This window comes from Heptranchias perlo, chromosome 16 (genome assembly GCF_035084215.1).
Source record: "Heptranchias perlo isolate sHepPer1 chromosome 16, sHepPer1.hap1, whole genome shotgun sequence".
Lineage (NCBI taxonomy): Eukaryota > Metazoa > Chordata > Chondrichthyes > Hexanchiformes > Hexanchidae > Heptranchias > Heptranchias perlo.
In genome coordinates, this window is record NC_090340.1 from 21,492,413 (window position 1) to 21,553,360 (window position 60,948).

Here is a 60,948-nt window from a genome sequence, read left to right on the forward strand (position 1 = left end):
AAATTTCCACATTAGAGACCAAAGTATAATATTTTCTGAGCATAAGTTCTATTTGTCTCAGTTTTTGTGTGTAATTCCTAACCTTTCCCTCGGCATTGGTTATCGGCATGGGAACCCCGCCATCAACTATCCCGCCGTTGATTGGCCAAGAGTGCCATGACGTGTATAATGAGCAAGAATTTGCAAACATCAGAACTGAAGCTGTTGAAACAGATCCCCTCCCCCACCCCACAACTCCCACCCCCCCCCCCCCCTCAACCTGCCTATCCTCCTCTACCCCTTTCCCACCCCCCCCCCACCCCCGCCCCCCCACCCTGCCTATCCTCCTCTACCCCTCCCCTCCCCCCCCCCCCCCCCCCCCCCCAAGCATGGTACTGCTGGAGACGAGTGACTGGCTGGAGTTTACAGCTGGTGCTTTCTGCTGACCGTCGGGAGAGTCGAACGATGCTGGCAACACTTGGTGAGGCTTCAGCTCAGGAACTGTGAGTGGAACTCTCTTCATCTTCAGGTGTTGGGTGTGGTGTATTTGTCAGTAATTTGTGTACAGTCCTGTGTGAGAGAACAGTTCTGACATCACCCCAAAGTGACATCAGGCCTGCATATTTTATGACTCTTGACAGACCCGAGCTTAAACATTCTGTTTATGCTAGAGGTGAGTGAACAGTTAAGGTACGGTCCAGGTTGACTGGACCAAAACTTACAAACCATTTCAACCACCTAGTCCCTAGTCAACCATCTTCCTAAAATGGGAGGAGGCTCGTGTGGAGCATAAACACTGGAATAGACCAGTTGGGTATGTTTCTGTGCTATAAGTTCTATGTAAACTATCCTCGAGGAACTAAAATTCCAAACATATTAATCGAGCACTCCATTGTCTGTTTACTGCCACCACCACCTTCTAAGACAATGAAGTGTTATATTTTATGATTGATTGACTTTGATCTTATCCTGCTCGCTTCCCAGATTGATGTTCCTAGTATCTTCCCTGGATAATGGCTCAGGGATGTTCCTCCAGGGAAGCTGGAACATTTCTCACCGTCTGGTGGAATTACTTTTGTACCGACTCTAGTTGCTGTGTTTTTTTTTAGTCGAGCCCAAATCTGAAGGTAGGAGTGAGATCAAGGGTTGAATTCCTTTGATGCTGATGAAAATTTATCAAAGATGTACAGAACTAATCCCTCTGCATCATAAGGCACAGACATAGAAACAAAGGCACTGCTGTTATAAAATCCAGACATTTAATAATGTCTAGTTTGCATTCCAGAAATTTCAAAAAACAGACTGTCTGCTAATGCTGAATTGGTGGCAGTCCTCGTGCTATAATTATGTTATTTACCTAATCTCATGCCAGAAGTCAACTGCTATCTAATCTTTCCATTTCAAATAGAAACTTAGGGAGCTTCCACACAAATAAAGAAATCAGAACCAAGCTAGGCCGAGAGGGTTTTGTAATGATCTGACATTGGGTAAACTCAGTCTTTATTCCCCTGTTTTATAACTTTTCTTCCGCCCCCCTTCACACTCGCCTGCTTGAAGTTCCAGTCAGAATAGTGTACCACAGCTCTATGCTGAGTGCAGTCCTAACTGGCTATCTAATTAAACCTACAGCTCAAGACAGTGCAGAGACAATCTACTGCATGTGTCTAATGATGGCGCTTCTGATTTGCAGTGAGATCCTGTGTAACTTTAAACATTTCCGTGTACCGGCAAATACTAAGGACAACCAAGGTAAATACTGAGACATTGCAACTGTGGTGGGTTTTTTTTGTTGCTAAATAATAAGTGGCATTGATGTATATTAAGTACTTAATTATTCATTGTTAATTTACATTAAAAATAATCAAGTGAGAAAGACTTAAGGCAAAGCAAAACACGTTAATAGTTCCCAGTGTCTTCACCATTACTGACAACTTTTTTTTTCAATGTTTAAAAATGTCTCACTTCTTTTCTGGGCAATTTCCCCCCCTTCTTGTTGGAGCATGGGTACTAAATGCCCTCTCGTATCTTGTCCAATTGGCCATTCTTCATTTGTTACCCTAGGTAGCGAGTGTCGTCAGGCATGTAAGATTGTTTTAATGAGTTTTTAATATAAATTAACTGTAAAGGACACCTGGTAATGAAGAACGTAACAGACATCCAGTATTTCAGGACTCCCACATATCATGGAATCCCCAATATGGGAATTCCATATTTACAATTTTCCTTCCATGGGTCTATTTAAAATAAATACTTTTACGCCCAAAATAACTGTTGAGAATTAACAAGAACCTTCCTCTCCATCACCCGTGACCTTTCCTTTTGCCTCCCCATGCTGCTGAAATGAATGGGGCCATTTAGATGAAGTGCCCCCCAAATTGGCATTTTTCGCAACACACATCAGTTTGAGACCATGGCTTTGTTACTGCATTCCAGTAACATTCACACATAATATGTTGAAATAGCCCCATTCACTTGAGGCCAGCAGAGGGGAGTAGTTGCCAAGGGACCTGCATCTGGGAGGGTGGTAGCAGGTTAGATTGGCAGCTCAAATGGCTAATCCCCAACATGGAGAGCTGGGGGCTGCGAAGTCAGAGGTTAAGTCTTTGGCTTCCTGTTCAGCTGAGACAAAAAGACAATCTGGTGTAATTTTGGGAATGTAAATAGTCAGACAGAGAGAGTTCTCTCTTGCTATGATTAGAGCTGACTAGTTTCAGGGATTTGCTAGTTATTAATGTGAATTTAACCTGTTAACAGTGTAAAGTGACATGCTTTGTTACTTTCTATGTGACAAGGAACATTATTAAATAAATTGAAATATATTCAAAATGAATATTCTGTTTGTTCATATTACATGTGAAATAAACCAGTTTGTTGGTTTACAGTTGGCCTTATCTCACTGGAGTGTTTATCAATCCATTTTCCGGAATATGGGAGAAACACTGGGTCCATGTGGGAGATTACAGTATCCAGGACACCCAATGAGAGATCTCATTGTTATAATCCCTCGGTCTAGATATTGGGCAGTAAAGGTAAACCCTTGATCATAGGGGACAGGGTGTGTCTGGCTACGGGAGAGACAAGTGACACCAAACGCGACACAATATCTAGCGCTGACCTGAAATTTGTAACCTCTCTCTAAGGATATAAAGATTCCCTATGCACACACTGCCATCACAATTTCTCGCTAAATCATTTGAATCACTCAATGCTTTTTGAAAAATATTTGTCAGCCTTTTTCTCCCTGTAACTGAAATTAGTAATGTCTAAAATAAAGTTGTAAACAAGAAATTCAAAACAAGATACATTTCAGTGACCAGACTAAATTTACCAATTAAATTGTCTCCAGTGTCTTTAACTTTCATTAATTTTCAAAGCCTCAACCTGTCTCAAAAGTCTAGGCTGCTTCCAATCTTTTCCTCAACAGTTTTAGCCACATCTGTGTATTCTGAGCATATGCAATGGCAAGATTTCCCAGCATACAATTTATGCATTACCAGGAGATAGAAGATGTTTCCCATCATAATCTGCAGATTTGAACATTTCTTTGCCTTTTTCCAAAAGATTTTGAAAGAAATTGGAGATTGAATTCTCAAAGCTTTATTTCAGGCACGTGATGACATTTATTAAGAAATGCTGTTTTCTATTATGAAATCCACTGACAAGATAACACCTGTGATCACTGTTTCTTTGATGGTTAGAAAAGAAAGCAAAAACATTGCTTATTGAGAGTGAATTTGTTTTTAGTTAATCACCTCTTTATTTTGGTTCTATATATTATAGTTTTTTTTAAAAAACCTTCCTGTTTTGAATCCTTTTTGAAGCTGAAGTAATTTTTCACATTACAAACATTGTAAAAGATGAACTTTTGAACATTTTATGAAGTAATCTTTGTTTATTGAAATTTGCTTTAATGAATGACTCTATAAGTTGGCCAACTCACTAATCGTGCACTAAAGAGTAACTCTTCTGGCCAGCCCATGATTTTAAGAATCAGAAAATTTACCTTTTTAAATGCTTGGAGACAGCAGCGTAAAACCAGGAACCTGCTGATTTATGGGAAAGGGAAGGGGTGAGCTATGGATGGGCCGGGAGAGGAGGCTGATAAATGGAAAGGTGGTGGGGTGGGAACCGTAGGGCCCGATGGTTCAAAAAGGGCCGAGGACAGTTTTTTGGTCCCACTCTCCTTGACACCCACCCCCCCCCCCTTACTCATAGGGTTCTACTTTCCCCTCCCCTATTACTGCTATAACCCACCAAACCCTAATACTACCAGACTCTGGCCTGCCATTTCTCTGAAATCCCATCCACAGTCCTGCTGGAAAGCAGGACCTTGCTCCCCAGATGACTCCTCGCCTCCAATCCCATTCCCAGATCGCAGGACTCTTTCTCTGTACTCACAAACCCCTAGCTTGCACTTCTGATATTCCCTGATCCCAGAACCAACCTGAACTCAGGTTCAGGGACATTGGGATGGTTCTAATACCTCTCTTCCCAATGATCCCAGAATTTGCTTCAGTATTCCCGGATCTTCCCTATCCAATGTATCTGGAACCCTGGGACCCCTCTTCCCATCTCCTCCTCGTACTGCTGTTAGACTTCGCAGCTCCCAATCAAAATATTACTAGACCCTGTAACTCCACTCCATTACTGCCTGACTGTGAGCTCTTGTGATTTACACATGTGGAGGAGGTGTGAATGCTGGAACTGGTTCAGTTAGAAGCAATGGTCCTCCAATAGAAAGGAATTGTGAGAATCTCAGGTCTAAAACATGTGCTACTGTTTGACTATATCCTTCAACCTGGAATCTTAATGAACAATCAGCAAACCATCATGCTGCAAAATCTTAATTTATTTTATGCCCAGATCAAAAACATAACTCACCAAACACTTACAATAAAAACATTTGCTAAATGCATTTAACCATCTCTGTTCTGACAACAGGACCATTAAAAGTGACGCCATGTTTGTATTGTGTCAGATTCCACCATGTTTATTCACAATACAGTAATTGTCAGTCATAGAAGATGTCATTGATCAATCTGGTCTGTGCTACAATATCTGAAGTCATGCTGAAGCTGGATAATGCTATGGTTATCTGCACTTTGAGGACTGCATTCAGTACCAGTCACTGAGGCATGAGGGAAACAACCATGGCCCAGAAGGAGTGCAGAGAAGGACCAAAAGGATGATCCCTGAGGTCAGAAGACTGAGTTATGATGGCAGGTCAGAAGACCTCAGCCCCTTAACCTTGAAATGAGGTAAATGAGAGGTGATCCTATCGAAGTATATAAGATACCAAGTGAAGGACACAAGGTTAATCCAGAGCAATATTTGAAGTTAAACCATGACTGTAGGATGAGGGGATATAGTTACTAACAGATAAAAGTTCAGGACTGGTGCCAGGAAGCATGTCTTCACACATAGAATGATTACTACCTGGAATGGTCTTCAGGGTAGTGAAGAAAGAAACCCTGGAGTCATTCAACAGACAATGAGACACCATGACAGGGTAATTGTAGGTTTCCATGGCTGGATCTGCAGAACGGCTGTCCTCAGTTTTGTGAAAATAAATAAACCTATTCAAACCACAGTGAAAGTATCCACACAGCAGCAACCAATGTAGCAACTCTACATGTGAGTGTTGGAGCAGGCCCATCAAAAATCTCCTTAATACAACAACTGTCTTTTTTTATTCATTCTTGGGATATGGGTGTTGATAGCAGAGCCAGCATTCATTGCCCATCCCTAGTTGTCCTTGAGAAGGTGTTAGTGTTTGATTACGGTGTAATCATATGTGGCCCACGCACTGGAATTGACACTGGTATCCAGCCCACAGCTCCCAAAGGTTGCACATCCCTGCATTAGACTGCCTTATAAATGTGGTTTGTGCTGTTTGACTCTAAGTGGTGGAATTTTCTGCACTGTTTGTCTGACTTTTTAGGGTCAATTTTTGTCTTTTTTTTGTTTTTTTAAAAAAAATGTTCACGAAGGGAAATCTTTTGTTCTGCAAAAGAAAAAATAGGAAGTCACAGTAGAAATCAAGTTCGAAACCATTTACTTCTCATTGAGCAGCTTCAGTGCAGCAAAGCAACATTAGATATACTGCAAATGTCCAAAACTTTCCCAGAATAACTCCATTGCTGTTTGCTTCATGCCACATAGGTGCCAGGATGGATCCCTTTACAACCTGCATCTTCTCTTTGGGGAAATTAATGGGCTTTCCAATATGATTAGTCAGAGACTTCTCTTGCTAACCCCCTGTAGTCGTTTTTAGTAAGTGCCGGTGTGATTTTTTTTTTTTGTTTGTGGCTCAGTAGACTTCCCTCAACAGAATAAGAACATAAGAAATAGGAGCAGGAGTAGGCCATACGGCCCCTCAAGCCTGCTCCACCATTCAATCAGATCATGGCTGATCTTCGACCTCAGCTCACTTTCCTGCCCAATCCCCATATCCCTTGATTCCCCAAGAGTCCAAAATCTATCGATCTCAGCCTTGAATATACTCAACGACTCAGCACCCACAGCCCTCTGGGGTAGAGAATTCCAAAGATTCACAACCCTCTGAGTGAAGAAATTCCTCCTCTTCTCAGTCTTAAATGGCCGACCTCTTATCCTGTGACTATGCCCTCTAGTCCTAGACTCTCTAGCCAGGAGAAACAATCTCTCAGCATCTACCCTGTCAAGCCCCCTAATAATCCTATATGTTTCAATGAGATCACCTCTCATTCTTCTAAACTCCAGAGAGTATAGGCCCATTCTACTCAACATCTCATAGGACAACCCTCTCATCCCAGGAATTAATCTAGTGAACCTTCGTTGTACTGCCTCCAAGGCAAGTATATCCTTCCTTAGATAAGGAGAGCAAAATCATACGTAGTACTCCGGGTGAGGTCTGACTATAGCCCTATACAACTGTAGTAAGATTTCCTTACTCTTGTACTCTAACCCCCTTGCAATAAAGGCCAACAGGCCATTTGCTTTCCTAATTGCCCGCTGTAGCAGCATACTAACTTTTTGTGTTTCTTGCACGAGGACACCCAAATCTCTCTGAACACCAGTTACAATCTGCCAACCTGAGAATGACCCTTTATTCCTACTCTGTTTCAACCAATCCTCTATTCCATCCTAATATATACCCTCAACTCCATGAGCCCTTACCTTGCATAACAACCTTTTATGTGGCACCTTATCGAATGCCTTTTGAAAATCTAAATTTACTACATCCACTGATTCTCCTTTATCTACCCTCCTAGTTACATCCTCAAAAAACTCTTACAAATTTGTCAAACATGATTTCCCTTTCAAAAACCATGTTGGCTCTGCCTAATCATATTATGATTTTCTAAGTGCCCTGTTACCACTTCCTTAATAACGGATTCCAGCATTTTCCCGATGACTGATGTCAGGCTAACTGGCTTGTAGTTCCTTGTTTTCTCTCTCTCTCTCCCTTCTTCAATAGCGGGGTTACATTTGCTACCTTCCAATCTGCTGGGACCGTTCTGGAATCTAGTGAATTTTGGAAGATCATAACCAATGCATCCACTCCCTCTGCAGTCACCTCTTTTAGAACCCTAGGATGTAGGCCATCAGGTCCAGGGGATTTGTTGGCTTTTAGTCCCGTTAGTTTGTCCAGTACTTTTTCTCTAGTGATATTAATTGTTTTAAGTTCCTCACTCTCATTTACCCCTTGGTTCCCCACTATTTTTGGTATGCTTTTTGTGTCTTCTACTGTGAAGACAGATACAAAATATTTGTTTAATGCATCTGCCAGTTCCTGATTTCCCATTATAATTTCTCCTGTCTCAGCCTGTAAGGGACTAACGTTTACTTTTGCTACTTTCTTCCTATTTACATACTTGTACAAGCTCTTACAATCCATTTTTATGTTTCTTGCCAGTTTACTTTTCATGTTCTATTTTCTCCCTTTTTATCAATTTTTTGGTTGTCCTTTGTTGGTTTCTAAAACTCTCCCAATCCCCAGGCTTATTACTCTTCTTGGCAACATTATAGGCCTCTTTTAATCGAATACTCTCCTTAACTTCTTTTAGTTAGCCTCTGGTGGATCACTTTTCCCATGGAATTTTTACTTCTCAATGGAATGTATACTTGTTGAGAATGTTGACATTTTTTTAAATGTTTGCCATTGCTTTTCAACTGTCAAACCCTTTAATTTAATTTCCCAATCTACTTTTGACAACTCACCCCTCATACCTATGTAATTGGTTTTATTTAAGTTTAAGACTCTAGTTTCTGACTTAAGTATGTTACTTTCAAACTGAACATGAAATTCTATCATATTATGATTACTCTTCCCCAAAGGCTCTTTTATTGCAAGATTACTAATTTACCCTATCTCATTATATAATACAAGATATAAAACGGCCTGCTCCCTGGTTGGTTCCATGATGCATTGCTCTAGGAAACCGTCTCAAATACATTCCATGAGCTCATCTTCCAAACTACCTTTGCCAATTTGATTTGCCCAGTCTATATGCAGATTAAAGTCCCCCATGATGACTGCATTTCCTTTGTTACAAGCTCCCATTATTTCATGATTAATTCTCTGTCCAACAATATTGCTGCTATTAGGGGGCCTATAAACTACTCCCACCAGTGTTTTCTGCCCCTTGTTATTTCTAATTTCCACCCATATTGATTCTACTTCCTGATCTTCTGAGCCAAGATCCTTTCTCACCACTGTCCTTATGTCATCCTTTATTATTAGGGCTACACCTCTTTTCCATTCTGCCTATCTTTTCTAAATGTCATGTACCCTGGAATATTTAGTTCCCAACCTTGGTCATTTTGCAACCATGTTTCTGTCATGGCTATTAGGTCAAACCCATTTATCTCTGTGCAATTAGTTCATCTATCTTTTTACAAATGAGGGGAGGCTGCTTGTGTAAACATATGGTAAGGTCATTGTGAAGTAGGATTTTGGGCCAGTGGGCCTAATGATACAACGATCCAGACCCTACCTTGTAAAAAAAAAAATTGACCAAACCTGCGACCATTGCCTGTAAGATTCTTTTCAGAACCGCCAGCATTGTGTGTGGCTTATCCCGGCATGGTGCCAATCAGAAGTCCAGGATGGATGATGTCGGCAGCAGAATTCCAAACTTCCAAAACCAGGCCTTGTCAGATTGCCTGGCTGCAGCGTCCCTTTGGCACCCCTTTCATATCCCTGACCCATCGGCAGCAGTTCTCATTGCACCGAATTAGCTCTATTTAAACTGTGGGAAGGAATTGGCGATAGGAACTGCACGTGTGTGCGAGATTCACGCATGGAAAACCAGCCTCGAGTCACAAATGCAACCTTGATGCCGCTGGAAATCTGTCATGTGCGCATCACTTTCAGTCTGGTTGGGACTTTCCTCGATCAGGGGAAAGCATTTTGCTGGCCTGTATAGACAGACTGATTCCACTGATTTGTATTTTAAAAACCAGACTGATGCCCCAGTCAGTTTATCCAGTGAGTCACTGACTTATTCTGCCCAAGAAGCTCCTACGTTCAATGCTCAGTCTGTGCTGAGCTTGCTACAACTGGCCTCAGCCCCCTGGATTAGGAAGGGAAAACAAGTCAAGGCTCCCACTTTTAGTCACTATCCAGTAAACCCTGCTGGAAAGGCACGTATGTGAACTTTGGATGAGGACAGGTTAGTCTTGGCTCTTATACAGCCCACAATCAAATAGCATGCTTAATTTAAAGACTGACATCAATAGATTGTTGTTAAGTAAGGGTATCAAGGGATATGGAATCAAGGTGGCATCAGCCATGATCTAATTGAATGGTAGAACAGGTGCGAGGGGCTGAATGGCCTACTCCTGTTCCAATGTACATGAATAATGGCTTCTTGGGTGAGGCACCAGGCAGCTATGAAAGCATGCCCCACGTGGAGTCAATGCCTTTGGGAAAATGGGATGAAAAAAGAAATAAAACCTGTACTTTTAGGGCCTGGTTTATGTTTGAGATTTTTTTTTTGTGCAAACTGATCTAAAGGCAGGCCAGTGGCTGGAGTTTATTTGGGCCCCTCCCCACAACGAGGCTGCTTGTTCATCTGTAACCAAAGCAGAAAATGTGTCAGCAGTCTCCCTCATGTGATCCACCCAACCAAACAAACCACTTTCAGTGACTGCAGTCAGCTGCGGTGTTTAAAGACGTAGCTCGAAGATTGCAGGGCTCAGATTGCGCACTGTGGAAAAAATATTTTTGTGAACTTGGGTTAACCTTGGAATATAGTCCTTCACTGCTCTGCCAGATGCTATAAGGAAACACGAAGGCTTCTTGGCGAGGCACAGAGAGACGGGGCCACACAACCATGTGAAGAATATTAGTGATGTGTAAATGACATAATAGAAAATTCTATTTCAGGTGATTGCCATGTCTGCTGAGTTTTTTTTATTCATTCATGGGATGTGGGCATCGCTGGCAAGGCCAGCATTTATTGCCTATCCCTAATGGCCCTTGAGAAGGTGGTGGTGAGCCACCGCCTTGAACCGCTGCAGTCCGTGTGGTGAAGGTACTCCCACAATGCTGTTAGGTAGGGCGTTCCAGGATTTTGACCCAGCGACGATGAAGGAACGGCGATATATTTCCAAGTCGGAATGGTGTGTGATTTGGAGGGGAACGTGCAGGTGGTTGTGTTTCCATGTGCCTGCTGCCCTTGTCCTTCTAGGTGATAGAGGTCACGGGTTTGGAATGTGTGTGCGCCTAGATTACGGGTGTAACTGGGCACAAAAAAGGAGGAAACTTCAGGCCATAGTGTTGAAGTGTTTGGAAATGTAACCAGGCAGGACACAAAGCAGGGCTATGAGTCCCATGGTTTTAACTGCCACACTGGCATCCTTTGTTGCTTTGAGATAGACCAGCGATTCATAAATTCAGAGCCAGTAGCAGGTCACACTGCAATTCACCAGCACATGAAGGGTCCACATTCAAACAGCACTGAAGACCACACAGGGGTTCCCACTGACTGACCAGAGTAGGCAGGGTACATGTGACTATTCTTCTACTGCTTTTAATCTGGCTGTTGTGATGAGTAGCCTCGCCTTGAAGAGATGTGCAGGTTGTTGAACTCCCAACTGCAAAGACAAGATAAGCAGAGGAAGGAACCTCCAGCACAAGAGGTAGGTGTGTGGTAATTGAGGATGCAGTAATACTGCACCACCTGCTGGTCAATGTGTTAAAGCATGAATAAAACGAAAAGCCTATTCCACTGAATTGCATGATGTAATTCTTTAAATTGTTTTAATTTCCCCCAATTTTCTGCCCTCCTCACCTGAAGACTTTGAATTTTACTGACACCTGGTCTCACAGGACTGTCAGGCCTCTGATATATCATCCATGGTTCACGTGAACAATGGTTATCGACAGGCTAATCAACCATGGAAGGCATCACAGTGGAGGACAATCTTTCCTCACCTGCAGTTTACAAGGGCTTCCCAGCAGGAGTCACAGGATAGCAATCAGGACCAATCTGGACAATTTCTATCACCCATTCCCTAACACAGGGACAGTGAGGCCAGTCAGAACATCCCTATTGTGGCCCTGGTTCAGATCAGCTAATAGAGCGCAGGCCAGGAATTTGAATCTGGGATGTTTTTGATTTGTATTGGTTGACAACTACAATGGAGCTGCAGATAAAATTCAAGACTTAGCATGTACTCTCATAAATCCTGGGTTCTTCATGAGAGCTGCATACATCTAGATTGAAAGACATATGAACATTGATGAAATCAATGCAAGTGGTTACAACATTCCTCAGTTTTCTATATAGCAACAACTTTCCCGACATGATTTTCTTCACAGAAAAAAGTCTATCCTTTCTGCTTAGTCCGCAGACCTCCAAAGCATCTAGTATGTGTGCCACAACAAGCTTAAGAGCCACTGCTTTCAGCAAGATTCTTGGGTATCTCATTATTTCCCCCCTTGTGGATAGAAACCACAACTGCGCTCTGGAACACTGCAGGTGTGTGTGCCTCAAGCAGAAAATCCAATTCACCAGCCTCAGAAGAGGTAGCTCCAAAGCACGTTGTTGGTCCCTGGCATTGTTCTCCAAGACTATTGCCAGTCTCTCCACACACCCCAGCCTACTGCAGCAGTCACACAGGCTGAACTTAAAAAGCATCCTGTGTGCTGAATGAAGCACAGTACTCAATGATACCAAATAGAATTGCTGTGAAATCTTCACTGGGTTGAAAGATTGATAGCTGGGTGTTTTTTAAGGAAATTCTCCGAGGGCAATGCCTTTTTGTTCCTCTAAGGAAATGTAATCTTGAGGAAACATATGTTTAGATACTTGATAACCTGGGAAACCTGACCGATATCAGTACAATGACTGTGAATTCACAATAATCGTAATTTCCAGGAAAAGATTAATCTGGTTCATTTGTCTTCCTTAGCCAAGGATCTGAATATTGTTAATTGTGTTTTGGTCAGGCTTGGGTTTACATACAAAGAAACCTACCACCATGCTTAAGAATCTGCAAATCAAGCTATTGAGTACACAGTAAACAGGTAGAGTTTCTGTTTGCTCAATATGAACGATCGATGAGGGTAGTGCAATTGATGTAGTCTACATGGATTTTAGCAAGGCTTTTGACAAGGTCCCACGTGGCAGATTGGTCAAAAAAGTAAAGGCCCATGGGATCCAAGGGAATGTGGCAAATTGGATCCAAAATTGGCTCAGTGCCAGGAAGCAAAGGGTAACGGTCAACGGGTGTTTTTGCGACTGGAAGGCTGTTTCCAGTGGGGTACCGCAGGGCTCGGTACTCGGTCCTTTTGCTTTTTGTGGTATACATTAACAATTTGGACTTAAAAGTAGGGGGCATGATTAAGAAATTTGTGGATGACACAAAGATAGGCCGTGTGGTTGATAGTGAGGAGGAAAGCCATAGACTGCAGGAAGATATCAATGGACTGGTCAGATGGGCAGAAAAGTGGCAAATGGAGTTTAATCCGGAGAAGTGATGCATTTGGGGAGAGCAAACGAGGCAAGGGAATATACAATAAATGGGAGGATACTGAAAGGTGTAGAGGAAGTGAGGGACCTTGGAGTGCATGTCCACAGATCCCTGAAGGTAGCAGGACAGGTAGGTAAGGTGGTTAAAAAGGCATATGGAATGCTTTCCTTTATTAACCAAGGTATAGAATATAAAAGCAGGGATGTTATGCTGGAACTGTATAAAACATTAGTTAGGCCACAGCTCGAGTACTGCGCACAGTTCTGGTCGCCACATTACCGGAAGGATGTAATTGCACTGGAGAGGGTGCAGAGGAGATTTATGAGGATGTTACCTGGATTGGAGAATTTTAGCTATGATGACAGATTGGATAGGATGGGATTGTTTTCCTTGGAACAGAGGAGGCTGAGGGGTGATTTTATTGAGGTGCACAAAATTATGAGGGGCCTAGATAGAGTGGATAGGAAGGACCTATTTCCCTTAGCAGAGGGGTCAATAACCAGGGGGCATAGATTTAAAGTGATTGGTAGAAGGATTAGAGCGGAAATGAGGAAAAATATTTTCACCCAGAGGGTGGTGGGGGTCTGGAACTCACTGCCTGAGAGGGTGGTCGAGGCAGAAACCCTCAACTCATTTAAAAAATACCTGGATATGCACCTGAAGAGCCGTGACCTGCAGGGCTATGGACCAAATGTGGGAAAGTGGGATTAGGCTGGGTGGCTCGTTTATCAGCCAGCGCGGACACGATGGGCCGAATTGCCTCCTTCTGTGCCGTAAATTTTCCATGATTTTATGATAAACACAGCTGCATTTCCTGTAGGGATATACCTCACTTACCTAAGAGCCTAGGTATCAGTTGCAAGAGTCAAGACTCCCTTGCAAATACTGACACAATCGAATGGGTCGCCCTACAAGTATTGACACACTCCTGGGGACCCCTACAGAGTAATCGGATAAAACCAAAAAGCACTGGTACGTTTTCTGCTGCTTGCCCATCCAATCCATTAGGAAATCAGCTTGCAGGGATACCTGGGACTAAGTGGGAAAAGTCTCAGCCCTCAGTGACAGGTTTACCCTTCCAGATTCCATTAATGGCAGGACAGTAGTGGCCAGGAGTATTGCAGGCCTGCATTGCTCTGGGATCAGACTATTGAGTGTGCTTGGTTCTGATCTTCCGTTGCCATGCGTGCCATCTTGGAGCCAACTCACCCGAAACAGCCCCACCATTTACCTCCTCCATCATCAGAGGAGCCCCATCACTGGTTGGTCATTAAACAAATGACAAGCATGGGTTTGAGCTCTTGCCAGGTAACATTGGGTACCAGGAACTCCTCATGAGTTCCAAGGTTAGCAGCACAATTCACCATAACATATGTGCGTGCATTTCTATGACTATGCTGACCATAGCATAGACATACACCATACCCCATGGAGTGATGGTTCTACCAGTTCCAGATTTGAAATCTCAGTTGCATCTGCTTGCCTCTCTGCAACCCAATCACGGTAGGCACAGAAACCTGGATAAATGAACATATGTTCTCACATCTGATATCCTGGTGAGGCCTTCCAGCACCTGTCATCCCAAGTCTCAGTTTCCTCATCAGCTCTACCATTGAAGCCCACTTTCAGCATAGTGGAAGGACATAGTTAGGACAGCTAGTGATTTGCCAGTAACTTTGATGTTGGAGATGTCTGAATCCAATATCACAAAACAAGCTTACTGGCCATTCTAGCTTAATCTAGGTCTTTACATGAGGTTTGGGCAAAGAGACATGTCTGCCATGAGGCAAACCTCCCTCCAGAGTACTCACTTCTAGATCAACGTAGATTCCTTTCATGCAGCTATTTCCACTTCCTGTCACAAATTAACCTGAGAGTTGGTGGGGGGATCATCAGTAGTTCAGAGAGTTTTCACCTGGTTGGCACTGATCAACCATCACGCACAAAATGTACCCTGCTTTTTGAGTACCAACAGTTGGAGATGGTTCTGGGGCTTATGGAGGTTTGTGGGCTGATTGACAATTGAAATTACCAAGCGACAGGATGGTGACCAATGAGCGAGCTTTCAAGGGTTTAGGCTATTTGAATTAGTTGATCCAGCTGACTGCAAAGGATCAAGCAAGCTGATGGGCAACAATTTCACCTCAGGCCTGAGCGTCACAGCCGAGGCTGATCCTGCCCGCCTATGTCTCATCTACGTGTTACCCCTCGGCGACATTGTCCGAAAACACAACATCAGATTCCATATGTATGCTGACGAGACCCAGCTCTACCTCACCACCACCTCCCTCGACCCCTCCACTGTCTCTGATTTGTCACACTGCTTATTCGACATCCAGTATTGGATGAGCAGAAAATTCCTCCAATTAAATATTGGGAAGACCGAAGCCATTGTTCCTTATCCATCAACTCCATCCCTCTCCCTGGCCATTGTCTGAGGCTGAACCAGACCATGCGCAACCTTGCCGTTCTATTTACCCTGAGATGAACTTCCGATCCCATAATCCGTTTCATCACCAAGACTGCCTACTTCCACCTCCGTAATGTCGAATATCTCTGCTCCTGCCTCATTTCATCTGCTGCGGAAACTCTCATCCGTGCCTTTGTTACCTCTAGACTCAACTATTCCAATGCTCTCCTGGCCAGCCTCTCACCTTGCACCCTCCGTAAACTTGAGCTCATCCAAAATTCTGCTGCCTGTATCCTAAATCGCAACAAGTGCCGTTCACCCATCACTCCTGTGCTCACTCACCTACATTGGCTCCCGGAACTGCAATGCCTCCAATTTAAAATTCTCATCCTTGTTTTCAAATCCCTCCATGGCCTCGCCACACCCTAACTCTGTAACCTCCTCCAGCCCTACAACACTCCTAGACCTCTGAGCACCTCCAGTTCTGGCCGCTTGCCAATCTCGATTTTCATCGCTCCACCATTGGTGGCCGTGCCTTCAGCTGCCTCAGCTCTAAGCTCTGGAATCCCCTCCCTAAACCTCTCCACCTCTTGCTCCTCCTTTATGAAGCTCCTTAAAACCTACCTCTTTGACCAAGCTTTTGATCACCTGTCCTAATATCTCCTTATGTGGCTTGGTGTCAAATTTTGTTTGATAACGCTCCTGTGAAGCACCTTGGGACATTTTACTACGTTAAGGGCGTTACATAAATACAAGTTATTGTTGTTGTCCACACTCAATGTCTACAAATAAACACAAGTTTGCGTTTCAGCCAGTTGTGAGGGTTGATTTTATCTATTGGGCAGCAGGCTGGCAGAACCCTCAGGCAGGATACCTGGTCCATTTTGAGGGCTAGGCCTCATTAACATCCTGCCAACGAGCTGCACATCCCAAACGGGCATCCTGCTACAGTTCCCCAGCTCCAGGCTGGTGCATTATCAAGCGGCCTGGAGGCCGACCCGGTCGGCAAGAAGGTAGGTCCAGGTTGGGTGGGTGTTGGAGAATGCCCTTGTGGAGGGGGGTAGGGAGCCTAGGACTACAGGGACCCACTTACCTTTTTGGGCCTCTTTTGCTGTACCACCAGGTTTTACTGGACGGGGTACACAGTCTACCCCGTAGGCTGTTAAAAGCGCATCAGGGTCCTGTGTACATCATGCGACCCCGATTATTGAAGCTCCCACTGGATTCTCGGCCGCCCAGCGGAAGTCCCCAGGAAATATCATGTGTCTGGCTCAGTACCATGTCGTGTCTGGCTCAGTACCATGTCGTGGCTGGCTCAGTACCATGTGTCTTGCTCAGTACCATGTGTATGGTTCAGTAGCATGTTGTGTATGGCTCAGTAGCATGTTGTGTATGGCTCAGCAGCATGTTGTGCATTCACCAACTGAACCATTAGAGCTACCCATGAGTTTTGCTCTTTTTTTTGTAAATCAACAGGAAGCCCAAGAATACAAATTGTGTTTCTCCAATGAGTAACTTTAAAACTTTATTAATGAAATGTGTTGCCCACTCAGGTTTTTTGAAAAAAAGAATACAAAAGTATATTCGCAACTAATGACGCATACAGTAACATTAGTTACTAACCCTCACTAGGTGTCAGCCACGGCTCAGTGGTGGCACTCTCGCCTCTGAATCAGAAGGTTGTGGGTTTAAATACCACTCCTGAGACTTGAGCATACAATCTAGGTTGGCACTTCAGTGCAGTACTAAGGGTGTGCTGAACTGTTGGAGGTGCCATCTTTCGGATGAGACGTTAAACTAAGGCCTTGTCTGCCCTCTTGGGTTGATGCAACAATCCAACAGTTCTACTCAAAGAAGAGTAGGGGAGTTCTCCTGGTATCCTGGCCAATATTTATCCCTCAACCAAAATCACTAAAAACTGATCAGTTATCTCATTGCTGTTTGTGTTACCTTGCTGTGTGCAAATTGGCTGCCATGTTTCCCTACATTACAACTATGGCTACACTTTAAAAGTACCATTGGCCATAAAGCGCTTTGGGACATCCTGAAGTTGTGAAAAGTGCTACATAAATGCAAGTCCTTTCTTTTCATTGTGTTAGCAGTGCACCCAGCATAAAATGGCAGTTGTTTGTCAATGTTCTGGGTTGTGTTCTTTAACACTGCATTGCGTTATTTCCTTATTTATTACTTCAATCTATTCAAGCTTGGTGACCTCAGATATAAATAATTAAATTCACTACATGCCAAAAACATTGGCAAGTACTGGTAGGAGTATCTTGGCAGTATTATTCGCCCTTGTGTTAGAATGCACAAGTAGCTTTTGGATTAAGTTAGAAACATTTCCAATCAAATTGAAATAGTGTATATTGTGCAAGTAATAGCTTCAGTGCATCGGCCAAGGAACTGTCTCACTGTATTTCAGTTCAAGGACAGCTGCCACCTTCCCCAGCAGTTAACTACGTTGACTGAACTTTTGAATTAATTCAAAAGTTGGCCTTAGAAAGCAAGTTTCAGTTTGTGGCCCCGTAGTGGAGTGGTAGGGTGGTCGATTGGTCGATCTCAATCATGTCATCGCAGGGAGGGTGAACTGCAAGGCAAGTTCTTTTGGACTTCCTATTGGCCAACCTCAAAAGCATGATGGGGATCAGGTCACTCACATGCTCTTGGATCAGCAGACATCTTGTTTGGCCAAGTCCCAATATGGAGTGACCTCTCTCAGTCAAGCTGGCCAAGAGTGTTTAATTTTTTGCCCCAGAATTGGGTGTGCACCAAATCCTAGTCTTGTTGTCATAGTGGCAATAGTTACTATGGGTATGCCGTTTTCTTTTTTTTGGGGGTGGGGGAGCTTTGACTTTAATTTCTGTTTCAGAGCCCAGAAAGGTTAGGTACTTGTGAAACCAATTCCAACGTAGCTCTTAAATAGATGCCTAGTACACCAATCTCCAAACGTCTTTAGGAAACACAGATGTTTCTGGTAGTGAGTTTGGATGCAATAATGACTTCTATTCTGGGTGGGATCAGACACAGATAATAACATACTGTCAACTCTACTATGAATTGATTGGAAATTTTGCAGGGAGTTTCTCTGACTTGATCCACTTAGGGATTTCTTCTAATAAAAAGGTGAGAATTCAGATCTATATGACTATTCCTTAATTGGGGTACATATTCTGAGCTACGTAGGTTTGAATTATTTCCCAGGTTTCCCAACCAGGACACTTTTCCTACCATTTAGAATGTAAGAAAATCAAGGGTAATAAAAGCTCCTGAAAGCTATTTTTTTTGGCACCTTAACTCCCCCTAAGGTATGTTAATGATATAGAGGGCACACAAGACTATCATTGGCACCAACTCCATATATGTGATGGCTGTTGATCATAGAATCATAGAAATTTATGGCACAGAAGGAGGCCATTCGGCCCATCATGTCTGTGCTGGCCGAAAAAGAGCTTTCCAGCCTAATCCCACTTTCCAGCTGTTGGTCTGTAATCTTGTAGGTTACGGCACTTCAAGTTAAATCCAAGTACTTTTTAAATGCAATGAGGATTTCTGCCTCTGCCAATCTTTCAGGCAGGGAGTTCCAGACCCCCACCACCCTCTGGGTGAAAAAAATTCTCCTCAAGTCCCCTCTAATCCCACCAATTACTTTAAATCTATGCCCCCTGGTTACTGACTTCTCTGCTAAGGGAAATAGGTCCTTCCTATCCACTCTAGGCCCCTCATAATTTTATACTCCTCAATTAAATAACCCCTCAGCCTCCTCTGTTCCAAAGAAAACAACCCCAGCCTATCCAATCTTTTCTCATAGCTAAAATTCTCCAGTCCTGGCACCATCCTCGTAAATCTCCTCTGTACCCTCTCTAGTGCAATCACATCTTTCATGTAATGTGGTGACCAGAACTTTATGCAGTACTCTAGAGCCGTGGCCTAACTAGTGTTTTAGATAGTTGTAGCATAACCTCCCTGCTCTTAAATTCTATGCCTCGGCTAAGAAAAGAAAGTATCCCGTATGCCTTCTTAACAACCTTATCTACCTGACCTGCTACCTTCAGGGATCTGTGGACAAGCACTCCAAGGTTCCTCTGTTCCTTTACATTTCTCTGTATCCTACCATTTATTGTATATTCCCCTACCTTGTTTGCCCTCCACAATTGCATTACCTCACACTTCTCCAGATTGAATTCCATTTGCCACTTTCCTGCCCACCTGACCAGTCCATTGATATCTTCCTGCAGTCTACAGCTTTCTTCCTCACTATCAACCACATGGCCAATTTTTTTATCATCTGCAAACTTCTTAATCATGCCCCTACATTTAAGTCTAAATGATTGATATATACCACAAAAAGCAAGGGACCTAATACTAAGCCTTGCGGAACCCCACTGAAAAAAACCTTCCAGTCACAAAAACACCCGTCGACCGTTACCCTTTGCTTCCTGCCACTGAGCCAATTTTGGATCCAACTTGCCACTTTCCCTTGGATCCTACGGACTTTTACTTTTCTGACCAGTCTGTGGGACCTTGTCAAAAGCCTTGCTAAAATCCATTTGGATTACATCAAATATGCTACCCTCATCTACCCTCCTTATTACCTCCTCAAAAAATTCAATCAAGTTAGTCATACACGACCTTCCCTTAACAAATCCATGCTGACTGTCCTTGATTAATCTGTGCCTTTCTAAATGACGATTAATACTGTCCCTCAGAATTGTTTCCAAAATTTGCCTACCATCGAGGTTAGACTGACTGGCCTGTAATTACTCAGTCTATCCTTGTCTCCCTTTTTAAACAACGGTACAACATTAGTGGTCCTCAAGTCCTCCAGCTCCATGCCTGTAGCCAGAGAGGATTGGAAAATGATGGTCAGAGCCATCGCTATTTCCTCCCTTGCTTCTCTTAACAGTCTTGGATAGATCTTATCCAGGCCTGGCGATATATCTACTTTCAAAGATGCTAAACCCCTTATATTTCCTCTCTCACTATGTTTATCCCATCCTTAACTACAATGTCTGCATCGCCCCCCTCTTTTATGAAGACAGATGCAAAGTATTCATTGATGTGCTGCCTTGCTAGCCCTGGCAATAATTTTTAAAATTCAAGGCAACTTTGTGACCTAGAAACTAGCAATGGGATGCTTCAAAGATAATATTGTTGCCAGATACGTTATGTGACTTTCAATTTATTTCATTTACCATAGTTCCAGTTCAAGTACAGCTGCCACCTTCCCCAGCAGTTAACTACGTTGACTGAACTTTTGAATTGATTCCAAAGTTGGCCTTAGAAAACAAGTTTCAGTTTGTGCCCCAGTAATAGAGTGTAGGGTGGTTGATTGGTCGATCTCAATCATGTCATTGCAGGGCGGATGAATTGCAGGGCAAATTCTTTTGGACTTCCTATTGGCTGACCTCAAAAGCATGATGGGGATCAGGTCACTCACACGCTCTCTGGTCAGCAAACATCTTGTTTGGCCAAGTCCCAATATGGAGTGACCTCTCCCAGTCAAGCTGGTCAAGATTGTTTAATGTTTGTGCTTCAGAATAGGGCGTGCACCAAATCCCAGCTTGTCATAGTGACAATAGTTACTATGGACATACCGTCTTTGGGGGGGAGAAGCGGGGAAGCTTTGACTTTAATCTCTGATTAAGAGCCCAGCAAGATTGGGTAGTTGCACACCCAAATCCAACATTTCCAGATAAATTCTGTGACATTCAATTAATTCCATTCACCATAGTTAGTTAACTGCGGTTGACAAATTCAACATGTCCGTATTTACAACACTCCTTAAAGGAGTCACGTGTATGGTGGGTTTCGACACAATTTTTGACGTGCGTTCCCAGCAATTGTTGTAACAAACTCTGGATGACTGGAGACGGCCTTGACCTGTTTGACCTGTTGTGTAACCCATCCATCAGCTACAATGACGCTGCAGTCAAGCTTCAAGAACTTAATAAATCATTTCTAAGAGGTTAAACTAAACTAATGACTATTTTCAATAGTGATTCCGATTGGGGTCGTATTGTTTTCTGTAACACAGTCTGCTTTGGGCTCTGCTTATATAAGGAAAGTTGGACTGGCTTTTGCCCACTGCGGTTAAAAACATGCGTTTTAAACGTCCGATCAAAGAAATAACAACAGGGACAATGCGACCTCCTGCTCACTGGAGTCAGCTTTAAGAACGGGATTGGTTCTTGTTGAGAGGAACCTGTCTCACCGACTTAGTCAGTTTAAACAGTGCATTAAAATCCCAGTATTAGTGTGAAACAAGTTGATACAATTCTTAGTGTAAAACAACCTTTTTGGGGTTTCTATGGGGCTTCCTTAAATACATGGATCCCATCAAAAGGCGTGGGATATTTAACGTGATCTTGAAATGTAGTTTTAAAGTATATTTACAATTTTGGGTCTGGCTCAGTTTACTTTAAGGAATAGACTGAGTGCCGGACTGTTGTGAATATAACTTTTTTTTAAAAAAAGGTCAAAAGGTGATTAAAAAAATAAGGAACATTCGCATCGTATGCACATGCAGGAAATGCATCATGTTCTTGCATTGGGAGGGCGATTATAGTTTGATTGAGTATCTCGAGTGCAGCCCAGCTCTGCACCATATATAACAGGACTGATAACAGCCAGGGGAGCACACTGAGCCTCCAGCCAGCGCTAGCTAACACTGCCATTTACCAGCTGGAAACATGTTGCTACTGCGACGGCTCACCCCAGTGATTTTATTCCTGGCTGGTGGCTCACTCTCCTGCGATCGTGGATCCCCAGCTTCACCAATGGGCAGCACGGGGATTGTCTGCAGGGTTACCAAGGAAGCGGGTTTAGTATGTAAGTTCCTTAACTTCTGGTAAAGGAATCAAAACAGCCATCCCCCCATCCCGATATGGCATGCTCTGAATGTTTACAGTGGAACTGTGTCATGTGCAGTAAGATGTCGCAAGAGGTTCAACAGACTTGCAGATTAAGACTGAGTGTTATGAATGAGAAGCTGAGTCTGACGTGGTTATTATCAAGAAGTTGTTTAATTTAGGACTGCGTTGGTATGAATTTAACTCGAATCTGCTCAACCTTATTTTCCATTATACAATTTATACTAGTAGGGGTATGAAAACCCATTTCTATCTATGACATGGAAGTACTGTAATAATTTTGCTCATTTCAGAATGTGCACTAAGGATTGTTTATGCTGAATGCTGGCTAATTTTTCAATATACAAAATACAGTTTGAAGATGTGATTTTTATAATTTCCATAGATATGAGGAATCGTTCCTTCAGTTATTTGTGTACAAGTTTATATTTTTAAGAGTTGCTACCTGGCATAATCCTCTTTTGTATCAGATTAGGATTGAGATTTTGCTGTAAGAAATGTTTTCCTAATGATGCTGAATGTTACACAACACACCATCTCACTGGGACAATCATTATAACACTCCTTACTCCCCGGTGGTGAGTCTGATCAGTTTAACCACCCCAGATTTTGGGTGGACAAGACATTGGTGAGTGTGTTGTTTGAACTGGGAGAATATTCAGGATAATTGTAATGAAGCTCACATATTCCATGTTTTCTAGTCAACCAAGAAACCAGTGATGTAATCCAGGCAGCATTCCGACATGCTTCATTCCCTAACATAGAAGGAGTGAAGTCTATTCTGTTCCTTGGCTCAGTTTCATATATTTTTAAAAAGTAAGCATTTTGAAGTGTTTTTAAACTCTTTGTGTGCATTTGGCAGTGTGTGGACTAAATTTAGTAGTTGCACATTTTGATAACTTGTTCCATGTTGTAATTTATGTTTTCCAAAGACCTTCCATAATAGAGGACATCCTGCAAGAATTTCTACAGCACTGATACGTTGAAACGCCAATTCATCTTAGGGCTTGAGTGAATCGAAGAACACTGCCACTTTCATAAGAACAAAAGAAAATCCAGATTGGGAATGGGCCATTTGGCTAATTGTGCCCAATCTGTGCAAAGTCCATCTACAATTATCAACACACCACCTGGTGATCCCTACCTTAAAGAACACTTTGTTTCTTTTCACCCTCCACTGGGGGTGCATGGAAGGGGGGCGAGGGGGAAATCATGCCCTACTGTTAATATCTCTACCCCTCAATCATCCTCCTTAAATATATCAATTCAATAAAATTCCCCTTTAAAGGTGTTAATTGACTTCACATCAAGCACCTTTTTGGGAGTCTTCCAAAATTTAAATTTATGCCTGAAGTGACTGGTATGTTATGCCTTAGAGTCGATCTACCCTTGTGCCTCTCGGGTATAGGCTGAAAGTAATTCAGCATGCCCACCGAGCAATCCTGACCTCTTCAATAGATGGAAAAACACTATGCTGACAGACCATATATTTTGTAAGATGTACATTTATAGAGAAACATTATAAATCAGCAGATAAACAGCAATACTCTAACATACACCAATTTTGAAATTCTTTACTATGGTTGGAGTTCTATTTCAGTTCATTCACATCCTCAGGAGGTCCTAAAGCACCATGTAGTTAATAAATTACTTGAGGTATAGGCATTGTTGTTTTATAAGCAAACATGTGCACAGCAAGGTCCCACAAATAGCAATGAAATGAATGATTAGTTAATCTGGTTTTTGTTGGTTTTGGTGAACTCCATTCCTCCTCAAATATCGTCCTAGGACCTTCTTACATCCACCTGAGAGGGCAGATGGGTTTAACATCTCATCCAAAAGGGCTGCGTCTCCAAAAATGCAGTACAGTCTCCACCACTTAAGCCGCCCACATTTAAATCGGGCAATCGTTTAAATCTGCCAAAAAGCACTAACCAGTTTCCATCACCATTATAGTCAATTACAAATTGCTGCGTCCAGCCTGCTATGCGCACCAGGTAATTGGACAGAAACATGCATTCACTCAGTACTTCACACCTTGTTAAGATATAATTACCTTATACACTTAACCATCTCTAACTGGTGTCAGGTTACAACATACATTACTCAGCACTGACTGCAGCAACAAAGTGAATAACATCTTGTTAAGATCCAAAGTAGCCGGTAGGTAATCTTTCATCCATGTTGTAGTACAACTGCCACTACTTATCCTTACAGCTTATTTATTTTCCAGCTTTCTGACTGCACCTACCTAAGGAATATTCCAAAATAATGATGTATTTCTACAAAGCAATAGCTGAATCTTGATAAGTTATTTCTTTTATATAGGGCTGCCGACATTTTAGCAATAAATCTATCTATTTCAGTTTTTCTGACCATCACGAGTGTTGCAGATGGAGGGGATAAACCATCCAACCTGCACAGTGGGCAAATTGCGTTGGCACCAACGTGCCCGCTATAAGTGGTGGGGACTGTATGCCCTCAGTAGTGCACGGAAGTGTCAGCCTAGATTATGTGCCGAAATCCTGGAATGGGGCTAAGAACCTACAAACTTCTGACTCAGAAGTAGGTGCCACTGAGTCAAGGCTGACCCAGCTGAACATTTTAATTTGCACCAACCTCTCATTGACTGTAAGTGGTGATTCAATGTGATCTGAGTTGGCCACACATAACTGAGGCAAAAATTGTGCATGGATTCAAATTGCTCCAATCTAATTTAGAAATAAATCACTAGCTGTTTCCTAAGAAGGTCACGGGAGCTTGCATATAACGTCAGTTAAACCACAACTGTTTATAAAAGAATATTTCTCTGTGTTTTTTGAGTTTGCAGATAAACAATATGTCTGTGGAAAATAGTGATGTAGACCTCAATGATGAAAAAGGAATCCTAATCGCTATCCAAGATGTAGCCGCTGTCTTCAAGGGAACCTTAAACTATGCATACACCAACTGGCTGCAAGTATTTACTTTTAACTAAGCAATTCTTTGTGTTTGGACTTTTAACAAGACAAAAAATATATAACTATAATGTATGTTGCAGAGTAATTGGATATTGTTGATGTGTATGATTTCCTCTATTTTCCCTCTCCCCCACCACCGATGAGGCCCAGAGTTGAGTTGCTTCCTCATAGTAGAAAGGCAAGACAATCTGCATTGCTTCCCCTTAGTCATCAGTTATAGAACGGAATGAGAGAGGTTCGAGGACAAGTCTGCCCTCTTGGTCAAGGATTCAGGAGCATGGGAAAGGGGTAAGGAAATAATAGAAAACAGCATGAAAAGAGGCAGTTAAAACTTTTGCTCGGGAGGTGAAAGATGTGTGTTATAATTTCCATAATGGTGACCAGTAATGCAATGATGCATTTCAATGTGAATTATGTTCTTGTATTGGAGTTTAGAAGAATGAGAGATGATCTCATTGAAACATACAAGATTCTGAGGGGGCTTGACAGGGTAGATGCTGAGAGGTTGTTTTCCCTGGTTGGAGAGTCTAGAACTAGGGGGCATAGTCTTAAGATAAGGGGTCGGCCATTTATGACTGAGATGAGCAGGAATTTCTACACTCAGAGGGTTGTGCATGTTAAAGATGGCAACTTTTAGAAAGGGATTGTGTTGGATTCCATGACCACAGCCATGTTGGATAACCTGAATTAGTTCCCTTTACGGCTGCTAGCTTTGAAGATGATAGATACTATAATTTATTAAATACTTATTTTGAACAGGGTATCTGATCAAAGAATTCTGGCTAATGTAAATCCTGGCTTTAGAATATTTGTTATATTGCTATTATTGGAGATCCTGAGGTCCTGGCTTGGAGTGATGACAGACCACAGCAACAACAACTATTTACATTTATATAGCGCCTTTAACGTAGTAAATGTTATCATCGGAGCGTTATCAAACAAACTTTGACACCGAGCCACGTAAGGAGGTATTAGGACAGGTGACCAAAAGCTTGGTCAAAGAGGTCGGTTTTATGGAGCGTTTTAAAGGAGGAGAAAGAGGTAGCGAGGTTTAGGGAGGGAATTCTAGAACTTAGGCCCTAGGCAACTGAAGGCATGACCGCCGATGGTGGAGCGATTAAAATCGGGGATGTGCAAGAATTGGAGGAGTGCAGAGATCTCAGAGGGTTGTAGGGCTGGAGGAGGTTACAGAGATAGGGAGCGGCGAGGCCAGGGAGGGATTTGAAAACAAGGATGAGAATTTTTAAATCGAGGTATTGCCAACTGGGAGCCAATATAGGTCAGCGAGCACAGGGGTGATGGGTGAACGGAGCTTTGTGTGAGTTAGGATACAGTCAGCAGAGTTTTGGATGAGCTCAAGTTAATGGAGGGTGCAGAAGGAAGGCCGGCCAGGAGAGCAGTGGAATAGTCAAGTCTAGAGGTAACAAAGGCACGGATGAGGGTTTCAGCAGTAGATGAGCTGAGGCAGGGGCGGAGATGGGCGATGTTTTGGAGGTGGAAGTAAGTGGTCTTGATGGTGGAGTGGATATGTGGTTGGAAGCTCATCTCAGAGTCAAATAGGATGTCAAGGTTGCAAACAGTCTGGTTCAGCCTCAGACAGTGGCCAGGGAGAGGGATGGAGTCGGTAGCTAGGGAACGGAATTTGTAGCTGGGACTGAAGACGATGGCTTCGGTCTTCCCAATATTTAGTTTGGTAAAGGGGTTGAATTAAAATGCATAGTTGAAATGATAAAGTTACAGTCACTAACTCAGGGTTCTCTCATGCAGACAGGCTCAGCAACATGTCTCAGTGATGCCCCAAAAGTATGATTAGTACTCACTAAATGAAAACCTATGAACAGGGACATTGTTAAAACGGCCACTATTCTTCTATTATTTTTTAATGGAGTTCTTATTCTAAAAGTTTAACAAATGGCATCACTCCAGGATAGAAATTAGTATGCTTCACGTCCATTTTTTGGGCTTAAAATGGGCGCAGCGATAAACAGTTTAGCAGTGGGACAGTTCGCACCCAATTTGCACATGCGTTCGGGCCACTGCTAAATTCGTCAGAGCCACTTTTCAGGCAGCCCTAGCAGCCACCTAAAACAGGCGTTAAGCCCCTTATTTACACAACGCCTGCTTTAAGTCCCCTTGCCGAAATTGTTTGGCGATGAGCATGAACCGGGCCTGCTGTGTTCGGGATTCATTAACGGCCCCCGTAGCCTCCAACGAGAGGTTTTGTTTAAAAAACAACAATTCAGAAATCATTGCTAAGGAGTAGGAGGGCTCCTGATCATCTCACCTCAACCGCACCCCCCCCACCCCACCGATACCACTCTGACTCCCCTCCCAGGATTTACTTTCAGACCTCTGTTGGTCTGACTTTCATCTTCATAGGCATGACAGGTGCCAGCAGCTCGCCCAAATAATGATAATGAGGCCCCAGGACCAATTTTGGGCCGGCTTCGGGCCTCCCAGCCTGTATGTTGTCAGCTCACCACTAGGTATGGGCCTGAAAAATGGCCCATAACCAATTTCTGCCCCATCATCTTAGATCATTTCAACTATGCATATTAATTCAACCTCTTTACCCAACGGTTTTTCCTTATTTACTCTATCAAAACAGTTCATTATTTTGAACACCTCTACTAAATCACCCCTTAACCTTCTCCGCTCTAAGGAGAATAACTCCAGCTTTTCCAATCTCTCCACATAACTCAAGTCCCTCATCCCTGGCACCATTCTCGTAAATCACTAAGGCCTTGACATCCTTCCTAAAGTTTGGTGCCCAGAATTGAACACAATACTCCAGTTGTGGCCGAACCAGTGTTTTATAAAGGTTCAACATAACTTCCTTGCTTTTGTACTCTGTCTCTATTTATAAAGCCTGGGATCCCGTATGCTTTTTTAATTGCTTTCTCAACCTCCTGCCATTTCAAAGATTTGTGCATATATACCCCCATGTCTTTCTGTTCTTGCACCCCCTTTAAAATTGTACCATTTAGTTTATATTGCCTCTCTTCATTCTTCCTACCAAAATGCATCACTTCACACTTCTCTGCATTAAATTTCATCTGCCATGTGTCTGCCCATTTCACCATATATGTCCTCCTGCAGGCTGTTACTATCATCCTCACTGTTTACTACATTTCTGAGTTACGTGTCATCTGCAAACTTTGAAATTATACCCTCTATACCCAAGTCCAGGTCATTAATAAAGATCAAAAAAAGCAGTGGTCCTAATACTGATCCCTGGGGAACACCACTGTATACTTCCCTCCAGTCTGATAAACAACCATTCACTATTACTCTGTGCTTTCTGTCCCTTAGCCAATTTTGTATCCACGCTGCCACTGTCCCTTTAATCCCATGGGCTTTAATTTTGCTAACAAGTCTATTATGTGGCACTTTATCAAGTGCCTTTTGAAAGTCCATATACACATCAACCGCACTACCCTCATCAAACCTCTCCGTTACCTCATCAAAGAACTCAATCAAGTTCGTCAAACGTGATTTTCCTTTAACAAATCTGTGCTGACTTTCATTTATTATCCCATACTTTTCCAAGTGCCAATTAATTTTGTCCCAGATTATTATCTCTAAATGTTTCCCCACGTTAGGCTAACTGGCCTGTAATTGCCGGGTTTATCCCTCTCTCACTTTTTGAACAGGGGTGTAATATTTGCAATCCTCCAGTCCTCCGGCACCATCCCCAAATCTAAGGAGGATTGGAAGATTGTGGCCAGAGACTCCCCAATTTTCACCCTTACTTCCCTCAGTAACCTAGGATGCATCCCATCTGGATCGGGTGAGCAATGCCCATCTTTAAGTACCTTCTCTTTATCTATTTTTTATCCTAGCCAATATCACTACTACCTCCCCCTTTACTGCTACAATGGCAGCATCCTCTTCTCTAGTGAAGACAGATGTGAAGTATTCATTTAGTACCTCAGCCATGTCCTCTGCCTCCACAAGATCTTTTTTGTCCCTAATCGGTCCCACCCTTCCTCTGACTATCCTTTTACTATTTATATGTTTATAAAATACTTTTGGGTACCCTTTTATGATAGCTGCTAATCTATTCTCATTCTCCTCTCTTTGCCCCTCTTATTCCCTTTTCTAAATCTCCTCTGTACTTTCTGTATTTCAGCCTGGTCTCTACTATATTATGAGCCTTAAATTCATCATAAACCTTTTTCTGTTTCATTTTAATCTCTATATCTTTAGTCATCCAGGGAGCTCTAGCTTTGAATGCCCTTCCTTTCCCCCTTGTAGGGATGTGTCTACTCTGTACCCGAACCAACTCCTCCTTGAAGGCCTCCCATTGTTCAATAACTGTTTTGCCTGCCAATTTTTGATTCCAATCCACCTGGGCAAGGTTCCTTTTTAACTCACTGAAATTTGCCCTCCTCCAGTTAAGCATTTCACATTTGATTGTTCCTTGTCCTTTTCCATAACTATTCTAAACCTAACGATATTATGATCACTGTTCCCCAAATGCTCCCCCACTGAAACATGCTCCATCTGCCTTACTTCATTCCCCAGAACAAGATCCAGCACTGTTTCCTTCCTGGTTGGGCTGGACACACACTATTGCAGAAGGATCTCTTAAACACATTTCAGGAATTCCTCCCCCTCTTTCCCCTTTCCCCTTTCCCCTTTACACTGTTACTGTCCCAGTCTATATTAGGATAATTGAAGTTCCCCATTATCACTACTGTGTAGTTCTTGCATCTTTCTGTAGTTTGCCTACAAATTTTCTCCTCCATCTCCTTCCCACTAACACCCAGTAGTGTAATAGCTCCTCTATTATTCCTTAATTCTAACCAAATAGATTCTGTATATAGCCCCCCAGTCTACTTCAATTATTTTGTTTTCTTAGGTTAAATCTAAATCACTCAGTGGATTTTGAAATTGAATCCCAGACTGATCTTAATCTTGCTCTAACTTTAGGTAAGTGTGATATTTAACATTCTATAAAATAGTGGGTCAGACTCACTCTGTTGTATAACTCATTGGCAAATGTCAATTCCTTTTAATTTGGAAAGTAATGAGTTTTGCTTTCAGACTAACCCTTTTCCACATCTATGTACAATTTCAGCTCCATTTGAGTGTTTTTTTAAAGGGAGATGCACTTCTTATTTAGTGGTTTTAATCCATTTTCATGAGCTCTCATTCTCCCAGGCACCAAATATTCTCAATCTTTTTGGCACACTCCCATCGTTGTGGGCCAGAAATTAAGCCAGGACCTGGTGTAATGTTGGGCCTGGTGAGGGCCGGAGCCTGGGCCTACTCCTCGCAAGGCCTGCAGCATTAGAGGGAATGGGGTGGGGACAGGGACTCCCTACGTCAGGGTTCCCGCTTCCCTCAGCCTGCCGAAGTCTTGTGGTTCCTAGGCAGCCGGTACATTGAGAAGAAAGAGGAACAGAGGAATAACCAACCTCCTCGATGGTGGAATTGGGGTCCTGTTGGATGTCTAGGCTAAAGTATGGATTACTGAAGAGGCCACAATGTAATAATTTTTTAGAAATGCTTTTACAAAGGGGGCAGCAGCTGAATGTTTCTGGGGTGTACCTCTTTACCATCCTGTGCGTGATCATGGGCACCAAGGCTGCACTTTCTGGCCTGTGGGGATAGGCGAGTGCCTGAGATGTGCCCCCTAGTGGCGAAGGCCCCAATACCCGTATGCAGCTGAGGTGACCTCCCACTGACCCCACTCACTCCAGTGGGGTCACAGGTGGCTGTGATCATGGTGTAATTGACCAGGTCGCGACCCGAGGAATTTCAGGGCTCGGTGTTTAATAACCAATGGATACGCAGCTATGGGCGAAAACCACCCATAATTTGGTATTCTTTCTCTGAGCCAGACAGTATGGCAAACTGAAATGTCCATCTTGTGCGGAAAGGGTTGGGGTACATCACCAGAGTAAAATAGGGCATTGCACCTGAGCTGTGATGTGCCTGATAGAGGGAGGAACAGTGTTTGTTGTCACCGAGAAAATCATAGGGGTGAAAAGAGTACAGAGCTGGATAACTTTGTGTTAATGGCCAAATTCTGCTGGGTTGGGTTGATCTCTCCTGTATTTTTTCCCATATGAACATAATGCCTCTGCACATCCTGCATCACAGGGAAAAAAAGACTGGGGCAGAGAAGAGCATGGTTAAGATTTTTAAAATGTTGAAAGGCATGGAAAATACAGATAAGAGCAGGTTACTTGACTCCAATTGCGAGCTGGAGAATACAAATAAACAGGCCTCAAACAAGACTCGTAGATTTGGGTAATAGTAACCCCAGCGACAAGAATCCAATAATATGTGCCTCATGTATAACATCACAGAGCACGTTATGTGTGTGTGGGGTGGGGGGGCGGGGGAGGGGTGGACACTGAGAAGGAAGTAAAGGAATTTGGGGAGGGGGATTTTGGAAGAAATTGGTTTTTAGGAAGCTTTTGAAGGGTGGGAGAGAGGGATAAAGATGGAGGTTTGGCGAGGGAATTAGAGACCAAAGGGTGTAATGGCTGAATGATTGATCTCTGGTATTGGGAGGGAGAGCGAGGGTAATAGGCGGAAATCTAGAGACACAGGAATGGAGTTTGGGCACGGGGGAGGAGGGCGGGGGCTGTGGAGCTCAGCAGGACTCGGGCCACTTGAGTTTTGGATTAGCTGAGGTTTGTGATGGGTGGAGGTGAGGAAGCCTGCGAGAGACTCTTAATGGAGCCACTGTGAACAATTTGGGAAAAAAACAACTATGACCAATTCTTTTTAAACAATTTTACAACACCAAGTTATAGTCCAGCAATTTTATTTTAAATTCACAAGCTTTCGGAGGCTTCCTCCTTCGTCAGGTGAACGATGTGAAAAAAATCTTTTTACTACATGGTGCTCCAGTGGGAGAAAAAATTCTCAGTGGTCAAGTAGCGAGTCTATTTTATTTCTTGGGTGGGGAGGCTACTCCATACAGAGAATGCATCCATTATTTTTCCCTTGATGATGGTTTGCTCTTGGCATTCTTTATATCGTGGCTGGACATGAGTCATGTAATTGACAACCGTTGGGAGATCGTTTGTACGCAAACATTGTGATTCTTACTAACCTGGCGACACTGTTGTCTGTGTACACAAAGTTCTGGGGGGTAATTTTAACCCCCAAGAACAGATGGGTTGGGGGCAGGTGGGCTGTGAAAATAGTTGATTTTTGGAGTGGGACCGCATCCTGGCTCCAATGTGCCCACTTCCGGGTTTAACCCAGGCGTGTTTGGATGCGTGCGTACAACAGAAACCCAGAGGCCCTATCCCCACTTAAAGCCAGCGGGCCGATACTTAAAGGGGCAACGTACCTCATTGTGCTAGTTGAGGCATTTAATTTTTTGTGTATTACAAATGTCAAGCAAATTTAACCGTACCTGTTCAGGTTTCCCATCGCTTCTGATTCACATCAGGTAAAAGCAGGTGGGAAGGGCCAGATCCATGAGGTGAGTGCCTTTATTGCATTGCTTATGGGCCTAGAGGAGCAGGAGTGCTTCATCCAGGCCCAAGAAACTCACATGGTTGACAGGAGCCCTGTGATCGGCCAACCCCGACACCCTCCTGATTCTGGATCCTCCGCCCCCCCCCCCCCCCACACCGATGCTGGACACCCCTCCCTTATGCTGGACTCCTCGATCTTCTCCAAGGCCCACCCGATGTCGTCCATGGCTCACAATCTCTCTCTCCCTCCCTGCCCCCTCTCCGATTCACGGTTCCTTCCGACAGGCAGCCAGCCTGTCAGTCTGGCTACCTGGCACATGGGAAACCTGGAAGCGCAGATACTCACCTTCAATTGAGTTGCAATCACTAATTACTTCCGGGTTCCCCATGCGAATATCTATGAACGCGCTGGGTTCCCGGCTCCAAGCTAAAATCATGCCCCTGGTGCCAGCGCAGCATGTCTGAAACTTTATCATGAAAATCTTTTGCATCCAATTCTTTTTTAAAAAATTGTGAGGTCCTACTTTTTAGATGTTTCATCAAAAACTGCATCAACCGAGATTTACAGGTGATAAAATGACTATCTGTATCCCTGCAGATTCCTGTATAACTCTTTGACTCAAGGCATTACCCGATCCTTTGCTTCCTTACAGTCTGTAACAAAGGGCGAATCGCTGTAACCACCTCCGATTGTCGGCTGAACTTTGATAAGTTAACGCTGCAACTACAAAGAGAAGAAGAGTAAGTTGAAGCTTCCATTCCATTGGGAAGATCTGAAGGTCTCAAAAATACACAGAATCCATAACATTGCCATTGAGATGCAAAGTCTTGAGACTTTCTTTACTCTACGGTGTTACTCACTAATATTTTATCAAAGCCACAATCCCAAGGAATGTCTCGCAAGGACCACCCTTGGCATCTGCTGCACTTGCAATACCCCACGTGATGAGGGCTTAAATTTAAATGTACCACCCTGTTCAGTTTGTATGTGGAGGCCAGGCAAAGGGGTTGGAAGGGATATGCCTGACCTGCTGCTTCTATTAAAATGCCCTATAGTTGTAACAGACCCTTTTCCCTTCCTCTGTGGATGGTGGGATAACACCCTTTCCTGATTAACGTTTCTTTTGTTTTCTCGCATTGGATAACAAAAGAAAAATCACTGAGTGCCACTTCTAGCAACACTCCACGGCCTAACAGCCAGTGATGGAGCTCAGACAGACCCGCCCGTCGGGAAACTGACGGAATCGATGCATTACTGGTTTTAAACCCCGCTTGAATTTATTCTCCCCGGAGAGTAATATTAGGCGGGGTGTAAAACCAGCATTCCACTTGATCCCATGGGTTTCCCACCCAACTAGTTAGGTTAATATGACCCTCAATAATCCACTGTACTGAGGTCCACAAGCGAAGGGGAGGTGGGCTACTAGTGACCCCCAGCACATATCATGAGTACCGCTATTGTGTGGTCAACTTGTCGTTTTGAAGGAGCTCTGTTTGCAGTTTAAAGGATTTGTCAAACACTTTTGTGTGAAAATGGCACCCTCTAACTGCAGTAAAAATGGATCTATTTGCTGAGGACAGGGAATCATTTTAATGGCTATTCTCCCATTGAGGATGAATTTTAGCACTGAAGTACATTTTCCATTCATTTGACATCTAAAGTTTTTGCTTTCATTCTGTTTGCATTTCAACGTGCTCTGGATTGCCTTTAATCTGCTTTTAAGTGTTATGATCTAAAAAAGCAGAGTGAGTTACGCACTATTCCTGAAAACCCAGCATCAGGAACAGCTGATCTGCCAGTGGGGAATAGAACAAAATAGCTGCCTGAGGAGCCAATTATATTGCAGGCCCATTAAAATCTTCCTGTGTTTAAAATATATTTGCACACTGCAAGTAGCGTTTATGGGTGTGAAGTTGGGCTGAAATTTGGTGGGGTTCTGGGTCGTGGGGGAGGGTTGAGGCAGCGGGGGGCGCGGGCATTGTGGGTGGGTCTAATTGCGGGAATGTGTGGCAGGTGATGTAATTGGTGAATTAATTGAGGTGTTTAAGATGATTAAAGGATTTGATAGGGTAGATAAAGAGAAACTATTTCCTCTGGTGGGAGAGTCCAGAACAAGGAGGCATAACCTTAAAATTAGAGCCAGGCCGTTCAGGGGTGATGTCAGGAAGCACTTCTTTACACAAAGGATAATGGAAATCTGCAATTTGAAAATTTCAAAACTAAGATTGATAGATTTTTGTTAGGTAAAAGTATTAAGGGTACAGAACCAAGGCATGTAGATGGAGTTAAGATACAGATCAGCCATTGAATGACGGAACAGGCTCGAGGGGAATATGTTCCTCGTTGCATTGCACACTAGTTATTTTGTCTGTTGTATTTTACCCTGTAGCAGGGATTCAATAATACCTGCTTTCTGTTACTGATTTTTGCAATCTGGTTGCTGGACCAATTAGGAGGCAAATGTGGATACGACAATAATACAGACCTATTATACAGAGAGCTTTTCATTTGGATTTCTGTAACTCTTTCAACCTTTCCTAATCTTTCTTGGTTCTGAAGCTGTGGAAAAGGTATGAGAGTTTGGTGGTTATGTTACTGGTAATCTGAAGGCCTGGACTAATCCTTTAGAATTTGAGTTCAAATCCCACCATAGCAGTTTGAAATCTGAATTCAGTTTTTTAAAAAAATCTGGAAAGATGGTATCAGTAAAAGTGATCGTGAAGCTGTCGGATTGTCGTAAAAACCCAATTGGTTCACTAATGAAGGAAACCTTCTGTCCTTTCATGGTGTGGCCTATATGTGACTTCGGGCCCACACCAACGCAGTTGCGCTTAACTTCCCTCTGAAGTGGTCTAGCAAGCCACTCAGCTGAATCAAAGCACTACAAAGAATAGCACCTTCATGCAGTGCAGTGATGCAAGAAGAAGGCCCACTGCCACCTTTCCAAGGGCAACTCGGGAGGGGCAATAAATGCCCACATCGCCCACTTCCTGGGACTAAATATTTAAAAGTTATTGTTTTATCTATTTACCTTGCTTCTTCATTTTGCTATACACAATTGCTGACTAGTTTTTAAATGTAATGAGTTGAAAGTAACTAATTGATAATTTTCAATTTATGTTCTTCCTGCTTTCTCCTAACAGGGCCAGCTGGATTAAACAAATATTCACAGACTTTGTCTCTTTCACTTTGAGACATATTATTAAGGGACAGGTAAATGTGTTTTTCTTTTCATACATAGATATATAAATTTCTTTCCCTTTTTTTCTTCAGAAGTTCTCCACTTGATGTGTGAGATTATGTTGTGTTTCTGTGCTCCAGTATCTCCCTTCATGTAGACACCATGCCTGATGGAAGGGAGCCAATCTCTGTTGGTGGACATTGGGTCTGATGGAAGGGAGCCAATCTTTGCTTCAGACACCAGGCCTGATGGAAGGGAGCTGCTCTCTGCTTTAGACACCAGGCCTGATGGAAGGGAGCCACTCTCTGATGGTAGACATTGGGCCTGATGGAAGGGAGCCACTCTCTGCTTTAGACACCAGGCCTGATGGCAGGGAGCCACTCTCTGATGGTAGACATTGGGCCTGATGGAAGGGAGCCACTCTCTGATGGTAGACATTGAGCCTGATGGAAGGGAGCCACTCTCTGTTGGTAGACATCAGACCTGCTTTCAATCTCTTCTGAGGAAGTTCTTGCTCCTCCTTTGCACGACTCCCTGTCCATGTATCCTTGTGCACTTTGACAGGTAATGTCCAGTTAGCACACACTTAACCTCACAACACTCTCAGTATAGACATGGCCACCAAAAGTACATTTCATACCACAGTAAAACAACAAACTGAACTTGAGGTAGTGCTTAACAATTTTTAATGTCAGTCTGTAAAATTGGCTGTTTAAAAGCAGCTAGCCTATTTTTCTATAATATAGATGAACTTTTTTCTTTAAACTATATGAAAATTTTCTTCTGCACCATATTCTTGATTAGATGTTGGGCAGGTGACCTATTCCTAGGCCTCAATACTGTTGTGTTGTCCTATGAATAGTTGCTAGTAGATAACCTACCCTCTGTGTATTGCCTGTGGGTCTATATGGCGCTTTCTTCCTTTCACACCCCCAACTTCCCCCTGGCTGGCTGGGAGGTTCCTGGACAGAGGCCTTCCCTTCCTCTACCCCTTTTGGCATAGTGACGATTGAACATTCATAGGCTTGACAATTAATTCGGCCCCCTGCCCTGCAGTAAATTACAGCAGCATCAAAATTTTAAGTCAACTATTAACTGATGATTGTGATGTAAGTGAAGCTGAACTGTTTTTACACATCCAGCTTTGCAGAGTTTACAGTCCCTCTCTGGGGCTATGCAGGTTGGATCTTGGATGCCCAGACACTGATCTCTGACACTGGCTATTGTCTGGGAATGAGTCTCACTGTTAATGTGTGCCTTGACATCCTTTATCTGTTCCTCCCTTTATCAGACTTGGACACACAAGCAGTTGCATAGGCAGGAATGTATAATAAGTTCTTCTTATGCTTTTAATTTAATCGAGATATACAAGTATTTGGAGCACATTTTTACACAAGAGATAATGAGCCTCTTTTTTTAGAGTGTCAATCACCTGTAATAGAAGTGTTCCTCCCTGGAGAAATGGCCCATTCTTTCCAGACTTAAGAGTTTTGAGTTTCTCTAATCCTCACCCTTTATATTTGATTACCACATATATCCCCTCCCCCTATACCCACACACAAAATAAAACCAGTAGGATTGTCCCGTTAATGAAAGATTAGCTCAGAACAGTATGTTCCTGACATTCTCTCTGAATTTTATTCATCTGTTTTAAGATCTGTACAGAAATTCATAAAATGGCAAATCTACTGGCAGACTTCACTCTGGATCAAGCAGGTAAGAATTATCTTGGACTGTGATAAATTTTTAAATGACACTTAACAATCCTGAACGAAGAAATGTACAGTTGAAGTGGTGCTTTTTATAGATTTTTTTTTTGTCCACTTTATATTTTTCCAACTTTTTTGTTTTTATTTTTTTCACCCCTTCCAAAGTCTATGCTATCCTTCCCATCAGCTGGACAATCCAGCCTTCCATATCTCTACAGATGTCTTCAATCGCAACCAGCACAACAGAAGAGATGGATTGTGTGGAATTGAATAAGTAATAAGGGAAGGAAAGCCACTGGCCAGGTTTTTTTTTCTCACAGATGAAAGGAAGATTTTGCATCTTAAAAAGTGCTTCTTCAGAACATCTCAAAATACTTTACAATCAAAGGATTACTTTTTGAAGTGCAGTTACTGTTATTATGTAGGTACAAACGCAAAATCCAATTTGCAAACATCAAATGTCCAGATAATCTATTTTTGGTGGTGTTGGTTGAGGGTGAAATGTTGGTTAGGACACCAGGAGAACTTTCTGCTGCTATTTGAATAGTGCCAAGTCTACCCAAGTAGGCAGACAGGGCCTCGGTTTAACGTCCCATCCAAAAGACTGCACCTCTGACAATCTAGCACCTCCCTCAGTACAGCACCGAAACATCAGCCTAGATTATTTGCTCAAATCCTTTGTGGGGCTTGAACCTATAACCTTCTGTCTCTGAGGCAAGGGTGTTACAAAGCTGCCTCTTATCCTATGAATGAGGATTGGCAATTAATCTCTCTCTTTGTGGGGGGAAGTCCAAGTGGAAACATCATTCAAGGTTGAGATGTTAACTCAGACCTTGAAGTTGGATGTTCCAATGCTTTAGCACTAATTACCAGGCCATCTATTTTAGAACCAGTTCAATATACTTTTAGCAATTGGACTTCTTTATAAAAAGTAGCTTCTTTTATCACACAGGAGAGTTCATACGGGATGGGGCGATTGTCACAAGTATTGAATTAACAGGTGATCCAGTCCTTACCTCAGGATACATTGAATCACGGCACAAGGTAATTGTGTATTACAACAACATTAGCAACTTGCATTTATATAGCGCCTTTAACGTAGTAAAATGCCCCACAGTGCTTCACAGGCGAGTTATCAAACAAAATTTGACACCGAGCCACATAAGGAGATTGGTCAAAGAGGTAGGTTTTAGGGAATGTCTTAAAGGAGGAGAGAGAGAAGTAGAGGCGGAGAGGTTTAGGGAGTGAACTAGAGATTTGGGCCTAGGCAGATGAAGGCTCGGCCGCATTGGAGGGGCGAAAGAAATTGGGGATGCACAAGACGCCAGAATTTGAGGAATGCAGTGTTCTCAGAGGGTTGTAGGGCTGGTCAGCAAGCACAGGGGTGATGGGTGAATGGGATTTGGTGCAAGCTAGGATATGGGCAGCAGATTTTGGATGAGCTCAAGTTTACGGAGGGAGCAAGGTGGGAGGCTGGCTAGGAGAGCATTGGAATAGTCAGTTTAAAGGGAACAAAGGCTTGGATGAAGTTTCAGCAGCAGATGAGCTGAGACATGAGTGGAGACAGGCGATATTACAGAGGTGGAAATAGGTGGTCTTGATGATGGAGAGGATATGGAGTCAGAAGCTCAGTGCAGGGTCAGATAGGATACCGAGGTTGCGAACAGTTTGGTTCAGCCTCAGACAGTGGCCAGGGAGACGGATGGAGCCAGTGACTAAGGAACGGAATTTGTGGTGGGGACCAAAGACAATGGCTTCGGCCTTCCCAATATTTAGTTGGAGGAAATTTTTGCTCATCCAGTACTGAATGTCGGACAAGCAGTGTGACAAATCAGAGACAGTGGAGGGTTCGAGGGTGGTGGTGGTGAGGTAGAGGTGGGTGTCGTCAGCATACATGTGGAACCTGAGGTTGTATTTTTGGAGGATGCCGCCAAGGGGCGACATGTTGATGAGAACTAGGAGGGGGCCACGAATAGATTACACATACAGCCTTTGAATAATGTAGCGAAAATCTGGTACCTGGTATTTTGATTTAATTTGTAGTACAGATCCCTAAATGACAAGCTTTATTCTGTGATCTTGCTGTTAGTAATGCAAACCTGACTACATAGGAGACAGTGATACACCATATGCCAGGGAGTGTGGTGGGTGACTTGTTTTCATCTGCATGTTCCAGCATGGGCTTGTGGGGGGAGATGAGATAGTGATCTTGACTCTCATATCAGAGGCAGGCACTGAGTGAAGTCCAGATGCTACCCATTAGGTGGGAGGGACAATTGGAGGGTGATGCAATCAGAGCAGAGAGAGAGAGGGAAGGAAGACTCTCCTTTACATTCTTCGTGGTCAGATGAAAAACCAGGTCAGAAAAATCTGAGTCCAGGTTGACTAATTACCCACTTGTTGAGGAATGTCAGGGAGCAGGCGTTTTAAAAATAAAATGTGTAAGTAGCAGGAACAGAGGTTACAACCAGCAGATCAGATTCAAGATCCAAAATGGACTATTTAGTTTCTTCTGTTACATGGAATACCTCCGGACTGTCTCTGAGCTGGTCAGCTTGGATGCAGTGAGACTGTTTATTAAAATAAACTTGATTTCCTCATTTTGTTCACCGTGTAATGCTCTCTCTTACATCATTGAATGCATACACTGCTGTCACTTTAAAATGGCACGCTCTCGTCCTTCCCTGCAGGTAGTGTGGCCTTTTTAGTTAGAAATTTTCAGGTAGCCTCACTACTTGGAAGTGCCCACTGTGAAAATTCAAATATCTTTTTTTTTCTTTTTTTGAGTCTTTGCTAAGTTTGTAAGGATTAAACAATCCTGGTCTGAAAATGATCCAGTCTTGGGGAACCTCTGGCCTGATGGGGCTGAAGCCTGATCTGAAAATGAACTGGCCTCGGGCAGTCACAAACACTCACACTAGAGTCTGGTGATTGGAAGCAGCTGCTTCACTTTTAACCACAAAATGGAGGACTTCTAAGACTCCACTTCTCTGGGTTAGTGCTTATTATCCATAGGATGAACTCTTAAGATCATCTTCCCCCTTTAAGTCCTTCTCATCCATAGGACTGGCCCCTTGAGGTAACTTTTCAAATGCTTACCATCCAAAGCATCTATCCTTGAAATAATAAGCCTGATGGCGAGGAGAAGCTGAGTTAACATTAGCAGTGCAGAGATTGTCATTAATCATGTTCATATCACTTATAGTGGCACTAAAGGGTTGACAACTCTTCCTTCTTGGTATTGCCTGATTATGCCATTGGTCCTACCCCCCCCACCCCTAGTCAATGCAAAGATTGACACTGGCAATAAAACTGCTGGAATCACATAAATCTGCAGAAACACTCCCAAATCGACTCCATAGGAATTGCTAGATGAAAAAAGACCAAGGTCCATCTAGTTCGCCTTCTACCATCCTGGTAGTCGCATCATACAATGATAATGGAGTAATCATAGCAATCAATCTCTAGCAATTAATCTACAGCAGACCCAGACACGACAAGAGAAAAACCCCAGTGGTGGAGAGCTTTGGGAACCATAGGTCCAAAGTCTCTTTTTTTTTACTTCCAAGCCTGCCACGTCATGTCTCAAATTACTCATATTCCGTACCCCAAGATGTCTGACTCCCTAACTGCTCTCCCTGTTAGTTTCTGTGGATGTCTGCCGCTTACTCAAACCCATTGTTCTCACAGGGTAACGTTTTCTACAGGAACTCTTCAGTTTTACAGAAGCCCAATGCCATCCCAGTTGAGAGAGTGGAGACCAGAATGTTTAATCTGTGGGTCTCTGAGCCAGTGATCAACTCTCTCCTGTTTGCAGCATATCACGATGATCGTCTGTCTCTGAAGCTCGCAGACGGTGATTTGCTGGTGAGTTACAGATCTATACAGAATCAATCCAAATGCAGCTGGTTCCACTCTTCTTTCAAAGTATCGAAAATCAGCTCCCTTGATCTAAGCGCACCACATCGAACGATACCGAGGCATGCAGACCAGAACGGTCCCAGGTCAGATCTCTAATCTGTACCAAAGTTGGTGATCTTATAGGAACTTAAAAACAAGTGTAGGCCATTCAGCCCCTCAAGCCTGTTCCGTCATTCATTTAGATCATGGCTGATCTGTATCTTAACTCCATTTAGCTGCCTTGGTTGAGTACAGGAACAGGGATGTCTTACTGCAGTTGTACAGGGCCTTGGTGAGACCACGTCTGGAGTATTGTGTGCAGTTTTGGTCTCCTTATCTGAGGAAGGATGTCCTTGCCATGAAGGGAGTGCAACGAAGGTTTACCAGACTGATTCCTGGGACGGCAGGACTGACGTATGAGGAGAGATTGGGTCGACTAAGCCTATATTCACTAGAGTTTAGAAGAATGAGAGGTGATCTCATTGAAACATAAAATTCTAACAGGACTAGACAGAATAGATGCAGGGAGGATGTTCCCGATGGCTGGGGAGTCCAGAACCAGGGGTCACAGTCTCAGGATATGGGGTATGCCATTTAGAACCAAGATGAGGAGAAATTTCTTCACTCAGAGGGTGGTGAACCTGTGGAATTCTCTACCACAGAAGGCAGTGGAGGCCAAGTCATTAGATGTATTCAAGAAGGAGACAGATATATTTCTTAATGCTAAAGGGATCAAGGGATATGGGGAAAAAGCGGGAACAGGGTACTGAGTTAGACGATCAGCCATGATCATTTTGAATGGCGGAGCAGGCCCGAAGGGCTGAATGGCCTACTCTTGCTCCTATTTTCTATGTTTCCATAACCTTTAATACTCTTGCCTAACAAAAATCTATCAATCTTAGTTTTGCAAATTTCAATTGACCCCCAGCCTCAACAGCTTTTTGGGGGAGAGAGTTATAAATTTCTACTATCCTTTGTGTGAAGAAGTGCTTTCTGACATCACCCCTGAACAGCCTAGCTCTATTTTCAGCCAGAGCTGTAGCAGCAGGCTACAAATTGGCTTTAGTGTCTCTGAACTAATAGAGGGGGAAAAATAAGCCAGGGTTTCCAATCATGATTGGTGTGCTGGCAAGTCTGTGTGAGGACAGTATCGGGATTAACTATGATGGCCCCTATGGTCAAATGGCAAGCTGACTCTTGCTGTGTAAGTGATGAGTGGTCACTTTAGTGAAATATTGTAGGGTCCCCAACGCTTGTGAAACTCTTCCTAGTAAGAGTTGCTGGGGGAAATATTTGATAAGGGTCCGTTTTGGGTAGTGGTAACACGATACGCTACCACCCTGTGTCCGAGGGACCCTGCGCAGGCAGGACGCAAGGTTGGACCCAAGGGAGCACTTACCTGCAATCAGCGTTCCTTTCTAGGCCTTGCACATGGAATCAATGCAATTCCCACTTTCCACCATGTGGAGATGCCGGTGATGGACTGGGGTTGACAATTGTAAACAATTTTACAACACCAAGTTATAGTCCAGCAATTTTATTTTAAATTCACAAGCTTTCGGAGGCTTCCTCCTTCGTCACATCGTTCACCTGAGGAAGGAGGAAGCCTCCGAAAGCTTGTGAATTTAAAATAAAATTGCTGGACTATAACTTGGTGTTGTAAAATTGTTTACACTTTCCACCACTAGAGGGAGCTCAATCTCTTAAAGATGTGCCGATCATGAACTATTCTTTTTAAACGTGCTTCAGCAGCCACACGTCTGAGCTTAACATTCTCAATTGAGCTTGCATCAACTGCTGTCTGCAGAAGACCATTCCAAACGTCTCCTTCCCTTTGTGTGTAGAATCATTTCCTAACTTCACTCCTGCACATCCTGGCTCTAAATATTAGGCTATGTCCCTGCGTCCTAGTATTGAAGTCTAGGAGACCTCAAAAAACAGTTACAAATGTCTCGGCAGCCAGAGGCAATAATCCAGGCACTAACCTGTAAATCCTGCATGGTCCATTTAAATAGTGCTGGTGGAGGGTCCTCCAGGCACTCTAAGATGTTCAGATGGTCGGGGTTAAGACTGTGCATTGAGTTGAGCGTTAAGTCCCAAAATGGTGTCTATCACTTTAAATCAGCGTTGTACACCGATTTGAAGCCATTTTCTCCCTACTTTACATGATTCCAGCGTTCGTTATCTGCACCTGTGCAAACTCCTATACCAAGATGGTGTCTGGCGCACATCACGCAGGAAACGTGTGCGCGCATCCAAGACGCCATCTTGGATGTCGGAGAGGCCGTGTAGCGCTGAAACAACGGCCGCTACACGGCCCAATTTAGCGCCCGCTGCCTTTAGGAGAGGGGAGTTAAAGGAGGAGCTGTGAGAGGAGAAGGAATAAAACGTTAAAACGATTTATTTGCCATTTCAGAAACTATTTGAAGATGGAGGCTCTGAAAAGCAGCCAAACATTTTACAGCAGGTATGTCTTCATTTCATTATTTAATAAGGGGTTCCATCTTCATGAATAAAACATTTGATAAACACTTTATTCAGGAGGGAGAAGAATTAGAGGGGCTGTGCTCCATGGTGACCTCATGTGTCACTGCCACAGTAATGTATCCTGATATAACTAATATTATCACATCGTACATTTGTGAAGAAAACGAGAAAAAAAATTTGCCTGGGACTTTAATGAGGATGATGACCCTTTATAAATTTCAATTTCTTACTAATTTCCCTTTCACCTTGCTGCAGTTATTCAGCTTGAGCTGGAGCCTGGTTACAAACGTCCTTACTGCTTCTGATATCAACAGCACATGTGGGCTGATGAGTAATTTTCACCATCACCACCTGGGCGGTAATCTGGGGGGTGGAAGGTTGGGGGGGGGAATGAAAGTCGGGAAGGTTTTATAATGGGCGGGTGATCCACTCGGCCAGATTACACCCAGGCGGTGGTGATGATGAAAACTGTCCCCATGCTCTTGAGCGTGCTTGTATATTTGTATGTGTGTGTGTAACTAATACAATACATTGCTACAAATACCATTTTTTTGGTACAGCCTCTATGAACTCAACTTATTTGTTCAATGAATAAGAGGACCAAGACTGTCACTCAAAATGTTTTCTTTCCTATTTTACAGATGATCCCTAACATTCCTATGCACGACCTGATGATCAAACTCGGGCCTCTTAGACCGCCTGTCATTCTCTTCAAGCCTGTAGGCACCATTATGCAGTCATCTATAACTGTAGAAGTTGAAGTGTTGCCTGGTGGTAAAGACTCATACACAGCACTGTATTTGGAAATGGTTAGTAGCTTCCATGACCTCCCAGAAGCAACATTATCATTGTAACAAATTGGGAGGGATGGCAAACCAGAGGAGGATTGTGAAAGACTGTAGGAAGACATAGATAGGCTAGTAGCTTGGGTAGATGCAGAAAAATGTGAATGACTAAATTTTGGAAGCAAGACTAGGAAAAGAAAATACATCTTAAATAGTAAGGTTTAAATAGGGGAGAAGAACTGGGTGAGCAGGTACAAAGGTCGTTAATGGTAACGGAAAAAAAAAGAACAGGAAATTAAATCCTTGGTATTGTATCTAGATGCATTAAATACAAAAGCACGGGGGTAATGTTGAACTTGTCCAAGATCGTATTCAGGCCTCAGTTAAAATATTGCGTACAGTTTTGGGCCCTCCATTATAAGAAGGATATAAAAGCAATGGGAAAAGTGACAGTGTAGATTCATGCGGATTTTAGGAGGGTTGAATAGTTACACATATGAAGAGATACTTGAGAAGTTAAAGCTTTTTAAATTGGATTTAAGAAGATTAAAAGGCATGGGTGCCCGTGAAGTGGGGGAGGGAGGGGGAGGAAGAGCAACTCGTCCATGAGCTCTTACGTCGGAGCAATTTTTTTCATTTTATTTACATAATTTAATTGAGAAAGAAGCAAGGGAAGGGGGGCAGAAGTAGCTCAGAGAAGGGGGCTCTTCCAAAACCTAGGGGGGAATGGGCATCACTGTTCAAGGGGTGACCTAATAAAGGTCATCAAAATTATGATGAGATAAATGGGAATAGATCGTTTCCACTGGTCAGCGAGGTAGTAATGAAAGGGCACAATTATAAAATAATCACAATGAATTGAAAGGGAAGTTAGAAAAAATGTCTTTACACAGAGAGTGGTTACAACGTGTAATTCTCTGCGACAAACCGTTGCTGGAGCAGAGTCCATAAATTCTTTTTTAAAAGGTAAGTAAGTTTCTTGAACAAAGGAATATTGAAGGGTGTGGAGAGCGAGTAGGAGAGTGGAATTAGACTAGGTGGCTGCTGTGGAGAAAAACATCGATGCAGACTTGATGAGCTGAATGGCCTGTTTCCTGCTAAAACATTCTACGATTGTGCTGTCACTTTGGAAACACTGAGTGAGTGTGGTTGAGAAAAGCTGGTCAAATTTTAGAAAACAAGCTGCAGCCTGAATGTACTTTAGTTCCACTGAGCTATTTAAATTGGAACAGTGCCATAGGGTCGGTATGTTCAGTATAAGTAATCGAGAGGAGGAGATTATAAAGTGTTCGCGCTTGTAGATCTTCATTATTCACAAGCCCACCATTTGCAGGACCAGGTCTTACTCGTGACACCATCACACTAATGACCACCTATATTCCATCTCCTTTTCTCAGAGAAATAAAGCGACATAATTTTATTCTGTTGTTCCATGGTTTACTTCCTTCCTGTGTCTAGGGTATTTCTGTATCGTACATGCAAGATGAAAATTTCGGTTTTTTTTTATTCGTTCACGGGATGTGGGCGTCGCTGGCGAGGCCAGCATTTATTGCCTATCCTTAATTGCCCTCGAGAAGGTGGTGGTGAGCCGCCTTCTTGAACCGCTGCAGTCCGTGTGGTGACGGTTCTCCCACAGTGCTGTTAGGAAGGGAGTTCCAGGATTTTGACCCAGCGACGATGAAGGAACGGCGATATATTTCCAAGTCGGGATGGTGTGTGACTTGGAGGGGAACGTGCAGGTGGTGTTGTTCCCATGTGCCTGCTGCTCTTGTCCTTCTAGGTGGTAGAGGTCGCGGGTTTGGGAGGTGCTGTCGAAGAAGCCTTGGCGAGTTGCTGCAGTGCATCCTGTGGATGGTACACGCTGCAGCCACAGTGCGCCGGTGGTGAAGGGAGTGAATGTTTAGGGTGATGGATGGGGTGCCAATCAAGCGGGCTGCTTTATCTTGGATGGTGTCGAGCTTCTTGAGTGTTGTTGGAGCTGCACTCATCCAGGCAAGTGGAGAGTATTCCATCACACTCCTGACTTGTGCCTTGTAGATGGTGGAAAGGCTTTGGGGAGTCAGGAGGTGAGTCACTCGCCGCAGAACACCCAGCCTCTGACCTGCTCTCGTAGCCACAGTATTTATATGGCTGGTCCAGTTCAGTTTCTGGTCAATGGTGACCCCCAGGATGTTGATGGTGGGGGATTCGGCGATGGTAATGCCGTTGAATGTCAAGGGGAGGTGGTTAGACTTTCTCTTGTTGGAGATGGTCATTGCCTGGCACTTATCTGGCGCGAATGTTACTTGCCACTTATGAGCCCAAGCCTGGATGTTGTCCAGGTCTTGCTGCATGCGGGCTCGAACTGCTTCATTATTTGAGGGGTTGCGAATGGAACTGAACACTGTGCAGTCATCAGCGAACATCCCCATTTCTGACCTTATGATGGAGGGAAGGTCATTGCTGAAGCAGCTGAAGATGGTTGGGCCTAGGACACTGCCCTGAGGAACTCCTGCAGCAATGCCCTGGGGCTGAGATGATTGGCCTCCAACAACCACTACCATCTTCCTTTGTGCTAGGTATGACTCCAGCCACTGGAGAGTTTTCCCCCTGATTCCCATTGACTTCAATTTTACTAGGGCTCCTTGGTGCCACACTCGGTCAAATGCTGCCTTGATGTCAAGGGCAGTCACTCTCACCTCACCTCTGGAATTCAGCTCTTTTGTCCATGTTTGGACCAAGGCTGTAATGAGGTCTGGAGCCGAGTGGTCCTGGCGGAACCCAAACTGAGCATCGGTGAGCAGGTTATTGGTGAGTAAGTGCCGTTTGATAGCACTGTCGACGACACCTTCCATCACTTTGCTGATGATTGAGAGTGGACTGATGGGGCGGTAATTGGCCGGATTGGATTTGTCCAGCTTTTTGTGGACAGGACATACCTGGGCAATTTTCCACATTGTCGGGTAGATGCCAGTGTTGTAGCTGTACTGGAACAGCTTGGCTAGAGGCGCAGCTAGTTCTGGAGCACAAGTCTTCAGCACTACAGCTGGGATGTTGTCGGGGCCCATAGCCTTTGCTGTATCCAGTGCACTCAGCCGTTTCTTGATATCACGTGGAGTGAATCGAATTGGCCGAAGACTGGCTTCTGTGATGGTGGGGATATCGGGAGGAGGCTGAGATGGATCATCCACTCGGCACTTCTGGCTGAAGATGGTTGCAAACGCTTCAGCCTTGTCTTGTGCACTCACGTGCTGGACTCCGCCATCATTGAGAATGGGGATGTTTGCAGAGCCTCCTCCTCCCGTTAGTTGTTTAATTGTCCACCACCATTCACGACTGGATGTGGCAGGACTGCAGAGCTTTGATCTGATCCGTTGGTTGTGGAATCGCTTAGCTCTGTCTATAGCATGTTGCTTCAGCTGTTTAGCATGCATGTAGTCCTGAGTTGTAGCTTCACCAGGTTGGTACCTCATTTTTAGGTACGCCTGGTGCTGCTCCTGGCATTCTCTTCTACACTCCTCATTGAACCAGGGTTGATCCCCTGGCTTGTTGGTAATGGTAGATTGAGGAATATGCCGGGCCATGAGGTTACAGATTGTGGTGGAATACAATTCTGCTGCTGCTGATGGCTCACAGCGCCTCATGGATGCCCAATTTTGAGCTGCTCGATCCATTCTGAATCTATCCCATTTAGCACGGTGGTAGTGCCACACAACACGTTGGATGGTGTCCTCAGTGCGAAGACGGGACTTCATCTCCACGAGGACTGTGCGGTGGTCACTCCTACCAATACTGTCATGGACAGATGCATTTGCGACAGGTAGATTGGTGAGGACGAGGTCAAGTAAGTTTTTCCCTCGTGTTGGTTCGCTCACCACCTGCCGCAGGCCCAGTCTAGCAGCTATGTCCTTCAGGACTCGGCCAGCTCGGTCAGTAGTGGTGCTACCGAGCCACTCTTGGTGATGGACATTGAAGTCCCCCACCCAGAGTACATTTTGTGCCCTTGCTACCCTCAGTGCTTCCTCCAAGTGGTGCTCAACATGGAGGAGGACTGATTCATCAGCTGAGGGAGGACGGTAGGTGGTAATCAGCAGGAGGTTTCCTTGCCCATGTTTGACCTGATGCCATGAGATTTCATGGGGTCCAGAGTCAATGTTGAGGACTCCCAGGGCCACTCCCTCCTAACTGTATATCACTGTACCGCCACCTCTGGTGGGTCTGTCCTGCCGGTGGGACAGGACGTACCCAGGGATGGTGACGGAAGAGTCTGGGACGTTGGCTGAAAGATATGATTCTGTAAGTATGGCTATGTCAGGCTGTTGCTTGACCAGTCTGTGGGACAGCTCTCCCAATTTTGGCACAAGTCCCCAGATGTTAGTAAGGAGGACCTTGCAGGGTCGACTGGGCTTGGTGTTTTGCCGTTGTCGTGTCCGGTGCCCAGTGGTCCGATGCCGGGTGGTCCGTCCGGTTTTATTCTTATTATGACTTTTCGTAGCGAGATTTTACAACTGAGTGGCTTGCTGGGCCATTTCAGAGGGCAATTAAGAATCAACCACATTGCTGTGGGTCTGGAGTCACATATAGGCCAGACCGGGTAAGGACGGCAGGTTTCCTTCCCTGAAGGGCATTAGTGAACCAGATGGGTTTTTATGACAATCTGGTAGTTTCATGGCCATCATCACCGATACTAGTATTTTAATTCCAGATTTTTATTTAATTAATTGAATTTAATTAATTGAATTTAAATTCGCCAGCTGCCGTGGCAGGATTTGAACTCATGACTCTGGATTTTAGTCCAGGTCTCTGGATTACTAGCCCAGTAACATAACCACTATGCTACCGTACCCACAATTAACCACCAATTTCCTCTCCCCTTGCCGTGGCAAATAATGAACGTTCCACTGTGTTTATCTGCAGACCAAGTTTTTATTTTTCTGCCCTCTGCAGTTACCTGACTCCCACAGTGTCAGGTGTCAAAACTGGGGGGCAGCTGATGTCTATTTGTGGCCTTGCTGTGCTAACTTGTTCCAGTTTTGATGTCAATCCAGAGACATCAGCCGTGCTGAATTTTTACATTCCTGTTTCCTTTAGATCAATGTCTGGAACCAAGAAAGTCACCAACCCTCACTACCATAGTGAAAAGGTGCTACAGTTATGTATTTGCCACCTCATTGTATGGAGGTACACTTTACATTCTCTCCTCTCTCCCCACAGCAGTTGGTGCCTTTTGGAAAAATTGCTGCTCTGAGAATGTGTGGGTTAGTTTCCTTGTCCCATGAGCTCTCATTTGCATTACTGTAACATTGTTCTACTTCAAACTCCTGACCACAACAGGGTTCAGATACGGTGGTATATTTACATAAAATATAGGGTGGAGATTCCGATTGGCAAAGTTCACATAAAAATAGTGCTTCAGGATGAGTGTCTGTATGGGAACTTCACAGATCAGAATTTCAACCTTTTTACATTTCTGTTTCTAGCTCATTTTTTGCATAGGGTATTTGCATGAAGCCTTTTAAGGAGTCAGTGTTTGAACCTCCCAGTTCTGTACAATTCTTCACTAGACAACAGCGCCCTCTGTAGGACAGTATGGCCTGTAAGTCTATTAATATTTAAATCGTGTTGAAGTATCTCCGAAGGATGATTATGAATTGGGGAGTTATCCAGCCCGTGATTCTGATGTTTAACGTCATGTTTCATCAAGTACCTCAGCCTGCAGCGATACCAAAAACCTAAAAATTGGGAAGACCAATTGTCTTTGGTCTCTGCCACAAAGTCCTTCCCCTAGCCACCAACTCTTTCCCCTAGCCACCAACTCTTTCCCCTAGCCACCAACTCTTTCCCCTAGCCACCAACTCTTTCCCCTAGCCACCAACTCTTTCCCCTAGCCACCAACTCTTTCCCCTAGCCACCAACTCTTTCCCCTAGCCACCAACTCTTTCCCCTAGCCACCAACTCTATCCCCTAGCCACCAACTCTTTCCCCTAGCCACCAACTCTTTCCCCTAGCCACCAACTCTTTCCCCTAGCCACCAACTCTATCCCTCTTCCTGGCCACTGTCTGAGAGACTGAACCAGATCATTTGCAACCTTGGCATCCTATTTGCACCTGAAATGAGCTTCCGACCACATATCCCCTCTATCACCAAGACCGCCTACTTCCACCTCCGTAACATCGCCCGTCTCTGCCCCTACCTCATCTCATCTGCTGCTGAAACCCTCATCCATGATTTTGTTACCTCTAGACTCAACTATTCCAATGCTCTCCTGGCCGGCCTCCTATCTTCCACCCTCCATAAACTTGAGCTTATCCAAAACTCTACTGCCCGTATCCTAACTCGCACCAAGTCCCGTTCACCCATCACCCCTGTGCTCACTGACCTACATTGGCTCCCAGTCCGGGAATGCCTCTATTTTAAAATTCTCATCCTTGTTTTCAAATCCTTCCATGGCTTCGCCCCTCCCTAGCTCTGTAACCTCCTCCAGCCCTACAACCCTCAGAGATCTCTGTGCTCCTCCAATTCTTGCCTCTTGTGCATCCCCAATTTTAATCGTTGCACCATTGGCGGCCGTGCCTTCAGTTGCCTAGGCCCTAAGCTCTGGAATTCCCTCCCTGAACCTCTCTGCCTCTCTACCTCTCCTCCTTTAAGACGCTCCTTAAAACCTACCTCTTTGACCAAACTTTTGGTCGCCTGTCCTAATATCACCTTATGTGGCTCGGTGTCAAATTTTGTTTGATAACGCTCCTGTGAAGTGCTTTGGGATGTTTTACTATGTTAAAAGTGCTATATAAATGCAAGTTGTTGTTGAATATGAAGTTTGTCTTACAGTTCCCTCCCAATGGATCAGTTTGGCACATAGGAGGCCATTTGGCCCATTGTGCTTGTGCAGGCACTTTGAAAGAGCTATCCAATTAGACCCACTCCCCTATTCTTTCCTCATAGCCCTGTAAATTTTTCCACTTTAAGTTTTCCACTTGGGGAAAGAGCAGGGGAGTGGGCCCAATTGGATAGCTCTTTCAAAGAGCCAGCACAGGCATGATGGGCTGAATGGCCTCCTTCTGTGCTGCACCATACTATGAAACTATGAAGTATTTATCCAATTCCCTTTTGAAAGTTATTATTGGATCTGCTTCCACCTTTCAGGCAATGCGTTCCAGATCATTACAGCTCGCTGCGTAAAAAATATTTTCCTCATGTCACCTTTTTTTGCCAATAAATCTGTGTCCTCTGGTTACGGACCCTCTGCCACTGGAAACAGTTTCTCCTTATTCACTCTATCTAAACCCTTTATGATTTTTAACATGTCTATTAAATCTCCTCTTAACCTTCTCTACTCTAAGGAGTAAATCTCCTCTGCACCCTCTCTAAGGCCTTGACATCCTTCCTAAAGTGTAGTGCCCAGAATTAGACACAATACTCCAGCTGGGGCCTAACCAGTGATTTATAAAAGTTTAGCTTTTGCTTTTGTATCTGTGCCTCTATTTATAAAGCTTAGGGTCCCGTATGCCTTTTTAACAGCCTTCACAACTTGTCCTGCCTCCTTCAAAGACTTGTGTACATACACCCCCAGGTCTCTCTGTTCCTGCACCACTTTTATAATTGTACCATTTAGTTTATATTGCCTCTCCTCATTCTTCCTACCAAAATGAATCACTTCACACTTCTCTGCATTAAATTTCATCTGCCATGCGTTTGTTGCACCCGTGCTTGTGATGTACTTTCAACCTACTGATTTCCTACCCCATCCCCTCTATTTCTGTCACTTTTGATCTCGGTGTCTATACATCTACTGTAGGATGTGGCCTACTCCCAGACCTCTACCAATGCCCCCCTGAGCTGGCTGTGTATGGGAGCCTGACTCTGTCACTGCTTTTCCTCCTTCAGTGTTGTGGAAAAGCCTAGAATCCAGTTAATGACTCCTCGCAGTAGCACAGTAAAAATCTGGAACCCACAAAGGACCAAATGCTGTGTGGGCACAGGATGCCACTTACTGTCAGCCTGGAAACACAGGTGCATCACCTGGTCCTCTGCGGGACCAGGTCTGGTGTGAGTGGAGAGGGCGTGAATCCAGGCCTCTAGTTCAGTAATAGTTAACATTTGTCTGTGATGTTCCAATTTAAAGCCATAATTGATTTTTTTTTAAAAAAGCTTCCTCCTATTACCCTTAGGATGCTGAAACCACTGTCCATGCATCTTATGCAGACAGGAAAATCCACCTGCAGCCCTCTTCTAATCTGTAAGTGCCTCGGTCAGTACACAACAATTATTTGGATTTTCTTTGCTGATTGTTGTGCATGTTATTATCAAGATTTATTAACCTTTCAAACTGTACATCTCTCCACAGCTGGTCCATCAAAGTTGTAAGGAGTAATCCTGCGATCGCTCTGGTTAGTACATGCAGAATATTTACATCTTTGAAAGCTTGAGTTCTTTCAGCAGGTCCTCAATGCCTCATAAATTGACTTTACCGTTAAAGAGACGCCATCTCCATGAAACAGTATTCGATAAACCGAAGACAAAAATCAGTTGTTTTATTCTGTCATGGTGACCCAGTGATGATAAATGGCACATTATTCTGATGTGATTGTGTTTGATAATGGGGAAAACCCTTTCCGCCTAAGACTTTCAGATGAGGAGTGCAGCTTTTTTAATACTAATGGCAAAAAAATAGTGTCGTCTCCCAAGTTGTTCGGGCGTTGGTTTCTTGTAAGTGAGGTAAACTGAGTTGATTATGGGTGTCGGCCCTACCTAAATTCTAAATTGAGGGGTTTTGATAAGGTGAACAGGGCAAACATATTTTCACTGATCAATAAGTAGAGTGTGTAAATTTACACTTTTTTAACACACTGACTGCAGTGGTTCAAGAAGGCCCACCACCACCTTCTCAAGGGCAAGTAGGGATGGACAATAAATGGCAGTCGTGCCAGCAAACTCACATCTCAAGAATGAATTTTTAAAAATCACCAAAAGAATCAAGGGAGGGTTTAGGAGAATTGTTTTTATACAGAGCGTTATTTTATACATGGAATGCCCTACTAGAAACAGTGGTGGAAGCAGAATCCATAATAGCTTTTAAAAGAGAAGTGGATAAATGTTTTTTTTAAAGTTTAAAGGGCTATGGGGAAAGAGCAGGGCTATGGGATTAGGCGGATAGCTCTTTCAGAGAGCTGGCACAGACACGATGGGCCGAATGGCCTCTTTCTGTGCTGTAATATTCTATGATTCCATTTGTTGGGTCCATGGCTTGAATCAGGCCAGCCTGTCTGAACCAGTTGATGCATGCTCCCACCTGCCTTCCCACTTGAGGGGTGTTTATATACCAGGATTGCAACTTAAAGGAGACACTCAGGTTGCTCTCCATCGACTGCACTCCATAGTATAACCGGTCCCAGCTTCGGGGAACCAACTGCATAGCAGACCCATGAAAACATGGATCACAAAGGTAAAAATAGATCATGGATGTTGAATCCATGTTTTCACTGATTCATCAACCGTATTTCCACAGCCCGTGCTCCACCTTTTTGTGCCTCTTCACAGGGAGAATAAACTAATTCTTCAGCTTGTTCCTGTGTACATTTTGTTTGTAAAAAAATGAATAAATAAAAGGTGCATCAAAACTTTAAATGCAGTTCACTTATGTCGATTTAAGGAACGCGGTGTGGTACTTGGGAATGTTTCAGACTGTGGAAAATTTGTTATTTCAGGATGCGGATAAAGCTAAGCATTATATGGAGGCATTCTTCTCAGCAGGAGGATTGCAGAAGATAATCTCATGTAAGTATATCTGGGGTGGGATGGGGATTGAGCAGAAAAACAAAAACTGTGGGGTAAACCTTGACTGTGTGCGATATAGTGTAAAACGGGTGATAGCGAGTTGGCAGCTCATTTTACATCTCTCCCAATTTTTAATGGGCTGCCGACCCGCTGTTGCCTGTTTTACACTATATCGCAAAGTGTGTTTGTGAGTGAAAGCCAGACATCTTGATATTTAATGTACACCTTGGGATGAATACAAACTAGTCAGGTTCCAAATGGGTCAGATCAGTGCCATTTCAGCTCAAGTTCATCATCTCAATTGGAATGCGGTGCGTAATTTCTTTTAATTTAAGAAACAAACAGTGATCAACCATTGTGAATTAGGCTTTTTTGTCACATGGTTATGACATCAGGTTAAGGAGGGTTTGAGTCTCTTTGACTAGAACATCAGAATCAAAATCCCAGTTTTAGCTAACAAGTACCTGAGGTGCAAATGAGTTCTGTGTTCTTCATATTTTTGTTTTCTCCTCAAGATTCGATGTCTGGTTCCACAGGTCCCATTCCTTGTGTGTGTGCCTCGACATTGAGTACCAATGGTTTTTTGCCCTCTCTGGCACAGAAATTCTGAAGTCAGTTGGAGCACTCCTTTGGTGCCTTAATTGAGGTTTACTAACCCAGCACAGACTGGGGATCAATCCTGGGGCATTCCTCATTTGCATAGCTTTCTACTTTGTTGGGCAGTAAATTGCCATCTCGTGAATCCTCTCCCACCCGTCCCCCAGGTACACATTTATTTTGACTTTAAATTAGCTGTGTAGAATGATGAGCCAATGCTAACAGTGCTATGAGGAGTCTTTCTGTATATTGTTTTGTCGCTGGTTCATAAACAGCTCTATGGTGTAGGGAGAATGATTCCAAGAGATCAAATGTGAAACCTGCATTGTGTAATGCTGCAGTGAATCTCTTAAACCATATAGGTTCAGCTATTAGTAGCCTTTCCTGCCATTGGCAGTTTCACCTTATTAGCACAGGGCTTTGTAGCTTGAATTTACCTACAACTTCAGCAGTAAGTAGGATAAAGCTGTGATCTGAACATGTACCGTTAACCAACAGAATACACTGAGTGTTGATTATCTATTGAGTCTTGGCTACAGCCAGAATGAAGAGGATGAATGAATGTAACTAATATTTCCTTCTTTGAATAGATGTGGAATTTTACATATCGACCCTGCTTGACAAAAAAGGACTGCACTATTTTAACGTTACCAACTCTCTGTTGGAAACAGAAGAGGTAGAGGAAGATTTTAAAATGTCTTTTGTAAAGCATTCTGATCACGGGCGACCGGCAGTGTGACGGAACTCTCTGGTCTTTTCTCTTTTGCAGGGTTACGTGACCATTGCGACAGATTTTGCCTTTCCACGTCAGTTACTAGAGAATTTCCTCCGAAACCTCGCGCCAAGGTCCTAAACCAGGAGAAATGGTGAGGATTGGTTGAATGTGGAGCCAACGATGTGAGAGCTCACATTAGCTTAAAAAAATCTCAATCTTTATACTGAAGATATGGTTCTTCTTTGGGTTTCCCAAATTGATGATTTACTGCTATTACTATGGCACAGTGTGTTGACCTGTATATGTGATTGGCATTTAATTACATATTATACAGAAGGCATTGAATTACTCCAAATCAGACTATAAAATAAAAGTGTTTAATCTTGCATGTTGTCTTTATCCCGTCAGTTATAATCCATGGTTTGATGTCAATCCAATCCTCTGTTACTACTCTTGGGTTCCTGCTGACTCTTGCTCTCTGTGTTCATTCCTTCTCACTAATGAGATTACCCATTTTCAATTTTTTTTTACATAGAATTTACAGTACAGAAACAGGCCATTCGGCCCAACAGGTCTATGCCGGTGTTTCTGCTCCACACGAGCCTCCTCCCTCCTTACTTCATCTCACCCTATCAACATATCCTTCTCATGTGCTTAACTAGCTTCCCCTTAAATGCTATTTGCCTCAACCACTCCTTGTGGTATCAAGTTCCACATTCTAACCGCTCTCTGAGTAAACAAGTTTCTTTTGAATTCCTTATTGGATATATTAGTGACTATCTTATATTTATGTCCCCTAGTTTTGGACTCCTCCACGAGTGGAAACATCTCTACATCTACCCTGTCGAACCCCTTAATAAATTTTAAAGACCTCTATCAGGTCATCCCTCAGCCTTCTCTTTTCTAGTCTGTTCAGTCTTTCCTGATAGTAATAACATTTCAGTTCTGGTATCATCCTTGTAAATCTTTTTTGCACCTTCTCCAGTGCTTTTATATCCTTTTTATAATATGGGGACTAGAACTGTGTGCAGTACTTTAATTTTTCTTATATCCGCAGAGGATTTTAGGTTTTATTCAGAGAAAACGGTGGGGTGGGGGAATGGATGGCAAATTTTCTGGGTGAAATTTGGAATTACAAAAAAACCTCAGTAAACTCTTTTGCACGGTTACTCATCGAGAATACCTACCCATTTTTTTCTTCTATGTTTATGAAGGTGGTGACTTCTGTTGCTAGGAGCTCCATCCAAGTAGCCATTTTAATGTGTTTGCCTAAACATTGAGTTTCAGCAGGTCCTTTAGGCATGGGGGTTTGTCCCAGTCAAACCTGCACTTTCCAGCAGAACCAACTGCACAGGGATCGGGAAGGGATGATTTCGTCCTCCTTCCTCCCTTTTCTCTTCTCCCAGCCTAGGGACACAGTCTAATTGTATTGCCTCCCTACCCCTTACTGACATGGTTGAGGTTAAATAACTCAGTGCAGATCAGGGATGCAGCCCGACACTTTAGGCAAAACGGCAGATGAAATTTAATACAAACGTAAAATGCTACACGGAAGAAAAAATGGGCAACACATGAATGGTGTTGAAACGTCTATGGATGAAGTTGGAAAAAGACCCAAGGAGGCTTGGTAGGCTCAACACTCAATTTGTCCAACCAATGCAGAGTAGTAAACTACAAGGCCAATAAAATGTTAAACTATAGAACCAAAACAGTAGAATACAAGTCAGAGGATGTTGTGACGAAACTGTACAGTGCTGTGGTCAGGTCACACCTTGAGTACTGTGTCCATTTCTGGTCACTGAGTGACAAGGGAGACGTTTAAGACCTGGAAGCTCTGCATAGCGTTACCATGACAATCCCCAGTCTTAAGAGGTCTGAGTTATGAAACTAAACTGGAGGAACTTGGGCTCATCACCATTGACGAGAGAAGTCTTACAGAGGTATACACAATTATAAAACTGGAAAATTACTTTAAAATAAACTGTGCGAGTTGGACAAGGAATCACATGTTTAAACTATAAGAAGGCAAATTTGAGACGGATATCAGGAAGCTCTTCGTCACACAAAGTGACCAATACTCCCAGATAGACGGGTGGAGGCAAAATTCCTGGATCCTTTAAGGATTTATTGGCTATTGCAATGGAGAGTGTTTAGGACCAATCTGGTTGGATGGCCGATATGGCTCTGCCCCTCCCTATCTTGGTAACATCCTCCAACCCTACAATCCCCCCCAAGAACGCTCCATTCCTCTGACTCTGGCCTCTTGTGCACCCCCGCTCCCTTCGTCCCACCATTAGTGGCTGTTCCTTCAGCTATCTAGGACCCACAGTCTGGAATTCCTTCCCTAAAGCCCTCTGCATTTCCAAATCCCTCATCTCCTTTATGAGCCTCCTTAAAAGCCACCTCTTGAGCAAGTTTTTGGTCACCCCTCCTAATATCTCCTTCTTTGGCTTGGCGTCCATTTTTGTCTGATAATGCCTCTGTGAAGCACCTTGAGATGTTTTTCTACGTTAAAGGTGTTATATAGCTGATGCATCAGTCCTCCTCCATGTTGAGCACCACTTGGAGGAAGCACTGAGGGTAGCAAGGGCACAAAATGTACTCTGGGTGGGGGACTTCAATGTCCATCACCAAGAATGGCTCGGTAGCACCACTACTGACCGAGCTGGCAGAGTCCTGAAGGACATAGCTGCTAGACTGGGCCTGCGGCAGGTGGTGAGCGAACCAACACAAGGGAAAAACTTACTTGACCTCGTCCTCACCAATCTACCTGTTGCAAATGCATCTGTCCACGACAGTATTGGTAGGAGTGACCACCGCACAGTCCTCGTGGAGATGAAGTCCCGTCTTCGCACTGAGGACACCATCCAACGTGTTGTGTGGCACTACCACCGTGCTAAATGGGATAGATTCAGAACAGATCTAGCAGCTCAAAACTGGGCATCCATGAGGTGCTGTGGGCCATCAGCAGCAGCAGAATTGTATTCCACCACAATCTGTAACCTCATGGCCCGGCATATTCCTCACTCTACCATTACCAACAAGCCAGGGGATCAACCCTGGTTCAATGAGGAGTGTAGAAGAGAATGCCAGGAGCAGCACCAGGCGTACCTAAAAATGAGGTGCCAACCTGGTGAAGCTACAACTCAGGACTACATGCATGCTAAACAGCTGAAGCAACATGCTATAGACAGAGCTAAGCGATTCCACAACCAACGGATCAGATCAAAGCTCTGCAGTCCTGCCACATCCAGTCGTGAATGGTGGTGGACAATTAAACAACTAACGGGAGGAGGAGGCTCTGCAAACATCCCCATCCTCAATGATGGCGGAGTCCAGCACGTGAGTGCAAAAGACAAGGCTGAAGCATTTGCAACCATCTTCAGCCAGAAGTGCCGAGTGGATGATCCATCTCGGCCTCCTCCCGATATCCCCACCATCACGGAAGCCAGTCTTTGGCCAATTCGATTCACTCCACGTGATATCAAGAAACGGCTGAGTGCACTGGATACAGCAAAGGCTATGGGCCCCGACAACATCCCAGCTGTAGTGCTGAAGACTTGTGCTCCAGAACTTGCTGCGCCTCTAGCCAAGCTGTTCCAGTACAGTTACAACACTGGCATCTACCCGACAATGTGGAAAATTGCCCAGGTATGTCCTGTCCACAAAAAGCAGGACAAATCCAATCTGGCCAATTACCGCCCCATCAGTCTACTCTCAATCATCAGCAAAGTGATGGAAGGTGTCGTCGACAGTGCTATCAAGCGGCACTCACTCACCAATAACCTGCTCACCGATGCTCAGTTTGGGTTCCGCCAGGACCACTCGGCTCCAGACCTCGTTACAGCCTTGGTCCAAACATGGACAAAAGAGCTGAATTCCAGAGGTGAGGTGAGAGTGACTGCCCTTGACATCAAGGCAGCATTTGACTGAGTGTGGCACCAAGGAGCCCTAGTAAAACTGAAGTCAATGGGAATCAGGGGGAAAACTCTCCAGTGGCTGGAGTCATACCTAGCACAAAGGAAGATGGTAGTGGTTGTTGGAGGCCTATCATCTCAGCCCCAGGACATTGCTGCAGGAGTTCCTCAGGGCAGTGTCCTAGGCCCAACCATCTTCAGCTGCTTCATCAATGACCTTCCCTCCATCATAAGGTCAGAAATGGGGATGTTTGCTGATGACTGCACAGTGTTCAGTTCCATTCGCAACCCCTCAAATAATGAAGCAGTCCGAGCCCGCATGCAGCAAGACCTGGACAACATCCAGGCTTGGGCTCATAAGTGGCAAGTAACATTCGCGCCAGATAAGTGCCAGGCAATGACCATCTCCAACAAGAGAGAGTCTAACCACCTCCCCTTGATATTCAACGGCATTACCATCGCCGAATCCCCCACCATCAACATCCTGGGGGTCACCATTGACCAGAAACTTAACTGGACCAGCCATATAAATACTGTGGCTACGAGAGCAGGTCAGAGGCTGGGTATTCTGCGGCGAGTGACTCACCTCCTGACTCCCCAAAGCCTTTCCACCATCTACAAGGCACAAGTCAGCAGTGTGATGGAATACTCTCCACTTGCTTGGATGAGTGCAGCTCCAACAACACTCAAGAAGCTCGACACCATCCAAGATAAGGCAGCCCGCTTGATTGGCACCCCATCCACCACCCTAAACATTCACTCCCTTCACCACCGGTGCACTGTGGCTGCAGTGTGTACCATCCACAGGATGTACTGCAGCAACTCGCCAAGGCTTCTTCGACAGCACCTCCCAAACCCACGACCTCTACCACCTAGAAGGACAAGAGCAGCAGGCACATGGGAACAACACCACCTGCACGTTCCCCTCCAAGTCACACACCATCCCGACTTGGAAATATATCGCCGTTCCTTCATCGTCGCTGGGTCAAAATCCTGGAACTCCCTTCCTAACAGCACTGTGGGAGAACCGTCACCACACGGACTGCAGCGGTTCAAGAAGGCGGCTCACCACCACCTTCTCGAGGGCAATTAGGGATGGGCAATAAATGCTGGCCTCGCCAGCGACGCCCATATCCCGTGAACGAATTTTAAAAATAAATGCAAGTTGTTGCTGGATGAGCTAAGATGAACTGATGACCTAGCTCATCTGTTATTATCTTGTGATCTTATCTCATTATCCTGTCTGTATGTCTCCTGGCCACATGAGCGATCA

At 43.9% G+C, this 60,948-nt stretch overlaps 1 protein-coding gene across 1 annotated transcript; it reads left to right on the forward strand.

Annotated features, from left to right (window-relative positions):
* Nucleotides 1-21,937: 21,937 nt before the first annotated feature.
* cetp (cholesteryl ester transfer protein, plasma) lies at nucleotides 21,938-56,144 on the forward strand. The gene is made up of 16 exons (XM_067997774.1): nucleotides 21,938-22,180; nucleotides 22,923-23,037; nucleotides 25,045-25,176; nucleotides 30,046-30,116; nucleotides 33,283-33,370; nucleotides 35,774-35,843; nucleotides 37,467-37,527; nucleotides 38,473-38,564; nucleotides 41,211-41,387; nucleotides 43,837-43,887; nucleotides 44,549-44,716; nucleotides 52,841-52,908; nucleotides 53,017-53,059; nucleotides 54,377-54,446; nucleotides 55,634-55,719; nucleotides 55,813-56,144. The coding sequence occupies exons 1-16, from the start codon at nucleotides 22,042-22,044 to the stop codon at nucleotides 55,894-55,896; spliced, it is 1,515 nt and encodes a 504-aa protein (XP_067853875.1). The 5' UTR covers nucleotides 21,938-22,041; the 3' UTR covers nucleotides 55,897-56,144.
* Nucleotides 56,145-60,948: the final 4,804 nt, after the last annotated feature.

Bases quoted from the DNA above. Each gene is read 5' to 3' on its own strand.
- cetp (XM_067997774.1), top strand. From the start codon at position 22,042: ATGTTGCTACTGCGACGGCTCACCCCAGTGATTTTATTCCTGGCTGGT. The intron at 44,717-52,840 runs GTTAGTAGCTTC...TATTACCCTTAG, and splicing joins CAGCACTGTATTTGGAAATG to GATGCTGAAACCACTGTCCA. The intron at 54,447-55,633 runs GTAAGTATATCT...TTCTTTGAATAG, and splicing joins ATTGCAGAAGATAATCTCAT to ATGTGGAATTTTACATATCG.